Below are 72089 nucleotides of genomic sequence, written 5' to 3'. Positions count from 1 at the left end.
TTTGAAAGCCTTTTCAGACTAAAGCAAACTTCAGACCAAAGTTGGCAAACATTTGCAGTGTATATCACACAGTCCTCATATACAGCCACAATCACATGTGCCCCTAACTCATTATCAACCTTGGAGCCCAAAGTATGATCACAATAATCTCATTTTAATTTGAGTTCTATTGGAGAGGGGTGTTGAATAATCAGATTGTCATAGTTGGAGTGGGGAGAGTTGGCCGGTGTTTGAGAATACTTCCAGATGGTGTTGAGCCGGCAGACTGGCACTGAGGAAAAGCCGGGGACCCCTCCCTCAAACAGCATGCCATGCCCTCTCCCCTCCACCCTCTGCTGTCTCTTTCTCTGCTCCCTACCATATTTCCTCTTTTCTCTCCTATCTCAGCGCCCCTCGCTGCCCTCATCTCCCTCCTCATTTCACTCTCCTATCTCCATCTCACTCTGTCTCCCCCTCTCGTTTTCCCCTCTCACCCCATTTTTCCCATTTCCCCCGGCCCTTACACCTCCCTCCGTTCTCTCCCTCTCCTCGTCGTCTCCTTTTTGCTTATCCAAACAACTCTTGCTGTGTGTTGCCCCACTATAGGGCCAGAGCCAAAGCAGCACTACCCCCCCACAACTCCACCCCCCTTCCCCAAGCCTCCTCACTCTCCTACGGGGGGCGACAGAGCCCTGCCCTCCCATTACACCGGGGGCGCGGGGTTAGAATACAGCCCTGAGGGCCGGCAGCTGTCAATTAGTGATAACTGCAGAGAAAGAGACACACACACGCACATACACACCACACACACGCGCGCACACACAGACACACTCCCTCCCTTCCCCCCCCCTCACTCCTTCGTTAATCAGGGGGCCATCACCTAGCAACGGTCCTGAGGAAGTCCTCATTCGGGATGCCTGGTGAGAGGCACACAGAAATGACGATGAGAGACGGAGAGAGGGATGGAGAGAGCATGAGGAGGGAGAGAGAATGATAGAGCAAGAGGTAGAGGGGGGTAGATGGGAAGGGGATAATGAAACCCCTCCAGAGGACACAAGACAGCCATTGTCCAAGTGTAGATTCTGTGTAAGTCATTTATATACTGCGCTACATATCCACAGGTGTTTGTACGACCTCCTTTGCTGACAATTTTATTGTTTTAATAATCTTTTAATGTTTATTTTTTCCTGTTAAAGCAGTACATGATGAGGAGTGGTAATATGCATGAAAACTGAATGTGTCTCAATCAAGGGAGGGCTTTGAAGGATGTGCACACAAAACAGCTTCATTGAAGAAAGTGACGGCCTACTCCTTAATACATTCACTTCATCAGCCAACCTCATTGCCTCGTTCCTCCAGGCGAGTTCAGTTCCATTGCAAACACATTAATAAGAGGTGAATATGACTGCTGCGTGCCTGAGCCCCCCTCTGTCTGACAGAGTGGCAGCACATAGAGCCATGAACAGGTGATAAATCCTTGTCAGGTTTTATTAAAACCCAGCCAGGCCAAACAGAACACCTCATATTGAGCTGTAATACCCAAGGAGACACTGTAAGGGTGTTGAGAGAGGGAGGGAGAGAGAGAGAGAGAGAGAGAGAGAGAGAGAGAGAGAGAGAAAGAGAGCCTTCCTGTTTGGTATGCTCTCCAGCAGTGAACTACTGTCTCTTCTCTGATGTCATTAAAATGGAGGTGGAGGAGGAATAAACCCTCTAAGAGCATACACACCCACACACCCACACACCCACACACCCACACACACCCACACCTCTGCCCCCTGCTGGTTTGCAGGTCCAGGGGACAGGTTGTCATTACTTTCTCCTAAATCCTCACTGCTAGAAATTATGGGGCAGCGAATTGAAACCCTCGTCACTGCAAAGAAAAGACAAGGTGAACCTCTAAGTCTCAATTAAAACGAAAGTCATTCTTCAACAAAGCTGCGCTTGTACTTTTTCTGTGAGAGGCACACCTACTTGTTGATACAGAGGTAGGGGTGTGTGTGTGTGTGTGTGTGTGTGTGCGCGCGTAGTATACAAGTGTATACAAGTGTGTGCACATACACTTGTAAACAATGTCCTTAATTGCTCTATAAAGATACTTAACCATTCAGTGACTCACAGCACTTAGACTATATACAGAAAAAACTCATCAGATCCTATTTCCTATTAAGAGCAGAGAGGGAAATACACAGAAAACTACTCACATGCACATGCTTATACATGCCACACACACACACACTGTCTGTCTGTCTCTCTCTCACACACACACATACACATGCAGACCCAAGCACACACACACACACACATGCAGACCCAAGCACACACACATACACTCACAAGCACACAGTTCAACACTACACCATAAAAAGGAACACCAGCTGTGGAGGCCAATTTATGTGTTTCTTTAAATATTCTATTTTCTGTTCTCCCTGAGAAGTGTTTTTCTCAGTCAACCTCTTAGCAGGTCAACCTGCTGACTGGACAACAATAGAAATCATCACTCCGCTCATTATTTATTTACCTGGCAGTGGGGCACTTTTGAGACAATTAATCAAGTCAGTGAAAGATTTATAAGCAGCTTGACCGGAGCGCTCAGACAGTAAATGGGGCAGGTTGTCAAATATGGGGAGTGATCTGTGCAAACCAATTACTCTGTCATGTCATGACGACCCAAATAACCCAAGCTGGGTTGTTGAAAAATATGAAGCTGAAAGGATGGATGCCTGTGATGCCTGCAGTATTAACTCAGTGTTTGAGCATCAGACTGGGCACTGTCATCACTGGGCATGGAGCATAGCTTACACACTGAAGAAAGAATGCTGTGCCTTATCCTTCATACTTGCACATTATGAACACACACATGCACACATGTACTCTTCACATATGTAAGCCTCACATCCTCAAAGACACAAACAGACGCACTCACACACACGATGATGAGCAACGCCTCAACACTGCTGACAGTACATACGGCTTCACAACCCAGTGCACACACTGTATGTAAAATCTTGTGTCGTCTCAGCACATTTCAGCAGTACTCTCTGAAAGGAGATAGCCATGCTCCTTCTCTCCCTCCCTCCCTCTCTTTTCCTCTGTCCCTCTTTCTCCCTCCTTCTCCCTCCTCCGTGTCTTTGTCCTTGATGACCAAGCTGTTGGGTGGTCCGTCTGACCGCGCCGACCCCTGCGCTTGGGCTGACGTAAATTCGCTAATGGTTAGCGTCTTGCTCCTTCTGTGACAGGCCCTCTTCGCTCAGCTGATGTGAGCTGGTGCCCCTGCAGAGGTAGAGCGGGCTGAGAGGGGCTGCTGTGTGTGTGCGTGTGTGTGTGTGTGTGTGTGTGCGTGTCTGTGTGTCGGTGTGCTTGTACATCTGTGTGTCTGAGGGAGGCAAAGGGTGTGCGTGTGTGTTCGCATGAATGTATGCAACAAACACTATGTGACTAACCATGTGCACATTATGCAATTTGTGAGTCTGCATATAGATTTTTTTTACATGTGCATATGTGTGTGTGTGTTGTATGTGTGTGTGTGTGTGTGTGTGTGTGTACTCAGTGGAGAGAGGGAATACTTGGTTGGCCATAGCTGTGTACTAGTGCTGCCTGAAGGCTAGTAGGCTCTGGTGTAGAATAGCAGGCTCATCAACAGTGCAGTATGTATGTACAGATGCTGCTCTGGGCCTGTGAGAACACCCATCAGTCTACTGTAATGCACTCCAGTGTGTGTGTGTGTGTGTGTGTGTGTGTGTGTGTATGTGTGTGTGTGTGTGAGAGCATAGCATATTGGGGGGGAAGTGTGATTGTGTTGATACATCTACTGCAGGCCAGTAACACTCCACAACCGTTTTTTTGCCAGCAGGGTCAGAGAGCCAAGGCTGGCTTGCTGCCAGCTGGTGCTTAGAGTGCTGAGGCCCAAAACCTCAGTTTGATCAGGCCAGCATTCCTAAACTTTTCAGTCAGACTTTACACTCTGCAACCAAAACAAAATTCAGACTATAACCTCACAAATGGTCATGTTCAACTGAGTGAAGTACAGAAGTTCAACAGGATTTATTTTCTATTTTTGCAACATCATCACACCTTAATTCAATTAGGCCAATTAATATGTATGTAATCTGCAATTTAATGAAGTTAACATTGTGACCAGGCCTGACTTCTACAGCCCCATTTGGCCTGAGAAAGACTATGGAGTGCAGTGGCTATAGCTTGACTTCTGATTACTATGGAAAAGAAAAAAAAAAATCTCAAGTCAACCATGCGGAGGCCCTGGAGTGCTTATGACATAAGCACAGCCATAAGCATTTGGTTAGTGGTAAGCACATCCTGGCACTCACAGCAACTGCAGTAAATCAGCTAGTAGTGTGAACCAGTAGACTTTGAGACAGGCAGTTCCTCAAGATTGTTTCTTTTACACTTCAGTGAGGGATGTGTGGAGTTATTCCACCATATTGCATCCAACATTTAGATGAAAGATGATTACATTACATTACATCTTACAGCACGAAGATAAGGTGATACTTCAAAAACCCTGATGATATCTATACAACAACAAAAAAGAAAACCCTTTTTTTTTTTTGCAAAATATGGAATAAAAAAGTTGTTTTTGTATATGCAATTCTCAAAGAAATTGCCATTTTATCTTGTACTCCCATGGTAAATCCAAGAGATTGTTGCCCTGTCTTATTATTGTTACACTATAGCTCTCACAGCTGGAAGGTCTTAGGGAATCTTGGCATAGCTATTTTAGATGGTGTTCGCTTTCAGTTGTGAAAACTGTTTGCTCTCCACCTAAAAATAACAGAGAGAAAGGGAGAGAGAGCAGGAATTGATTCTCTGTCCCTCGCTGTAATTCAGTCATCCATTTACTGTAAATATACAGTTGGAAAAAGGCAAAGCGCTGGGCAAACGACGATGTTTGGACTGCCAAATTAAAAAGAAATCTTACAACGCGGTTCCTATAACACGCAAGAGAGTATAGCCTCTATATAGCCTCCTCTCTCAATCTCTTCTTATACTCCCCCTCCCTTTATAAACATCGCAATCAGCTCATCTCTCATTCTTGCCATGTCTGACCCCACAAACCAAAAACAGATCACGTAAAACTATGTTTTACAACCAAGGTTCAAGGAGAGAAGTATAAGGGCGAGGTGGAGCCCGCTGCTTCTTTTACGACGCTAGACGGAGAAAGTGAACTGCGGGCACGTCAGGGAGAGAGAGCTATCAGAATCCCCGGGATGAGTCGGGGTTGAAGTGCACTATGCTAGCGGCGGCTGCCTGTAAACAGAGACACACCTGCCACTCGGCAAGCGCCTGCCTGCTGAGGAGAGGTTAGCGCTGCGGCGTCTCCCAGCCCTGTTTATACAGTAACCAAACAGAGGAGAGGAACCGAAGAGTGTCTTCAAAGACAACCTGACTCTCTGTAATCACTCCTGTTTGGGCTTTGATCTCAGGGAGGGGAGAGAGAAAATAATTACATGTTTCTGGGTGCCCTTTTACAATGAATGAAAGGCGATGTTAGATTTGAATCGTATGGTAATGGGAGGTTGTCTGCGTGAATGTGATGGGGAGGTGTTGAATGCTACTTGAGGGAAATAAAACAAGACCCACTGAGACATTTTATTCTACCAGCCCTGAAAGCCTCTGGCAACCTGCCTCATCCCGGCTCCGTGGAACACAGAGGAGGGGTCCGAGAACGACGTGGGGGCTGACATTATCTAGCCCCCAGTGCACTTTGTGAGCGAGAGGAGCACACGCTGACTGACTGACCACTCTGCATTTCAAAGTGCCTCCACTTATTTGTGCCGCGGTCCGCCTGGAAAAATGCTTTCATTTTTGCAAGGCCCTTTTATGAGTGTCTCCCTATGATCTGTGTGATAACGGAGCAGTCTGAGAAAGGTATTAGGATTCTGTAGCGCAGACATTTTATTTTCCTTTCATCTGCTATCAGAATGAAAGCCACAGACAGCCAGTAGTCTGGGACATTGAAAGAGATGTCCTTATTTTGACATAATGAATCTGACCACAGACAAGAGTACAAGAGGCCATCTCTAAGAGGTCTAGACAGAGAAATGTAAAAAAGGTAAAATGTCTGGACTGTAACAATTGGACTGCATTAGGCTGAAGATGAACAAAAACATTCAGTGAAGTGGTATATTATTAATACGCTCGATATTTCATCACGGTCATTATGACGATACCTCAGACTTGATAAAGCGTCTCTTTCCATATTGAGTTCTGAGTCTACGCTTCATAACAGATGAAAAGTGATTGAATGTTCTGGTCGGAGAGACCCAGCTTGCCTCGACTCTTATGCAATTACGAGTGTGATGTGGGGACGCGTAATCAATTGAGAAATCTATGACAGTTTTTCCATTCTGAACACATGGGAGGACAGCCACCCATCCTTCACACGCCCTTCGTGACTGATGCATCTACTTCTCGTCTACAACATGTATGACCACATTGCACGCACACACAACATTGGATCCTGCATAATGTATTGAGGTTGTCCAAACACGATGATGGTGAAACCAGCAATAAGAATCAGTCATCCTGCCTTGACTACTCAGCTCCATTTTGAGCGATAGGGCTTTGAGAGGGCTTAGTCTGAGTGCCTAGTCCTGACTGTGACTACGCCCCTTCAGGCTTTGACCCTAGAGATGTGATCTCATCTCAGCTATTCTCCATAGTGCAGTGTTCAACCACAAAACACATCTTTTTTCACTTTTTCCTCGCCATTCCCTGCTTGAAACGACAAAACCCAAACGACTTCTTGGAAAGTGCATCATTCAGAATTTCAGTATTTACATTCTGGTAGCGAGGTGTATTTACAGTAAAGATGAAGAGTTTGAACAGACTGTCTTCTGGTGATACATCCCAGGCTGACAGTGTCGTCCTTGCCGTGTCCTGTGGTTCCACGCAGAGATGGCACGTTACGTAAGGTAGAGCAGCACCTGAGGGAGCGTTTGCCGCGCTTGCCGGGATGCGAGGAAACGGGGATAGAGAGATGGAGGAATGAAGGAAAACAGAAGAGAGGCAACGATGAAGGGGTGGAGGGAGCATGGAGGGGAAAGATGGATGCAGATGAAAGAAAGGCAGTGACAGATTCAGGAGAGAGGCAGTGAAGGAGGGGTGGAGAGATAGACGCAAGGAGAGAAACGGAGGCAGGGAACCCAGCAGGTGTTCCCAGCACGCCTCCCTCCTCCTCCGCTGCAGGATCTCAGCCTCAGCCAGGGGAATGACGGCACAGCTGCTGCCGTGTGGGCCGGATGACTGAAAGACCCAGTACCCAATCTGTTACCGCAGGGCTGAGCGGGACTTGCCTGAGCCACGTCCAACTCAGCATCTTCAGCTTAGAGTTGAAACCACTTTCCATACAGTTGATACTATAGACTTATCTCTTCAGCAACAATTAAGAAAATAAAATCCCAGAAGTTGAATAAAGTATTTCTGAAGATAGTGGAGTGACTATTGCCTGTCTACAGACTGAAAAAAATACACTGCAAAAACAGACAAACTTGTTAAGTTAATTATCTTATATCCAGACTTATCAAGCTTGTTTTAGGATTTTTTTAGTGAAATCATCTTACTGCACTGGCAGATAATTTTACCGGTTTCAACAAATGTAACTTTTTTTTTTCAGGATAAGGTAACTTGTTTCAGGACATTTAAAAGTGAAATTGTCTTGGAGAAAGTTTCTTGTTTCAAGATGTTCTTCATTGTTTTATGATTTGAGTAATTTTGCCATGTATCAAGTGAAATTTATTGAAACCAGCAAGATTATGACTAAAAATACCATGAAATAAGCTTGATAGGTCTGGAAACAAGATAAAATTACTTGACAGCTTACCATGTTTTGCAGTGCAGCCTCACTGCACCATAACAGTGCAATCCAAGGATGGTATGCTTGGTTATAAACAAATGCACTGATAAATGTGCTCTCCAACCACCCTCTAAACAGGGAAACAGGTTTCAAAATTCATTTCACAGCGAAATGCATTTGTGATAAGGATAAGGACATTCATATAATTTGATTGAACAGCGTCCCAGGTTAACTGACTGATGGCAGCCAGGCCTGCTGTTCTCCCCTGTAAGTCTAATCCTGTTTCTGTGTCAGTTGGTGTGTTTTTATTGTGTCTGACACCAGGTGGATTATGTCGGTTAATTCACAATGAATCAAACAAAAGCTAATACTAATCCAGCGCGAGGCTTCGGTGTGATGTCTGACGCTCGGGATTAATTCGCAACATTCCCCAACCAGCCTAATCCTTAACGAACCAGACGGGATGGTATCCTAACTGACAGTTTCTGCCTCGTTATGGCAGGGTGATATGCTTCAACTACCTCTTCCCCGGAAAATCCACTATGATGAGTGAGACAAAGGGGAAGCCATTACAGAGAGAATAAACTGGGTAAAAACTTTCCCAACAGCTTTTCTTCGGCAGCCATTAAGCCCGTCTTGAAGCCTTTTGGAGTGTGTTCTGCTCCTCTTAAGGTTTAAGTTTTGACATTTTGAAATCAATAGGAGGCAGAGAGATGTTTTTTTTTACAGTTCCATGAAGCCTGGGTGAAAACACTTCAATCAGGCCTGCAGAGGACCTGACACAGGAGACGGAGGGATCGATCCATAATGAGAGGAGCCCTACCTGGGGTTCCACTCAAGGCTCGTCTCTTCTCAGCAGACTCAAATCCACCAAATCCAACTCCACTACATTCACTGATTACATCAACTTGCTAAAGTATATTTTGTCCAACAAAAAAACTACGGAAAGAATACTCCCTGTGGAAAATTCTGAATTTGTCCTTTGTTCAAAAGAGTTTTTAGAACTATAGTACAGCAGTGTATTTACAGTGCGGTTGCAAAATGGTAGAGGATGATAACTGTGGATGGCTGCAGATAACAGACCGTTTTCACTTTCACAATTATTGTGAAAGTGAAAAGAACTGTTTAACATTATGCTTTATGTATATGTGCAATGAGTTGTAATAACTGACATGAATAAAAAAAATATATAAACAAAAGTAAAAAACACAACAAGGCTCTTCCTTCAAACTGAAACAAAACAGGCATGTGAGTATGGTTTCAAACATTTGATCTAGTGCAGATGCATGATTCATTTTGCCAAACATTGCCAGCATATAATAAATTAAATATTCCGTTTTTTTTTCTTTCTTATGTATTCAACATATGTGCAATTACTGTTTTACACAGCCTATTGAAATCTGAATGACTTAATTTGAGTTACGAAGGTTTGTCCTCCTCCCACCAGAGAGCACTAGAAAGCGAGTGTGTGTAAGAGACAGAGAGAAAGAGAGAGTACATATGAATATAGGCCAGAGCTGAGCCCCTGTCCTTTCCCCTCTTCCCTCCCTCCTCACCACTGTAGGCCCGGCCTCCGTTCTAGAAATGGATTGGCCATTTCAAAAGATGCTATTGTATCATCAAGCCAGCCTAGTTAATTAGGCGTCCAGCCTGCCTTCCTCTGTTGAATACACAGTCCCTCTGGGCCCCACAGCTGCTCCTACTATGGAGGTTAAGTGCTAAAACATGTTTCCCCCGCTACACGACTCACAGAGGTATAGCAATGGGTTTCTGTGCCCTATCCTATGTTACACTGCCGTGGGTTTGTCAGGAACAGTGGGAGACAAAAAAGGAAAGCTGAAAGAGACCCATGATCTGATAACATTTTTCATGAGTGAGTTTTTTGAAACCAGGGGAAAATGTGGAGGCTGTTACATTGAGGAATAGGACATCTAACACTGGTAGATTTAACCAATTTCATTTGCCATTGAAAACGGTTTCAAAGTAAAATCCTCTGCTAGATTAACTGATGGATAGAAGTGGTCTCTCTCTGTAGCAGGCCTTTGCAAAGTAAATCATACTGACTTCAAACAGAATGACCTGATAACAGCCTGCTCACCTCAAACTCCCTCTATCTCCAGGAATTCATGTGACGTCATCAAGACAACTGACTCATTCTCCCTAAAATATGATTTACCCACACAGACAATCATGTGTCAGCAGTTTGGAATGGCTTAGCCACCATCGCATTAAAATAAGCACTGACCCAGCAGTAAAAGTCACTGAGATACTAACACCAGCTTCCAAATACAGAATGGAGAAACAGCATGATGCATTTAAAAAAAAGAAAAAAAGTATCTCGGAAAGTTGTCAAAGAATTCCACTATGAAGCATAAAAATGCTACATAGCATTTTAGTGCCTAGTAAATCTGCAGTGTGAAATAGTGATGTGAAGCTTCCCACCAAACTGTGTGACTCTGTATGTGCGTGTGCATGTGTGTGTGTTTGCGCGTGCTCTTTGGCGGGTTTGTGAGACGGTGAGTCAGTAAAGCGGTCCAATGTGAAAACCATCTTCCCAAAGTCAGAGAAATGTGATGTGGATCGACGCTGATAATAAATAGCTGCGATAACTGGGGGAGGAACCCATCATCCGGCAGGGAGATGGGTCTGTGCGAGGACGAAGCAGCTATAAAAGACTGAATGAAGAGATGTAAAACAATAAGGCCAGAGAGGATGGGAGGAGGGGGTGGGGGTGGTGGGGTGGGGGGGCGGCAGAGAGGATAGGATGGAGGTTGGTGAAGGGGGGTGTGTGTGCGTGTGTGTGTGTGGGGGGGGGGGTCGACCCCGCCATGCAGGCAGAAGATAGAGATGGAGAGATAGACGGAGAGAATGAGGGAGAGAGAGGAGGAGGAGGAGCAGGGAAGAGAGAGGGTGAGTCAGCCATGTCTGCACTCCATCAAAAACTGTGTCAGTCATTCACCACCACCACCAACCGACCCCAACCCCAGCCCACAACCCCCCCCCCCCCCCCCCCCCCGACCCCCACCGTCACTCCCTCTCCAACTCGAACATTAATTCCACTTCTTTTAACCGCCAGCCAGGGGTGTCCTCGACTGAATGTCAATCCTCTGTTCAGGGTGACAGGAGAGCGAACGAGGGGAGCGAGGGAGAGCGAGGGGAAGGCGGGGAGGGGGCGAGAACCGCTTGGCTTGCTCAGAGGCCTTTTCATCTGAAGGTTTTACCCAACATGACCCCCTTCTTTCCATTTTAATTGCCCTCTTTTTAATGTTGCTCCTGTCTCTTCGACTGGCATTTAGAGACATTTGATAAGATACCGCATAGTCATAGTCTTTGACAGGCTTGAAGAAAGGGGACATCTGAAGCTCAGGCATACTGACGCAGACAGACAGACAGACAGACATACAGACAGAGATACAGACAGACGGAGAACGCGGGCACAGACCGGCCGGCAGAGTGTTGCCAAACAGACAACCAATGAAGGAGGAGAACGCCGATGCAAAAGATCCCCTCTCATCAAGTTGGCACACAGCAATCCAGCTGCTGCTGTTGAATTATGGGAGTTATTCCCTGGGCTGGAAATTCCAATTAATCAATGCCAGCCTCATTCAAACCAAACCCAGATCTGCACTGAAATTTATGTCCCAGCAGGTTCTCACTGAGGGTGATGATTTTCTTTATTTATCTACCCGCACCAACCCAGAGGAATCAGGTCACTGTTGATACATGAAAGTGTGTGCGTGTGTGTGTGTGTGGGTGTGCGTGCACGTCTCGCTTTCCCCTCCTGCTGGGCCTGATAAATAGAACACAAGCGGTGTATATCTGGTCAACATGGCATGCGTGAAAAATAATTACACTTAGGCTGACACCCAAGGTCGACAGGCTCCAACAGCTGCCCAATCATTGTTGGCTATTTCTCCTTCTCCTGTCTGGACTTGGCTGAAGATAAAACCCACATCACACTGATTGTTTTTCATCTTGTCCATTTGATAGCACACGTAGGCCTCACTCAGTATCAGGAGTTGGTAAACTCTAAGGCAATTACATGCTCCTTAGCAAATGACAGCCACATTCACTGTCAGGCATAGGTGCTTTTGACGTGTGTGACGAGTGTGACGTGAGGGAATTCACTTCTGGAAACCGACTTGGTAAAAAAGTATCAGAACAGAGTAAACAAGATTTGTTGCAGTGCGTTAGAGTCTCGATTTCAAGGGTAAAGCAACAAGCTGTTATTCATTTAACTATGTGTTCACCCACTCAAGCTCTTACCAACAGAGACATTTTTACCATCTACAAACTTTCACTCGCCAGGCCTACAGCTCTGACACAAATAGCTTACACCGCTGACATGTAAGAGGGAGAGAGAGAGAGAGAGAGAGAGAGAGAGAGAGACTGTCTCCATCCTGGCTGGCCGTTAAAGGCTGGGAGAGACAGGAGAGTGGTTAGGTGAAACAAGGTGGTCCCTAAACACTCAGCTCACTGTGCCATGGCCCTGCACTTACAGCAGCCCACAGCACGGTCTCCCCTAAGAGTGAGAAATGGGCATGGGGAGATGGGGAGATGGGGAGGCAGTCCTGGGTGAAATTCAAGGCCAAAGCACTCATGTCTCCTCCATCTACCACCTCCCACCTCAGGCGCAACACATTACCTCCCTCCTGGATATAATCACGCTCGGCAAGGAGAGAGGTTTGGCTGTGCTGTATGTGAATGAGGGAGTGCGTGTCTCTATTTGTGAGTGTGTGTTTCAGTGTGTCTGCAGGTGTGCGTGTGGGTATACGTATGTATGTATGTGTGTGTGGGTGTGTGTGTCTGCGTGTGCCAATACAAACGCACTGGGAATCACACCCAGGCCCACGTGTCCCCTCATAAGAGTCCTTCTCCAGCTTATTCTCTTTTATTAGCACCCCTTTTTTCATTAGCTGAAAAGGTTACTGGTGCATTTGTAATACCCCCACACGTCATCCCCTGTACCCTGCCCGCCCGGGGTGAGGTAAGGCCCCAAACCTTTTCTTCTAAACCCCCCCATCACCCCCCCACACCCGCACCCTCCACTGGTCTCCTTCAGCAGCCGCAGGAGGACATTTCAATGGCATCGTCCTCCCCTCTGCCTCCCAAACACAGGTAGGGAAATATCACCCAGGGAATAAATAACTCGGCCAGGTTAATTATTTGGCAGACGCGTCCGCAGATTAATAACGGAATAAAAATGCAGCGGTGGACGGTGCTTCTGAAAGGAGGAAGGGGAAGGGGGAGGAGGAGGTGGAGGAGGAGGAGGAATGATGGGCAATTGAGCGGAGTTATTGGAGAGCAACAGTGCATGTGCTGGCTTCAGATAGATGTAGGAGCGGGGTCTAGCCCCAAGGCTGTGAATATGCTGTCTGGGAAGAGAGAGATTAACTAAGGCAGCTCAGTGACATCATGCCTGCAGAGACAGTTATGAGGAGTATCCATCACAGGCATCGTCTGCACGAAATGGAGGGAGAGGAAAAAAAAAAACAGAATGATATTTCAGAATGATATATAAAAAAAATAAAATATGTGAGGGACTAGCAGGGAGTATGCATTGGAGTGGAAGGCAGTTGTTCATCTCAATATTATAATTGTCAGGGAGCACACTTCACTTCACGTCATGGAGAATGTTTTTCTCAGCCAGTGAACCTTATGGTAGATGCATGGAATCATGATTTCCAGTTTATTGTGATTGCGGTCTTATTTTTCTGCACTGAAAGTTGCACTCCAGTATGCAACGTTTCCAGTAAGTCGTAATAAGGCTCAAAAACAAGGTAAATCAATGCAGGGCCGAGACCTGGAGAATCTACAAGGGTGTTGATCAGTTCAGTGAAATGAGAAGCAGCCCCATGTGGAGTTATTATCATCACAAATGCACAAACAACCCAAATACCCTTAATCTAGTCAAGGGGTAAAGCCTGTATTGACCTAGTCGTGTAGTGTGTGTGTGTGTGTGTGTGTGTGTGTGTGTGTGTGTGTGTGTGTGTGTGTGTGTGTATGTGTATGTGTACGCGCGCGTGTGTGACCTAGTCTCAGATTCTGACCTAGTCTGCTTGGTGCAGTGACAGAGTCCCTAAGCCCTGTTCACCTGAGGAGGGCAGGCTGGGGTAATTTTCTGTCTCTGAAAAGGAAAGAGAGAGAGAGAGAGAGAGAGAGAGGTGGACTTCCTATGGACTCTCTCTCTTTTTCTTTTTCCCACAAGGCAAATCTCCATTTATATTACGTAGCGAGCCTTTTTATTGCCCATTTGCGCTAGTGTGATTTTTTAACATATAGAAAACATCTATATAAACAAGATAGGGCATCATATAGCATACACATAGTCCTATACGTTGTATTATTTATTTCCTTATTTCCATTTGATTCAAGTGTATATCTGTGATCTATGCATTTGCCTGTCAGACAGGCAGGGATAGTAGGGGGAGCTCAAGTGAAGAGCTTCATTTCACTGAACTAACTGCTGGGTTGCTACCGCTATTGATCGGAAAAGAAGCCAGATATCAGCTCTTATGTTGTGTGGGCCAGACAGACTACTGTTTTCTGAAATAGAGAGAGACAGAAGGAGAGAGCAAGGGGGAGAGAGAGAGAGAGAGAGAGAGAGAGAGAGAGAGAGAGAGATCATACACTCCACAGAGGCCACAGATCCTGGTCATTTTCATGCACCAGGCCCTTTTGCCTTTCCCTTCCCCCAATCCATCCATCTATCTGCCCTCCACCCACCCATCTCCCCTCTCACCCCTCTCGCCCTGCAGGGCAGGCCCTGCCTTCCATCTGTTGTCTGTCCCAGCTAGGAGCGGCCCCGTTCCCCCTCCACTCACATTTACAATTCAATTAAAGGCAACAAGCCCCTTCTTCCTCCACCCTCTCCTCTTCCTCCTCCTCCTCCTCCTCCTCTTCGTCTCTTTTTTCAGCCGTGCCTGGATGAGCACAGCAGAAAGGGCTATACCCCATGTAGGGATGCAGTCATGACACACACTTACTGGGGCACTGCTAAGAAATACCAAGCCCACTGATGATGCAAACACACATTGACACATAAATACACAGTGTGTGTAAAAGAGCAAGAGAAACAAAAAGAGAGGGAGAGAGAGAGACAGAGGGAGAGAGAGATGAACACACTCTCACACACACACAATGATTTTTTTTCTCCTCATTTTGACATACTCAATAGAAAACAGGGTTGGAGGGTCTAAGCCCAGGAACAATACAACTGAAGAAAGTGGGTCACACTTTGCATTAGAATAACGTATGTACCGATGATGTAACAACCTAACAACAACTGACAAAATAGTTTCATGTGATAAATTAGTAACATTTGCAGAATTAAATTTTCTGTTGTTGTTCTGAGAAAATATATTTAAAAACAGAGAACAGAACTTCTTGTAGTATAAAAAGTATAGTATGTGTACTGTTACTACTCACTTGCCCACCTATTGTGGTTTCTAGAGTTAATGATTCTGCTCCAGCAAGTTCCTACAGAAGAGTAATGACGCTTCCCCTGTCAACACAGTTTATCACCTCTTTACAATTAGCACGGCTTCCCCATAAACAGTTTTTTTCATCCTCTCTTATGATATAATCTATGGGTAAAAAAGCATTATGAAAGCTTGGGAGTCTAAATTAAGTCCCTCATAAATTTCTCTCTCTCTCTGCTGTAATGCGAAAGCAATATCCACAGGCATCCCTTCTCTTGGAAAAAAAAAGAGGGGGGGAAAAAATGAGTGTCTTTAATATTTAATTACAGTGGTGCCAACATGCAACTTTTATCACTTTCTTGTGTCATTTGCATCTCGGGCGAGCCCAGAAGATATACACAAAAAGAGAGAGAGGGGAGAGAGGGGAGGGGGAGGGAGAGGGGTTGGGGTGGGGGGGTGGTCTATGGCAAGCCTATGGAGACTGATGCAGAGAGAGAAGGGGTTGAGAAATAGGAGGAGGGGAGGGATAGAGGGGGGAGGAATACATTGTCATTGGGAAACCCATAAGAGAGAGTGGGCTCGGGAGAGAGAGAAAGGTGGGAGAGGGATAGGGGAGGCTAAAAAACCCCAAAAAACGGTAGGGTTGAATAGAGAGAGAGAAAAGCAAGAAAGAGAGAGAGGGAAAGAGAGCAAGAGACCCTGAAAGATATAAAAACAGGGCTGCTCCTCAGAGGGGCGGCAGCAGTGCGGAGCGTCTGCCTCTCTGACACGTGTATACAGACAGCGAGGTCCTTGCAGCCTCGCTCACTCCTGTTATTGAGTGCTGTCTGTCTATGCGCTTTTTATGTTTGCCGTCCCGCATCCCAGCAGCCCCTTCACTGCACGCGCAGCCCCCCCCCCACCAGCACACCACCCCCTGTACCCAGGCCCAACTCCCTGCCTGTCTTAGGCGGGGTGGCAGACTGCGTTAATGACTGATAATGTGTGTAATTACCAGCCCAACAGCCACGCAGAGCTGATGAAGGACCAGACCGGCGCTCCACTCCTCATCTAGGGCCCCTTGTTCCCCCTCATTCACTCTGAATGGCGGTGGGCTCTAAATGAAGCCTTATTGGACGCTGCTGCTGCACTTACCGGGCTGACAGTCATTAAGAAGGCCATCTAAATGAAAAGAAGGGGGGAAAAACTGTCATTATCATAAGAATGCATGTCAAAGCAATTTTGATGTGGCTTTAATTTCAATGCACTAGGGCACTAGGAAAATGAGGGATCCTGGAATCTTGAGTATTCAGTCTGTGTTATGGTGCAGATAGGCAGTCAGCATTCTCCACTAATTTAACAGATCATATACCCCCTCAGAGCCCTCATTCAGCTCTCCACCTCCAAACTGGAAGCAAATAACTGACTAATGACAGTTATTACTATGTTCCTCTTCCTTCTCCAAATGTCTTTCTGAAACGTATTTTCCAAAGGCAGGGTATCTAAACTGCTGTAAATATTTAATACCCTGCGCACACAAACAGGACTGGAGTCCCGGACCTCCACCTGTGTAAACTCATAAAGCTTGTGCTAAAACCTTGGGGCTTTGGAACGGTGTTCCTTCTCTTTCCTGGTTGTGGGGAGCCATACGAGAGTGTCAGGCTATGTGAGGACGTAGGCCGACGTCCAGGCCTCTGCACTGGTGGCGAGAGCAGATGTGAGATTTACAACACGCAGAACCTCCATGTTTCCCCATCATGCATGTGCTAGCTTTGCCTCGGGCCGACCGATTTGAGCTGAATGAATAGCGTGCAACTGAGGATAGAGGGAGAGAAAGAGAGAGCGGTACAGGGGAGGACAGGAAGGAGAGAGAAACTCTCGGTGAGCTCGTAAACCACTCTGCACAGGGGGTTTGTCTTTAACCGTGGTGCACTGCCCAATGTTCCGTACACTCCTCTCCCTGCTCTCCCCTGGCTCTCAGGAATAACCACTTCACTGTGTTTCCAGTAATTTCTACAGTCTAACATCCCACAGCCAGTCTGTCAGTCTGCCGGTGTGAATAATCTTCTGATGTTCTTTCATTTCAAAAGATTTCATGGGACTCTTTAGAGAATAAATTCAAGCCATTTATCACAGGGTAGATATAATACTGTAATCCAGAAGAAAGCACCGCCATCCTGACAATTTCAACGGGGGCCTGCAGCTAGCCTGTCAATAAGGTTCTCAAGTGTAGGACACAGCAACAGAGGCTCACTATTAGGTGTCTCAGACACTTAAATGACTCCATATTGTGCTTAGTATGGATCTGCAGGCTATATATCTTGGACTGCAGGCTCTGTATTCTGAGAGTCAAGAATAAGAGTGCTGATCTGGTGATTAGTGATCCTAAATAAGGACTCCTACTCTGTGAACCTTGATTAGGGCCTTGACTGTTTTCTTACCCCATAAATTATTAGGCCCCGCTTACTGCTTAGATCACTTTTAAGCCACACAGCCCCAGTCATTCTGTGAAGCGAGTGCAGCTTGCTTTTAGGGATCTGGTGTGATGGAAAGGCGAGTCTATCCATGCTGGCACGACATGGCACTGTGCAGTCCAGGAGTCTGAAAGGGCCTTATGTTGAGACTTCATCAGTGATGAATGTGAGGACCCAGTAACCCACTGAGGGGTTGTTAGTTTGGAGAGCGACCGCCATCACAGCGCTCTGACCTCCCGTCCACGGATGTCAGCATGGCTCGCATGCAACAAGAAGCGGCAATCAGGCCCAAGTGCTTTCAAAGTCAGACGATCAAAATTCTGCAAATGTGCTGATGAATCGCGAGGGAAAACACTCAGAAACACATGAAGATTTAAACATCTTAACACCACTTTAAGCTGTTTAAACCTTCAGTGGTGCGACATCAGTGAGCTGCTCTCAATTTACATCTCTACCTTGATTAAACTTTGATTCTTCATTTCTGCTGCAGTTAAACAGTACAGAAACTATTCATAGCTTTATGTACACTCCAGAATGTACATATATTTGCACTTAACATTCAAATGAATGTATACAGCACTTAACATCTGAGAAGGAAGTGTATTTTCCTCCCTCCTCCATGTCAATGCTTGTTTGGAGAAAAGAAACAGGCATGGCTGGCAAATCCCAAGCTCCAGGCGATGTCTGAAACGGTGTCTGTTTTCCACTCTCCCTGTACTGAGCCTTAATGCATCTGGCACTCTGAACAGCATGTTGCTGCAGCTTTAGTATAACAACCAATGGCTCTCCACAAAGGAATGGGCTCAGGGAGTTGGGAGAGAGGCATGGTGAGAGAGACAGGGGGGAGAGAAAAAGAGAGAGAGAGAGAGAGAGGGAGAGAGAAAAGCATCACTCAAACTACTGATAGACACACTAAAATCCCACTTCTAATATGGCGTAGATGAAGAATTCCAAGCAGAAAAGTCAATGGCGGATGTGTGATGACAGCTTTTTGTTTCCACGAATCATGCACAGCGAATGTTGTCTGTTCCTATCCAGACCCCTTGACTTCCAGCTTTAACTGGATGGGAGGTCCAGGTCGCTAGGCTACAGCAAGTGCATTCTGGGGTTAGGATATATAGTACAGTACAGATACCAAAAGAATCTGCTTAGGGAAGGAAAAGTCAAACCTCATTAATTCTTGTCAGTCTGCTTGACTTTCATTCTCTACTTTTCAATGTGTTGTTATCATTTGTATACCTTCCAATCAATGGGTCAATAGATCAATACATAACAAATGACACTGTGGGTGTTAATGACAACCTGGGATTAGGACGGATAATGCTGCCTCCGAAGATCAATCGATTAGCAGCAGTCCTCATCGTAACACACAGCAGAAGCACACACACACACACACACACACACACACACAAACACAGAGGATCAGCCAAAGACAGGTGCAAGGAACACTCCCAGTGGGTAGTGCACCATCAAGGCCTGCACATCCACCCTATCCCCTTCCTAACAACTGTACCATAACACCCTTTCATCCTTCCCAACACAGCCTCTCAGGAGCCTGGAAAAGATTTGCCAGAGTGCCAAGATGAGAGACCGGGCCTAATGCTGAAATGTCAAAGCACCTTAATTAACACAGGGGGCTATAACCGTGATCAAGGCTCCCTGGAGGAGCAGGAGCAGAGTACAACCCAATCCTCTCTGCCTCGGCCGCGTTCTTCTGGATCGATTGAAATAGATTTTCTGCTTTTGCACACACCTGAAAGCTGTCAACAGGGGGACGTAAATTTGGTTCTCTGTCTCTTCACTTTTTTTTTTCCCTCCCTGACCCTTATACTGTATTTCCTATTCAATCCATATTTCCCCTACACAGAATACATGGAAACCTCGGGAGCGGTTTTTGGCAGGCTGGGCTTGTTATAAAACAGAAGAGTCTGTTTATGGTGGTCTTGGTTTAAGTCTGCTCTTCCTGCCCTCAGATTGAAAGGCTCCTTTGAAAATGAGGCCTCGGATAAGGCTTTGGTAGGCTTCTCTCCTGCGCGTACTCTCTCTCACACACACAAACACACACACACACACACGCACATGCACACACACACAGACATGGGTCCCTCTCTCATTACTCAGCATAAGGCTTTCACGCTTGACCTGCTTTTTAACTTTCTGATCTGGATTAGCGGCAGATAATTTAGGGAGGAGAGGAGCGGGGGATGTGTGTCTGCTTGAGCTGAGGGGCTTACAGGTAGTGCACTGTTATCATTCACAGTCTAACTGGAGACGGAGTTGACACCGCTGCCTCTGAGAATTACTGCTGCTGTTTCTGTGGCGGAGAGACTGAGAGAGATGGAGAAAGAAAGAGAGAGAGGGAATAAGAGAGAGAGAAATCATTTGTGGCGAAGGGTGAATGGAATATATATATATATAAAAAAAAGTCCCCACTTCGCCGATTCGGAGCTCTCCGAGCACCTGAGTTCCCGAGGTCTGCAATTGACTCGTTAGAGAGAGTGCCGAGTTAGCAGAGTGCCACCTCGCTTGGGAGGAGAGAGAGAGAGAGAGAGAGAGAGAGAGAGAGGGGAGGGTGGGGGGGGGGTGTGGTGGCTCAGTGATAAATCCATTTACATCCTCCCCTGTTTTATTTGCTCCCATGGACTCCGCTCGCGTCTCCCCATTCAGGCTTGTTTTACCTGGCAAGCCGAGTGTGACTAAAGAAAATTCCCACAGCCCGAGGTGGGATTGGAGCTGAGGTGTGTGTGTGTGTGGGGGGGTTAAGGGAGACAGAAGGGGGGGGTTGAGGGGTGGGTGGGGGTGGGGGAGTGGGGGGGGGCAGAATTACTCAAAGCTGTAAGCTGTAACCCACCTTCCCTCTCTCCCAGCCCCCCATGGCTTAATTATCATGTGCAGCCTAGTGGAGATGAAATAACGGAGACTCTCACACGAACACCCACACAGGGAGGATAGGAGAACTGCTTATACATAGACACACACACACACATACACACAGGCAGACACACAAACGCACAAAATAGGAGGAGAGAGACAACATGGTCTGCTTTTAATCGAAGCTAATCGGCAAGGAAAATAAACATGCTGGCATGGCAGACATCTATCTTTGGCTGAGGCTGAGGCTGCTAGATAAGGAGGAACAGGCCTCACAGACATGTGTTCTCCTCTTTAAAACACCGCCTGCTCCTCATTGGCGGAATTAAGCTTTAATATGGGTCTTAGGAGGAAGCGTCTCCAAGGTGAAAAGGTGAAATTATGGGATGGATTTTCCGAGACACATCAATCATCTTTGACTCAGTTCCATTTGCCGGGGTTGTAGCCGTCCTTCTTTAAAGGCCTAGCTTGCAAGAGGATCCACAGCAAGTGGAGCTTTGAACGGCATTACAGCATTACTCAGACCGTCTGCAACTGATCTGTCAAAGTTGCCACATTGCTTTGCATGAATCTTTAATTAGCCGAGAAAAGCCCTGTGAAGAGGGGAATGGCGCTGTGCTTTTCATAGCTATGTCTTCCACTTCAGTTCAGCGCAGTCCTTGATCAACAACAACAAAATAAAAACAGTTCTCTCCCCACTCTCTGCATAGATCATCTAGTCTGCTTGAAGACAGGGGACAGAAAAAAGTGAAGAAGGAAAATAGAAAAAGGGGTTGAGAAAGAAGCCGGAGTAGAGAAATCTGTAAAGCAAACATTACTTTCCTTCAAATCTATAAAAAGTGTATGACTTCGGTATTGTGATGGTTTCTGGTACAAAATCACATTTAAGGAAGTGCAGAAACATGGAGAGAGAGAGACGGAGAGCAACAAAGAGAAAACATTGAGCAACAAAGAGAGAGAGAGAATGAAGGAGTGGAGAAGAGTATCAGTCATGGGGTAATCGTGCTATCAGTGGCTGGGGTAATGAATCCAATTTCCCAAGCAGCGCCAGTGTCATTTAGAAGCTGTGGAATGCAGATTCATGGGCCCCGCAGTTAGAGGCTTTTGAACCTATAGACACATTAAAAGCATTCTGGGACAGACATTTATATTGTCACTGCCTATATTGGATTTCCCTGGTCTGATATAGATAAATGCTGTGGAAGAAATAAGTACATTATTGAACTGATTTTGAACCCCTAAATCCTGTCTGCACATGTAGTTTGGGCGGCTTTGTTGTTCTCTGCAAGGCGAAGGGACAAACTCAGACATTAAACCATCTCCTATATGCAAAGGAATAGTGATATGAAGCATTCACATGGTGAACCATAAGTCTGTTTTTCAGATTAGGGATGATTTCAAACCTCATTATCCTGTTGAGTTTGGTGTACATTCACAGTTCAAGGCAGTAGAGGTTTGTACTTCCAGGTGGTGTATTGCATTCCTATTCCAAGTAAATTAAATTGTCTTTCCAACTGCAAGCACATGCTGCTTCATTCTTCATCTAAAGGCTTTGATGTTTAACTACAAAATCCTGACCATTTTGTCAACTGTCAGAGGCTGTGGAGCAGCAGGGAAGCAGACACACACACTCAGACAGGTCCGGGGCTAATTTGCGGGGATCACTGCACTGACCCTGACCAGATAAGGTGCCAGTCGACAAAACTTCCTTCATTTCCTCTTGTTGTTGCAGTATGGGAGCAGAGGCAGCCACCAACCAGCTTAAGGACAGCGGGGCTAAAAGGTGAAAGCAACGCTCGGCTGAACTTCGGGCCTGATCAAAAGGAATGCGACCTGGGCTCGGGGAGGCAGCAGAGCTTATCGGCCTGGCAGCGAGGCTTTGGAGGAGAAGATCCCAGGCAGCAGATAGCTCCAGGTAAAACCACAAATGAAGTAAATTCACCGCTCTCTCTCTCACTCCCTCCCTCCCTCGTTCACTGTCGTTGCCTCTGTCTCTCTCTTAACCTCTGCTAAAACGGTTTTCTCTGAAAGTGAGGTGATTCGAATGACTTAACCGGAACTGAGAGTTGGAGCTGTTTGATGTTGCTATGTTGGGGACGTGAAATGTGATTATTTGTATGTGTGTGTGAGCGCATTTCTGTGAGAGTGGGTTGGTGGTGTGGGTGTGGGTGTTATTGGAATGCGTGCATGTTTACATAAGTGCGTGTTTGTGTGTGTATGTGTGTGTGTGTGCAGTCCCACCACAACGTCTACTGCATCTGTGCTAATGTATCATTCATGATTTTAATTGCTAGTAATTAACTTGGGCCCAATTAGCAAGAGAGATAATCAATACTTGTTGATCAACACACAGGTGCATTATCTTTGGTGAGAGGGGTGGCACATTTGTGTGCTTGTGTGCATGTGGAGGAAAGCCTATTTACCACACAGAGCTACATACTAGGTAATGTAATCAGGTTGTCTGTTGCCATGCTTCTATACGGGACCCATTCCTCCTAACTGATTATATATTGAACTCTTCTCTCTATCTCTATCTCTCTCCCCTCCAGCCCATGTTTACTTCATACTCCTGTGCAATTATCTGCCGACTACAGATTGCATTGGCACCAGGCTGACAACGCATGGCACATCCACACTCATGTTGAAGCATCTCAGCCAGTAAAGCCGGCAAAACTAGCGTGCGGCACGACAGGAGGAAAGGGATTGGAGAGAAATTGAAAGAGATGTAAGGGAGATGGAGGTACAGGAAGGAAGGAGCAGAATACTGCTGAGTCTGAACTTTTCTGTTGAATGCGAAATGGAATGAATGAGGGATGAGGTAAGTTTAAAAAAAAAAGGAAAATCATTGGATGTCCTCCCCCTGCTTGGCCCACTAACCACACGGTCTTCCAGTGCTTCCCTGAGCTGTGATCAATATTGACGTTGTCATTAAGCAGCTCTCTGGTAATGAGGGTGGGGAAGGGGCTCCTCGGAGAGACATTAGACCTGCACCCCATGCGTCTTGCATGCATGTACAGCCCACTAAGCACCCACGATAAAACTGACACTCTTCCTGTTTGGCACCTTGCGAAGTTTCTCACTTTTTAATTATAATCAACAGAGTACCGGGTATCTCTGTGTGAGTGTAATTATAGTTTTGACTTACTGATGCATTCCATGGTATTTTCTGTCTCGCACAAACACAAAATGCATGTTAAAGCTGTCAATAATGCAACGGTTTGCCAGGAATGTGTTCTGAGAGAGAGAGAGTGATACTGAGAGAGAGAGAGACAGAGAGAATGCTCTGTCACCGACTGTGTAGGGGTCAGGAGAGTGTGCAACTCATCCCTCAGTGGGCCTCACTAATAGCCATGCAAACACACATTTAGCCGTGACACTAAAATCCAAGGGCGCACAACCGTCCATCACTACTTGTAAGAAGAAAAAGCCTCAAACTGAAAAGAAAAAGAAAGAGAGAAACAATGGAAGAAGGGGAACAAGAGCTGAGGCATCAGGAGGAGAAAAGACGGATCTATTTGGAGTCCATAGCTGGTGTAACAGATAAACTGCGTGTGCGTCACTGACTGGGATAAGGCACCGAACGAGATGGCAACTCGGGGCTGTGCGTTTGCGTGTTTGTGTGTGTGTGAGTGTGTGCGTGTGCCTGGGTCTGTGTGTGTGGTTGAGCTCCAGTTCCATTCGTTTTGGCCCACCCTGTCTCTGTCTGTGTCTGGGTAAACACCACTGTTGCTCGGCTCGAGCAGCAGCAGCAGCTGTGGCAACCCGTGGCCACCGCCGCCGCCGGAGGCTAAGTTTACCGTGACACGTGACGGGCTGATGACAGGCAGCCAGGGCACACGGACAAACTCAGAGCCTCCTTATGAAATGCTCTGTCGCCATCTGCAAGAATGTATAGGAGCCAACCGTGTCCTCCGCTGAAGGCTGCAGACAAAATGTTAAGCTGTGACCGCAAGGGATATTTTTTCTGTTCTAGCCAAGTATTTTATATGATATACCATAACCAAGTGGGAAATGGAGACTGTACAACTGGGCCCAGTGTGAGTCTATAAACAGCTCATTAATCATTGGCTTTATGAAGAGTTACTTCAGATAAGACGCTGGTGCCAATGTTTGGGCAATCCAAAAGGAATAAATATCCTAATAGAACGATATTTTAATGCACCATAACTCAAGCACTTTACAAACTGTGCCGTCCAAGTTTGCATCTGGAGATATGTCAGATATTTGCTAAATGGGGGAGCAATGCGCGCTCTAGTTTTAGTGATATAATGAGGAGATGAAATATCTTTAAGTGTCTGGAACTTTTCCAAAGACATCCACTGTTTCTCCTGCAAAGAGAGAGCTTTTTTTTCTTTTTATCTTTCCCATGCACCACAGATCTCGTAACAGACCCAGATTTACGCACACTTGTATGGACAGTGGTGAGAAACGTGTGGCTGATTTTTGCAAAGTGACAACTACATAACAAGTCTCAATCAATCAATCAATCAATCAGACTTTATTTGTATAGCACTTTTCATACAAACAAATGTAACACAAAGTGCTTCACAGACTAAAACTTGATAAGACAATAAAACTAAGGAAACTTCACAGATGAGAACTTGGTATAGGACACAGTAAAACTAAGGAAACACCAGAGACAAGATTAAAACAAATAAAACAAGGTAATAACAAGATACGGGTAAAAACATAAAATAAATAACTAAATAAATAAATAAAAAATAAAAATAAATAAAAACCCAAAATGTTCTGATTAAGATATAAAAGCTAGACTAAAAAGGTAGGTCTTGAGTTTGCTTTTAAAAATGTCAACACCCTCAGCAGCCCTCAGGTCTTCTGGGAGGCTGTTCCAGAGGTGAGGACCATAGAAACTAAAAGATGCCTTGATGTTGCTATGTTGGGTTTTTGTTTTGACTTTCGGAGTGATTAAAAGGCCACTGCTGGAATACCTGAGAGTTCTGGTTGGTTCGTAGGCTAAGAGAAGGTCTGATAAATAGTTGGTGCAAGGCCATTAAGAGCTTTAAAAAAAAACAGTAAAAGGATCTTAAAATCAATTCTGAAACTAACAGGCAGCCAATGCAGAGACTTTAAAAGTGGTGTAATGTGTGCTCTTCTGGTCCTGGTCAATACACGAGCAACTGAGTTTTGTATTAATTGTAACTGACCAATTTTCTTTTTGGGCAGACCAGAGAGGAGAGCATTGCAGTAGTCGATCCTGGAGGTGATAAAAGCGTGCATTAATGTCTCTGTGTTAGCTTGAGACAGAAACGGCCGAACTTTGGCAATGTTCTTAAGATAATAAAATGCAGTCTTGGAAACATTTCTAATATGCGGCTCAAAATTTAGGTCTGAATCAAAAATAACTCCTAAGTTTTTTACCTGAGACTCTCCCCTCCAGTTCAGCAATCTTCTGGGTTAGGTGAACGCAGCTCTCACAGGCAGACGGAGAGGTAAGTGGTGGCATGCTAGGAGAGAGATAGAGACGGGCCAGCAAGGAGCCAACACACAGAAACAGTAGAATAAAAGCTCACAATCGAGCAGTATTGAGGCTCAGGGTGACACTTACATGCGAGGGCTCCACAAATGGGAGCCCACAGCGGTGATCAGACTCGATGATTAGCCTCTTTGAAAGTCTTTTTAGCTACACCGGTAGCCGACAGGTTAGAACAGTGATGAAGCGTCAGCCTGTACACAGGAAGGTCTCAAAAGGCAACAATACAGTCGGTACCGGTAGGGTTCAGCCACCCCGGCTAGCATAGCAAGTATCCATAGAGGGATCAATCCAATTGCGATCATTGACAAGTACGGTGGTAAGATCGATTTAAAAATAGTAGTGTAATTAATAAATTAACCTAAAAATCCCGGACAGTGACAGCAACTGCTAGCAACCGGGATCAAATGCTGTGTTTACCGCTTGCCTGTGTTGCCTCTGGGTAAGAAGAGAAAGCAACCTCCTCGCTCATTAACACAGGCCACTTGGTAGTGTGTCTCGCTACCAGACAGTTGGCTCAGCCGGTTCTGACAGATCCGACACTTCTTTGCATTTGATGTTTGTTATAATGGAGGACACGGTGAGTTTTTTATGTACGTGGCGTATGGTACAGTAGGTGTAGTGGTAGGCTATGTGTCTTCTCCTAGATTGTTCTCGCTGCTCCGCATGAAATACTGCCAGTAGATTACAGGCTAGCAGGAATGACAGCGGCTGCATTTCATACAAACGCTGTGAATACATAATGCATAGCGTTGTCTGCATGAACCCTTTCTCATGCTAATGCCAACCTTTCTGCAGATGTCTCAAAGGTATGTGTCGGGGAGCCGATGACAGAGGAGGGGGGAAGGGGGGAAAAAAAGGAATCAAATGCACAGAAAAATCATCACCATCCTGGCTGCCATTACTCATGTATAATCAGGCGTTAGAGAAAAACATCTTTAAATATAATTCAGCTTCATTTGGTGAGGAAAGCGGGGGGAGAGGGGCCTTGGGGTTCCAAGTTGGCGTCGCAGCCAGCCAGCCCCATGATTGCTGGAACTTTCCAGAAAATCACCAGAAAGCCTCAGAAGTTATTTACAGCCATGCAGGGCAGTATCCAGACAGAAGTCCTATACCAAATGTATGGCAGAGTCATCAGGATCTGTGATTAACATGTCTGAAAGTATAACCACTGCTAAAGGAAGTGCTCTCGGCAGCATTCAGCCCAGGCACTAAATCCTGATCCAGTTAATTGTATGGTGCTGGGGCATGGGCCTATAGGCACTAAACACTGCTGGTAAGATGAATGAAATGCTCATTTAGCGTTTTAGAGCATGTTCCCTCACTTATTTACGTTTCACTGTTTTCTGCATCCAGAGCAGTGTCAATACGTTTATATACATGGACCAGTGTAGGATTCAGCTGCAAATAACTATATAAAAATGCATCTTGAAGGCACTGACCAACTGAGACACAAACATAAAAACTATGTATACCCTCATCTGTAAACATGCTTAAATAAGTGCAATATTCTGTATTAATCTTTGTCTTGCAGACCTGAGCTCAAATGCCACGCCACTTATGAATGTGGAATCAATACATCTTCCAAATTACCACAACACTGAGCAGGTCGTGTTTATGGGTGTAGAATATCATCATAGGAGACTGTTTTCTGAGGGAACGGCTTATGTGTTCACCCCTTCAACCTTGTTTTCTTTCCGTCTTTTTTTTTTTTTTTTACTCTCACAATGCTTGAGGTGAATTGTAGCTTCCACTGTTGACAGGGCCCCGGTGACCTCCTCCCCAGCGAGTGTTGGAAACACTGGGCAGGCTTCTATGGTCAGGGTCTGTGTTTATCAAGCCCTTTCAGAGTATAGGGCTGCTGATCTGGGACCACTGACCAGTCCCACCTCTCTGCTGTTTCACTGCTGGTGATGTGAAACACAAAACCGATCTTAGACCAGAAATCCCATTCGGGGATGCCTGACACCGGCCCCGCGTCTCTGGTTTTAAGTCTCTCTGGTGTTGGATTGCAATCACTGTCCTTCCCACTGTTGACTTTCCAGCCTGCTGCTATGTCTAAATAAACACTGGCTAGGTTTAGGCTAGCCTTCCCATCTATCCTGTCACTACCCCTCAGCCTTATCTGATGCAAACCGCAGAGGCTGAACTATGAGGAAAACCCCCCACGCCACACTGCAAAAAATCGCCATCTGAACAAGTCATTTACTCTATTATTGAGTCCTAAAATTGTAATTCTCTAAAAATAAGTGAACAGATATGCCAATGGGATTTGATAATTTCACTTGTTTCTAATGCAAATCAACTTTTTTCAAGAATTTTGTAGAATAGAAAGTGTCCTAGAGTAGAAGAGTCATTTTCTTGATAGTAATGCAGTGATCAGCAGACATTTCTATTCAATTCCTTAAACAAGTGAAAGTGCATTGGAAACAAGTGGAGTTATCTCTCCTCATTGGTAGAATGTTTCTCTTGGTTTAAGAAAAATAAGATTTGGAGGCTGAATATGAGACTAAATGGATGTTTTTTTGCAGTGCAGTGCTGATCCCCCCCACCCAACTTTATGGTGAATGTGTGTGGTTTATTTGTATTCTCTTTATGTCATTCTCAGATGGATATCCAAGCGACATTACATTTTGGGAAAAAAAAAAAAGTAGAGGAAGTGTTGCTGAGTAACCCCTGCACTTTGCCTTTTAAACCCCCAGACAGTCAGAACTAATGGAAAACAGATATCCCCTGCAGAGAACTATTCAGGGTAATTCTGTTATTCAATAAAGAGCTTCTACAAATTACTTATCTGTAGGGATAACTGGACGCAGGCATTGCATTTTTGTTTCATATCATACGCCAGTCCATTATCTGGCCTTGAACAAAACACTGAAAATGGATTGGCCCCGCTATTGATTTATAATGAATCGTAAAACAAATTATTGATTGTTTGCAAACATGCCGATAAAGTTACTAAAGACAAATATTACCCACTAAAATTTTCAATAATGGGGAGTGGGCTGCCTCAAATTATTTATTTTTAAACTGAGAGGCCACAGGAGGGCATAGAGGAAGGGGGAGATGCATGAGAGAGAGAGAGTAAGGAAAGTGAGACAGGGAGGGCAAAATGGCTGATCTCAGAGGAATCCTCCATTGGCTGCAGCGAGAGGCTCTAACACACATTTTAGTGACCTATTAAGAGCATTATGGGCCCCTCGTCCACATCGGCCCTCAGCCCTGGTAATCTGGCCTATCCTCTTAAAAGTGGAATTGATTGAAAGAATTGATCTTCTCAGGGTTGGCAGACACAGCCCCAATAATTACCTCACGTAAATCTTTGCAATCACGTATGAAATGTCAGAACGGGATCTTCTGCCCCCAGTCCCTCTCTTGTGCCGCTCCTCCTCAGTGGCTGTTTTGGGGCTCAGACGACACTTGTCCTGTGCTTGATAACGGGAGGATTGGGCTGAGAGGAGGTGACTTATCATAAATACTCCAGACCTGCTATCCAAAGGATGGAGGAGATTGTCTGGATTTGAGCAAAAAAAAAAGACACAAATGGCATTTTCAGCATTTTCAGTTACGATAAGAAAAAAGTCCAAACATAGACCTATAACATATGAACAATGTATAGAATAAGCTACCTTAAAGAGAGCTTGACATTAAGAGTTTAGTTTATAGTGAAGACAATTTTTGCTATGAAGCCACGTGTCATAAATGTGCACCTGTACATGCAGATTATTCAAATGGTGATCCTGTTAGGTAATATCATCAGATGAATCTCCTTATATACATTTAGATACATCACTGATCTATCTGCGGGCAAACCCGTTAAGCCAGTGCAGAGTATGGATGATGACGGGCTTAGCATACATAAACATGCTGTAAACCACCAGCCAGCAAGCCAACCAACCATCTCTGATTAAATTTTATTCATAAGGCCCCTATCTCTTGACTAAACAGGCAGTGAGGATGCACAGACAGCCAGGGACATGCCATGGAGCCCAAAAAAGCAGCTGCAAAGATGGGAGGGTGCAGGATTAGGGCCTGAGCCTTACTCAGATGAGGCATTTCCATGACAGTGAGCTGCACCACGGCTTAACAGCCCGCCCCTGTTTATGCTTTTTGGAGGAGAAGCCGGATTCCCTCCCCCTGACAGATGGCCTTTCAGCCACAAAGTGCAGTGTTTAGACTTAGCTTGCTCTGGGGCAAGACAGCAAAGCTCTGATGACACAGCACTCGGCAAACAACTCCCAGATGCAGAGGTGGTGGCCACAGAGAGCACAGAGAACTGGCTGACCCACCGAGCAACTAACCAAATGACCAGAGAAGCTGCTCAGCTTCAGCTAAATCTGCCAACAAGGGGGGAAGCGAAACAAGGGACACCAGAGATAATGACGGGGCTTAGAAACCAAAGAACTGGCTTGGCCTTGAAGATACATGACACAACTCAATTTAGATTCAACCCGGTCCAATCTAGAGTTTTCGCTTACTTCAGACCAAATACCCCCGACTGAATCAATACAGCCTGAAAAAAGAAAAGCATCAGTTCTGCTTTTAATTAAAGCCCTCTGGATTGTTAAATTTGGTCAGTTGAAGTGTAAAGAGATGTCTTTATGGGCAGGCAGGGCAAAGCAGCAGATTTAGCATTGGAGGGTAAACAGTGAGTGAAAAGGACCAGCTGCTGGAGAGAATTAGCCCAGTCTCATCTGATCCAACACAAACCTAGTGCTGCTTACTCTCAGAAAAAAAATCTGGCCTGACCCAGACTGACCTCACATACAAAGCCAGAGAGGCCCTGGAGGCAGTGAATTAATTGCAGCCCACTAAGCCTGATACACCATATCTTAAAAAGGAATGAGTTAGACAAGTGTTGCAGCCTGGACTAGGGAAGGCCTAAAAGGGAATTTCATGCAAAATGTACACAGTAAACAAAAACAAACACTCTGGGAATGTTTTTAGCTTTTTGGACCCTTAAAAAAATAAATAAAAATAAAGCAGTGGCTGGGCAGTTTATGACACTAGACAGGGTAAAACAGTCATGCGTGCCATGTAGACACATAATAAAACACACAAGGTTGTACATGAAGTAGGGATGCACATTTTCAGAAATTTCCTTAATCGATCATCGGTCACGTTAATGACCAATAAATTGTTATGTAAAAAACAGCTTTTGACATAGAAAATAGAAAATAGAACATTTTTACACCTGTCTTTTGGCATACTCAACAAGTTACTCAACCAAGCATAATTCAAAAGAGACAGGACCCCCGACAACGGACGTCAGTGTTTCCCACAGGCTGAAAATTTACTTTGTTTAGGGTTCATTAGGCTACTTTAAATTGTCTTTACATTGTGTCCAACGGAACCCAACTGGCAGAATATGCAATGAAGTCTCTGCACTGCACTCATGTTAACTTTCTGAGTGTTGAGCAGCGTTAGAATTGTCCAATTGAAAAGTATCAAGTTACTCTTAAACGTTACAACACATGCGAGTTTGGAGAAATTGTGGAATTTCATATTTTTTTACAAACGTTTTCAGAACGGAGGGGGGGGTGGACTGTCAGGTTGAGTACAGAGCTACTGCATCGCCAAATGACAGACATGACGTGATGCGCACATTAGACGCATTACAGAGTGATTTAGATAAATTTCTATACATTGATATTAACTCTTTCCGAAAAAAATGAGAAATAGCACATAACGTACATTATCGATTAATGTATGCTTGATCGATCAAATTGTTAACGGTGATTAATCGCTCGACAATTAATCATTAACATCCCTAACATGAAGGCATGCACATGCACAGACAAACACACACACAGGTATACACATGCACAGATAACGGCATGGCTTTAGTAAACAACACCGGCCTCAAGCAGCAAGCAAACGCTGGAAAACTTCCTTGAACTCCTCTCTCCCCCACATGTCACACGTCCCGGGAATATAGCCGGTGAAAAATACCATCCCCTCACATCTCCTCACGCTGAAATCATTTAGAGAGTGGAGGCGTTATTCACCGTGTTTACCCTGGCTGCTCGCGCTTCAAACCCACACTGTTGGAGCCAGCTAAATTGGCCTCTCGCACCGTATAGATTTCCCATCACAGGCCAGCATCTAAAGAAGACACAGGGAGGAGAGCGAGAGAAGACGAGAGGCAGGGCATTCACCAGTCTGATCACTGACCCTATTGTTTCCCTCAGATAAAATACATACTCAGATTAATAGGCCAGATAACACAGAGAGACGGCTCATTGCAGTAGGGAAAGGATGCCTTATCACTTCCATCTCTGACTTGGCTGCTTTTGTTTTCTGCAAAGGTGAATTGCATAGTGTAACATTAGATCTAAACACACAGGATTTAAGCTGACACCCAAATATTTCCAATACCCCAACCCTGAAGATTAAGCCGGTAAATTAGCCACGTTGTGGAGTATTTAGCCAGATGCCACAGAATGAGGCTGAGAGAGTCTTTCTGAGCAACGATAGTGAACATAGATAGTCATGTAATGGTCCAGGCAGCTTGGGAAACATGAAATGTCATGTCTGGGGGTTTCTGACGTCAGTGGATCAATAACGCCTGACGAGGAATTTTAAAAGATACTATCTGTCTGACTGCTGATGGCAATAAACTGAAGATTAACCTTTACGACCCTCCCAGTCCCGGGAAGTACCCTGAAGGGCATGCTCCACTGTTTACTAATCAAAATAAAGTTGCTTTTTCGATACTGCAGGACCAGGGAATGGCTTAGTGGCTCTGCACCAGACCCTGAAAGTTATTGACTTCTTCCCCTACCTATATGAGTATCATAAATGTGAAAGATGAACACTCCAGCCAAGTATTATATATTGCGAGCAACGGCTCTGGAGATGTGTACAGACGCAGCTTGGTTTATTAAAAATAAACACCATATATTATCGCTATGTTGCAGCACAAACCTAATAATGCCAGTTGCCGTGCATAGAAACACACAGAATGTAATCACATGACAGGGGAACGATGGGGTTGTTGTTCGGGAGAGCCTGCCTGGCTGGCTGCACGGCTGTGTCCTTTGTGAACCGTGGGGAAACAAGAGCTCTTTTTCTCCTCCAGAAGCGTGATCCTCTTTCACCCCGTACCTTTGAGCTGGGAGCCAAGGTTTTGAATGGCTGTGACCTCTGTGGCCTCCGTTGGCCCCCACTGGCCTCCAACCCCGCAGCCCTTCAGCGCTCCAGTCCAGCACGCTGCCCAGTATCCCCGCACCGAAGAGGCCAGAGGAGCAGCACCCCTCTGGGCCTGAGCACTGACCCCCGGGCCAAGGCCACAACACCGCAGGCATAATACCGGAGTTCCCACATAAGCATCGGAGCATGACGAGACGGACAGAGAGAGAGAAAAAAGTCGGGGGAAAATTAACTGGGGAATGTGAAGGCGCGGGGGAAGAGAGGAAGAAGAAAAAACGAAATTAAGTGGAGGAGTGGGAGATGGATGTTCTTCACATAGAGCAGAAAATCGGAGAAGAGAGCAGATATCAGAGGAATAAATGAGAAGAGAGAGGAGAGAGTTAACGGGGGAAAAAAATAGGGTAGGAGATTGAGGGGGCTAGGAGTGTGGAGAAGCCCGGTCAGACGATGCGAGCGGCGACAAGGCAATAAGACGGTGCTGCACAGATGCAGACAGACGCCAAGGTGCAATAGAAGAGCTTGCTTCCCCTTCTGCATGGCTGGCTCCGATGACAGGACAGTATTCCCTCTGCACCAGCCGCTAACTGGATGATAGCACCAATCTCTCTCTTCTCGCTACCCTTCTCTCTTTTCTGTCTGCCTCTGTCTCGCTGTCATTAACTCCTTCTTTCTTTCTTTCTTTCTTTCTTTCTTTCTTTCTTTCCTTTTATTGCTTGCTTGTTTTCTTTCTTGCTTGCTTGCCTCCTTGCTTTATTTCTTTCTTGCACTCTTTCTTTCTCTCTCTCTCTCCCCCCCTCTCCCCACCCATCCAACCAGGGACCATATAGTACACAGCATAGCGGCCATCCACAGCAAACATTAGCCTATAGCTTTGTTTGTTTACCTGTGAAAAATCATCGCCTCAGGCCTTCCTCTCATTAGAGCAGCCAGACAAAGACAACAGCAACATGAGAATGCTTTAGAAATACCTATAATTTGATGATGGGGGGGGTTTGTGTGGAAGTGGGGGGTGTAACAGTGAAGGGAGGGCAAATGGAAATCGCCTCCGTACAGGATGAAAGCCTCCGAGGACTATCCATTGACTATGAAATGTGATGATCCCCCTTCACCTTCAGACACAGAGAGAGTTCAGCTTAACATTGCCCAGGGCACTAAACCTTGGAGCCTGCAGTGTGAAAGGACTCCAGAGTGTGTGTGTTATAAACTGCCGTGGTTTTTTTCTACAAAGAACACCTGCCTCATTCTTCATCCGTTTACATCGTACATAGAATATTTCTAAATTGCATTCTGTCTGTCACAAACTCCATAAGGGGATGGATGACTCATAGAAGTTCTGAGCGCATATTTCCATACATTACTCTGAGGCTCATAACTGAATGATTCACTGGTTTTCTCATTGAATAGGAGTGTATTTGAATATGAATGTGTGTGTGTGAAATTGTGTTGTGTATGCCTGTGCATATGGTTCTTATGTCTGTGAGTGGAGTGTGTGTGTGTGTGTGTGTGTGTTGTGTGTATCAGCACACATGCGCCTGGTTGGTTGGAGGGGTGTTGGCAGGGTTGTGGTACCCTGCTGGGACCAACCCTGCCCAAGCAGCCTGGTGGAGGGGACAAGCTGTGGCACGTACACACACACACACACACACACATAGACACACACACACACACACACACAGCAGCTGCTCCTTCTGCAGCTGCCGCTGTCGCCCAACCCAGAACTCTCTGTTCCAAAGGAGGGAGAGAGGGAGGGGGAGGTGGAAGAAGAGGGAGGGAGGGTGGGAGGGAGAAGCGCGAGAGTGGGGGAAAAGTGGGAAGAGTGGTAGAAATGGGGAAGGAGAGAGAGAGCTGACAAAATAAATTGGAAAGATATGAGGAAGAGGTGAGAAATGGGAAGGAGGAAAGGAAAAGGTAATGGAAGTGAGAGGGGAGGGAAAGAGAAAAAAAAACGTGAAAGAGAGAAAGAGCAGGCTAAAGGGAGAAAAGATAGCTGAGACACACTCACACACTCGATTGTGCGCACACATACATCCACACCAGGATCCTCACACCTATTAACAGGTGAAAAAATATCCACTATCACCTCCATCACCAGCCCACAGTACACATGTAACTAAAGATTTACCATCAGAAACAATTTGTACAATAATCCAAACAATAATCCAGTAAATAATTTACCCAACCGAACACAAAATGCCATAGATAAAGCAGAATTTTGAAGTTATACAACAACACAACATGAACAACTAAAAAGCACACTGTCCATAGCATTTTCTGCAGGTTAAACACAGATTACACTAAATCCTGGCCTATATTCCCAGTGATGGAGAACCTCTATTGAAGATAGCATATTACTCTTCAACTAAGCTTAATCTGTGTCTGGGAAATCAAGCGCCCCCCACAATCACACACTCAGTGAGACGGCGACGATCCAATCCTATCACTTGAGGATGACACAGTGTTTGTGTCAATCCACTTTCAGCTCAAGTCAGATAGGTCGATACTGCAATTCAATAATTGAAATTTGAACATTCACTCATGATTGCTTATCAATATGTTGGATAGGAGAGGCTTTTTTTGTTGTCACAAACTTACTTGTTTGAATTCTAAAAGCATTCCATATTTTGAGTCACACACACACACACACACACAGCCTATAGTGTAAAGAGGCTGGCATGGATAGAGGGTCGCTGTGTTGATGAGTTAGAGGCTGCTACCAGGCTTCAGAACAGATAGTGGGGTGGGGGTGGGATGGGAGGCACATTGAACGCGTCCAATTAGCAGAGTAATTAGTTAATTAACATAGAGGACCCTGAAGGCCTTCCTAAGCAGCCTTATATAGACCTCCTCCAAACCAACCATCAGACCTTGAAGGCTTTACTAAGCAGTGCAGCACAGATAGAGCGACTAACCAGCCCACAGCATCATCTGCCACACACACACACACACACACACAAAAGACATCTCTGGAATACCCCCCACGTTTTAGCTTTGCATGCAGTATCAATTGCAGATGAAATACTCTGCATTCACATAAGGCCAGTAAAACTGAACTGTGAGATGTGCTTTCAGCCCTTGCGGCTCATAGTAGGCCTACACCAGTTTTCTTGTTTTGCCTAATGCCATGAGATGCAGGCTGGCTGGACTGTCTTCCTGTAACACCCCAGTTTCAGGTGGCAATGATGTCATATCCTCTCCCACAATAAATGACATTTCAGTGATTACATGCATTTAAGTGTAGCCACGGCGTAAATGGCCCCCTAAGTGAGCGGCGTTTTATGGTTGCATCAGCTTTAACAGCGACAACACCTGATGTAGCTTTTATATCTCTTTAACCTTATAAAGATCGAAGCAATCAGCGGTTCTGTATTTTTCAGCAGAGGGAAATGGAAGAGAGAGAGAAAGAGAGGGAGTTAAGAGACAGTCTGCCCTGCATCGCTTCATAGCCACAGGCAGTTGCACAGCACAGGAGAAATGTGCTTACATCATCACATGTGGTCCAGGCATCCTGCAGAGGGCACTGCTAATAGCAGAAACACAGAGCGGAGGAGGCAACCAACCAACCCAGGAGGAACTCGGCAAGGCGCTCCCACGCAACTTGGATTTCTGACATTCTTGGCAGCCTTTCAGAGAGGTCAGTCCTAAAGTATTCGGGCAGAGCTAACCTTCGAGAGAGGCCGTGTTCCAGCGAGCTGAGACCAGAGGCTTAATTCATCATTAATTAAAGTCTGCATGGGGTACAGGGATGACTCTTTCTCAGAGAATCTCTAACCCCGCTATCCAAAGTAATAGCCCCTCTGATTCGGACAAGATGTTTTGCCCTAGCAGCCGCTGGGTGATATCATGGTAAATGGATTGCTTGTTTGAATATTTTTTTCCCTTTAAGTACAGACTGCTGAGGGACACAGACAGAGACAGAGAGAGAGAGAGAGAGAGAGAGAGAGGGAGAGATTCTGCACCAGTCTCCACACTGTGACCCAGATAAGGTCCTTGCCATACACGTGGAACAGATCGTACATGTAACATGTGAGTTATGGATGTTCGGCACATGCAGCGGGGATAGAAAGCCTCAGTCTGCCCAGATTTAGGCTCACTGACACTGTTAGACCAAGGAAATGTCACAAGAGAGTTGTGGCTGTAGTATATATATAAAAACAAAAACTGAGTATTATTATGTGGATTATATTAATCCATTCCAAAGATTATAAAATCACTTTCACCTCCCCAAACATATCCAAACGTTTCAAAGTGGGAAAGACAAGTTACCAGCACACAAGAACAAACTTCACAGATCCCTATCTTTCCAGGCAGTCCCAACCTAGTCTACAGGCATGGCTGCAATGGCACACAGCTGCCTTGTTCAATGTATCAGACCCATCTCACCCTCAGCAACATTTTTCTAGGTGTAATAACAGATAGGATCACATAGCAAATGCCTGGGCAAAAGATGAGAGCTATGGACACACTGAAATGAGCAGCATTCTTCTCATGACTCCTGTTAACCAACGTTGCAACTGAGTCTCTGTGAGTGTGTGTGTGTCTGTGCGTGTGTGTGTGTGTGTGTGTGTGTGTGTGTGTGTGTCTTTGCAGGTTCCAGAGGCGTGGGTAGCCAGCTGCGGAGCCGTTCTGGATGCTGATTGGAAGTGAGTGTTGAGCGCTCAGGACAATTATGGAATCATTACTGCCGCCATGCCAGAGGCAAAATATGAACACCATGCCATTTGTCAACCAACCACGGCTTTCTAATCAAGCTCACATGTGTTTGTATGTTAGTCTTTACACATGTGTATGTGTGTGTGTGTGTGTGTGTGGACACATATGTATATGTATGTGTGTGTGTGTGTGTGCAATGCCTGAGAGCCTTGGCATGTTGGCAGAGGAAATGGAATGTCACTCTCCCCCTCCCAGTGTGTGTGTGTGTGTGTGTGTGTGCATGTATATAGGTTGTTAAAGAGGAGTGGAGAGCCCTACCCAATATTTTGTGCCTGTATATTTGTTTGAATGTGTGCTGGTATCCAAATGGTGTATGTACAGCACACATGCCCAAGTGTTTGTGTGTGTGTGTGTGTGTGTGTGTGTGTGTGTGGAGGGGGAGGAATGCCCTGCACAGGCGCGACTGTCTAAACACGTCCCCGTCAGCTGTCTCTCCGCTCCCCTCATGGAGAAATAACTTAGCATGAGTTATTTCTTTTTTTTTTTTTTTTTCACTGCGCCCACACTATCATCTCACATTAGCTGCGGAGAGCGTGTACATGGGAATGCCCCTGTGTGGCCTCTTTTAGACTGGAAAAAGTGTCTGTCAAGTGTATGAACAAACTAGTGTGGGAGCCTCCTGAAGAAGGATAAGAACAGAGGGATGTGGGGCAGAGGAGAGGAAGAAAACTCCTCACCACTCTTCTCTTTAATCAGTCGTTTTTTTTTCAACCCCCCCTCCTGCCTACAGGAAGCACCTGTAATCCATCTCCCTGTTCTGGGATCGGTGTGGTAACGAGTGGCATAAATGTTTTAGGAAGATTTAATTAATTGATTCAATGAGTGATAATAGCAGGCGGTATTTATCACAGGTGCATTCGCTTTCATGGCCTGGAAGTGCCGAAGGCAAAGTCAATGTGGTGTGCAGCTCCAACACTCCAAAAGTCGTGCCGACTGCAAAATGTCTGATCAACTTTCAAAAAAGTGAAATTATACTTATACATATAGAATCTACATAATATAAACTGCATATAATGAATCTACTCAGACATTTCACTCAGTTGAGATTAAGTTTTCCTTCAAAATAGGGTGCAGGGTTAACTGCTCTCTCTCTCTCTCTCTCTGCAGTGAACTGAAGTTGCAGTGTTCTTAGGCTTTTGTGCATGCAAGTCAGCCACTGAGATATGAGTGTTGTAAGTGCACAAGGGATTACCAACTCAAACATTGATCACTGATAAGCTACGCAAAGTGGTCGTGCATCTTGTCACTGACTCCACAACGCTCTTCCTCTCAGCACTCAACTAAAGCCAGTTTCTGTATGTAAAACAATACAGAAAAAAGACACATTGCCTGCCTTGGAGAAATCCCTGTTTGACATAGCTAGGCGAGATCCCCCAGACGAAAACAAGACATTGCTATTAGTCAAGAGATCAAAGGCATACCCCAGCTGAACACAGTGTTTGGGATTGCAACCTCTGACAGCCATCTGCACTGGTAAGACAGGAACAAGCAGTAGACACTGATGGCAAAGGAGGTCTAAGTTTTTCTTAAACTCAGCCCTGATAAATTTTGTACAAGCTACACTTTACTTGGAGGGTAGAGGCGTGGGCAGATGAGGTGAGAGAGGGAGGGTGCAAGGGGGAGAGAAAAGTGAGGAAGCGTAGAGAGAAAGTGGGTGAGAAGGTGAGGGGAAATATTGAAAAAGGGAAAGAGAAGGAAAGGAGCTGAAAGGGGGGAGGCAGAGGGTTGGATAGAGGGTTAGCGAGGAAGACAAGAGGGAAAACGGTAAGACTGCTTGTCCCCCAGTGAGACAACCTGGCAAGGAGTTCAGAGTGAGCCAGCATCTTCATCTCTAAGCCTGTGGAGCAACGGATGCCCAGGACACATCAACGCATTTCACAGTTTGCCTGCATAGAACACAAATACTATCAGCTTCAAAAACGATGAACTTCCCTGGAGCATATGGGCAGGGGTTTGCTCCTCTGGGCTCGCTGAATTGGTCTGTGAATCGATCACAGAAAAAGTATTTCAAAGGGTTTAAGAAACTATGAGGTCTTTCTCTTTCCCAGACTTTAACAAAACAGACTCCGACACAGACAGCCCTGCAGACACTTGTGGCTGCGTGGTCCCTAAAGGCTTAGAGGTGTCTCTACTCTTTTCACTACCACTCATATCTGCTTGGCGAAAACAGCAGCGTATCCATCTAGTCCTGCGCCCCCGACACAAGGAAAAGACAGGAAATGAGGAAGGAAGAAATGGAGAGAGAAAAAGACACCAGGGAAGAAAGGAAACGAGGGAGGCTAAATAAAAAAGGTTTGGAATCCAGCCCAACTCCAGAGAGAGGGATTCAGGAGACGTGGAAGAAGAGTGCCATATGTGCGTTGGTCACATTGACCAAGCCTGAACCTGCATGCAGCAGCTTGGTTGGGACATGTGTTTTGGCTATCAGAGCCATTAAAATCCCATTACATAGTGCAACAACAGAGATCGTAAGTCTTTTCTGTGACTCTGGGAATCATTTATCTTGTAAATTTACCATGAATGATGTATTTAGATGCACAAAGATGCGCGTTGGTTGACTTTTAATGGTTTCGTTACAATTGATCGGTTTCACAATTTGAGATATGAAATGCACAACACAACTCTAAGATTAGAAAGAGAGGAGTTAACTGGCAGGGAATGAAGAAAATGACATTCACAGAGAGACATCTTTCCAGACCACTGAAGCCGTTCCTCTTAGAAAAACAGAGAGGTCATCGGTTACTTGTTTCTCATGTAGATTCTTATTGTCAGTTGTTCGGTCATTACAAATGGTGTTGCATTCTTTACAGTGAAGGCTAATGGTGTCCTGACCTGAAGGGGAGGAATGCCAACTCTCACCACAGCTGCACACTAAGGCCAAGGGCCAGAGTGGACCCTAGGTTCAAAGGTCACCCATGATGTGACTTGATCCCACACAATCAATGGACAGAGGGTCCTGGCCTTTGGCAACCATGCTCTTAATGGCTTATCGGAACTGGACAAGTGGTAAAGAGAAAACAATCAGAAAGAAGTAAACAGTCCATCGAAACAGCAAAAGAATGACAAATATCCAGACTGATCTCACAGAAAAACGTGAAATGAACACGTTAACAGCAAATTACGTGTCGGTGGAACGTAAAGTGTTACATTTACGTTTTCCCAGCACAAAACGGTTACGTGAAGGAGACACGACTATAAACAGGACGTAGTGTCACATTGAAGTAGCACGGTGGCCAGTAAGGGTGTTGTGTACGGGTGGTGGATGGGCGTATACGTTTACCTTCGATGTTGGTGGGCTAGTGTTAACCCTAACCCAGCGTTCGATTCCCAGCGTTTTCAAAGGACATTTCAACCGCAAGTCACATTTTAATTTTTAACAAATGTTTTTCTTATTTAACCATGACCAAACCATTTCCCTAACCTTAACCAACTCGTTTTACTTGACTAAACTTTACCATAACCTTAACCAAACTTGTTTTAGTTGCCTAAATTTAACCAAAGTCATTTTACTTGCCTAAATTAACCAACCTTTGGGACGAAATTAAATTTGTGGTGGAGAAATTTATTTAAATTTGTGGTGGAGAAATGTATTTAAATTTGTGGTGGGGGAACGTAATTCAGTTCGTGGTGGAGAAATGTTATTTTCTCATAATACGTGTCCATAGCAATACAGTATATACACACAATTGAATGGGTAGTTGACAGGCACACGCACATTCATATTCTTCATACAGGAATCACAAATGCAGAATTTACAGTGCTCATTAATTAGTATTCGAGCATATAAAATAGAGCATTTTCAATTCCTCCTTAATTAGCATTATAACTGTTTTCCATGGCAGGCATTATTCAAGCGGAGCAAGCCACTCCACTGATGACAAACACACACCCAGCCAACTAAACAGATAATGAGCAATTTTTGGTAAGTGTCTGGGATTGTTAGGTCATTAGGACTCGGGGTTGTGTGAGTGAATAACTTTAATTGCAACCCCTGGACACAGGCATAAGCTCTGTAAATAACCCAGCACTTTGTTAATGTGCTCATCATTATCCCATTCCACCATCTTGGATGGAAATAGCATGTTGAGTTTACTTCAACCCCAAGGAGATGCCCATCCTGGCTGAATAAGGGTTTATCAGAATGAGCTAACGACTGAAATATTTTTTTACTGGTAAAAACTGAAGTTCCAGTGGACCCATAAATTGGGGTTTCCAAAATGTCGAGATGCAGGGGTGTAAATGCCCATAAATGTGGAGTCACCTCAGCAATGAGCAACAGAAACGGCAACACAGGGAGAACCTCTGCACTGGTCCATTTCACACTTCATAAAGCGACGACATATTTATTCCATGCATTCATACTCATATGCCCCCTCAACCAGGTAACGTCTATACGACTCAAAATGATTCATTTGCTAAGTCATTTTCCCCACTTAGTTCTGGGTTTTAAGTGCTAATTTTACCCTCTGGTAGAATGCTGCATTGTGCGGCGACGGTTTTACCTGATGTTTTTATCTCACTGCAGGGACTGAGCAGGGAATTACCTTTTGCCCGTAACTGCATTCCTTGAAAACCCACATACACACTGCTGAAAAAGAGGCTGTAAAAAATGGTGAATATCGCACCTCTGGTAGTGTGAGTCACTAAACTCTGTAAAAAAGAAGAATGTAAACAGCTTTCTTTTTTTCAAATCATTTTACAGCATTTTTTTATGTGATAAATATATGCAAAGTCATTCAGGAATCTAATTTGTTCCTTTGAGAGACATGCAGAGTTAAGGTCAAAGGGGTAAGCCTCAGGTAAATGCTAGGCAGTGGGAGTATACAGTCCTGCCTCTTATTCCTGTCTGATTTAAGAGGATCCATAGGGGGCCCATGGTAAACACAGCAGGGACATGGACCTTCAGGAGTGGGAGAATGAGGGGCTGGTGTTCCACTTAGGCCACATATAATGACCAACAAACCCCCCTTCGTCTTCAATCCCCACCTCCCACCCCACCGTTCCCGCTCCAATTCTATAGGTCTGACCACTAAGACCCTCATTCAACCTGTGTATACGAGAAACCTTTCTTCTCCTTCCCTCCCTCCTCTCTCTCTCTCTCTCTCTCTCTTTCCCTTCTCCAGTTCAGTACTCCCTCACTCCAGTGAGAGGCAGGTCCTTTTCAGACGGCTGGCCAGGCTCCCGCTGTTTTATGGGAAGTATTGTGATCCCGCAAGCTCTCTCAGGGGGGATCAGCACTTACGAGGGCCGATGGAGCCGCTGATTTGATCTTCTCTCCTTTCACAGCCTTTCTCGAGTTTTCATCAAAACTTCTTGGCCGGCTCTCCATGGGAAGCCCTAGCGCAAATGTGATTCTCCGTCTCCGTTGAAACAGACATCATCCATGACAGCGGAGACACTGATGAGGACAGGGGTACAAGTGAGAATAGGGCTTGAACTTCACATCAACCCAGCCACATGAAAGGGATGGAACTCTAAATATTCAGCAATGCTTCAAACAGTTCCTCCAATATTTAAGAGCCATTCCCTCCCAACAGACAGTCATCCTCATTTCAGTGAGAGTCATGAATCATAAGTGTGCCCTTGCAAGAGTTCAAATCATATTTTTTAAAAGGGGTATTAAGTAATCTATGACTTTTATTCATCTCTATCGGCGGTCAGTGAGTTGCAGCGACATCAACAGGTCTCTGGCATCGTTTATGGTGGCCTGTAATTGTAACACAAATAATAAAGTGACATGTTCACAATAGAGATGAGTAAGATTAAGCCAATTACAGCAGAGATCAAAATACCTGAAAAATAATTTAAAAAAATGGTTTGACAACAAATAGCACATGTTGAGCAGTAGAAAATGCAAGTAGAAGTGCGTGTGTGTGTGTGTGTGTGTGTGTGTTTCTTTCAAAACATCGAGTATGGGCCAGAAAGTGAGTTTTGAAAGCCACTAAGAAGTCATTGTTGGTATTAGACATTGGTAATGTTGTGCTATGGGACAGTAATGCACCTTTAAACTGTATTCTTCCCTGCCATTTTCAGGAATACTACCTGGTTTTGCCACTGGGGTGTAACAGCACAGACTTGTATTGTGCTTTTATATCCCTGTGGATAATGGCAGAATGCAACAGTTATTGTAAACTGATAGTGAAGGCTTAGGAGGGGAAATCCCTTTGGCATGGCCGGCATTTACTGGTAAACCAAAATACAAAGCCAATAATCTCTGTCTCATTATGAGTGATTTTTCCCCACTCAACCTAATGTGATGACAGTAAGAGATAAAGCCATGTCAGTCTAATTGTGCATTGGAGAGTGAGAGGCTCTATAGCCAGACAAATAGCAATGATGACAGCCCTAACATGGATTGACTCAACAATCTGTGATCTAATGGGAGTAGAGTTTGACTGTTGTCCCTTTAACCTGAGTGAGGTAGTAATGAGGATAATTATAAAGAGTTCACAAACTCCACTATCAGAGGTTTAGCTGAGAAGTTTTAATGCTGTTAGCAAAACTGCATTACACCTCGTCATTCGTTAAGTACACAATCAAATATGAACAATACTTGACAACTCAAAGGTTTTGCTCTTGCTATATTTTCTTTTTGTGGAAATTTTATGGGCTCATCTAAATAGCTGTGTAAGTCCATAACGATGTGTTGCAAAGCGACGTACCACCAGAGTAAAAGAGCCCTTAGACAGCACTTTTCACAAAGATAGCTTTTAACACAGCAATCAGTGGTTTGCTACATGGAGGGGGGCTGAGCAGGTCATACATTCATTTCAGAAATGAGCGGAAGAGTTGTCTCACTTACCAAGGAGAGAAGCCCTGTACCTCAAGCCTAATTACCACATTGGCAGATAACCCCTGCAATCTCCCCAGATACTGAGGCTTCCGCTGCACCTCACACAGACTTGCACAATTGTCTCCAGTCCTTTGAGGGCCTTGTTTAATGTGTTTGTTTTGGTTTTGACAGGTTTCTGTCACAGGCAGAGAGACGGGGTATTCCAAAGGCCAGATATCTTCCCAGTTGTTCCACCGTTTGTTTAGTTAGTCACCTTTTATCAGGAGCTTAATAGCTTCCTCTACTTTCTAATGGCTACGGTCGAAGCTCAGAGCCTACTTGTCTGTGCAAACACAGCTAACTGTGTCCAAGGACATCACACATCTGTGTTTAAGAAAAATTGGATTTTTTCCCACAGTGTCTTTGTTGTTTGTTAGAATGTATCTTAATCATGCTGGAATGAGGCACAGCTCACCCAGGGTGCAACAGTCTCTTAATGTTTCATAAACGTCATTTGGAAGTAATTCAGTAAGCACCCTCATGAAAAAGAGATGAAATACAGATTGCCGTTGGGTATATTAACACCTGTCAAATCAGACCCATATCATATTGCATTGCCTTTGTTATGTGGCTTTCTATTATTTTCTCAACTCCCAAACATCACCTTGCCCTCTCAATCTACCAATGTAATTACCTCATCAAATAAACTATCAACAAAGCCCCTAAAATAGGATTTGTGGAAGGGGGGAAAAACAAAACAAAATAAAAAAAAAGAAACATATCATCATACCCAACATATGTGAGAGGCGTGACGTTTAGAAGTCAGGGGAGCAAAGCCTTGAGGGCATACAATCAATATTACATTTTCCATTGCCACCTTCATAGCTATTGTAAATGGCTTGTGTCAAAAATAATAACAGGTTGTATCAGGAACCTTGGGTTTGCAATTTCGCTCCTAGTGCTCGGAGGCCCCGTCTGCTCTCCCTCTCTCACTCCAACACCATTGGGTGTTAATGACGCCGTGGTGGCAGACACTTCTCACACTACGACCGACTTTTTCTTCTGCCCGGTCTTTATCTCTTTACTCCTGACAGTTCTGAGAACTGCTGGGAAAATGTGTGTAAGTGTGTGTGTGCGAGTGCAAGGGGGGAAAAAAAGATCAGAAAAGGCTTACACCTAGTACTCGACATGATTAGGCCTTTGTGCGTGTTTTGGCCCTCAGCCGGTAGCATAGTATTATTAGCAGAGTTGGAGAGATTAAATCTATTCTCACTTCTGTTGTCATAGCACTCCAGGCAGCAATAAGCAAGATGAGATGCAGTAATGTGCACACTGGAGGGACAGACTGCTCTTCACTGGAATCAGTGCTACTTTAAGTTCTTTTGAGAGAGAGAGGTACTCAGTTAACTTCTTCTGAGTTGATTGCTTTATCTCATCCATGTATTATCTTTGGTGTGTATTGCACCCCAGCCGTGCAAGACCGGCTGTTGTTGTGTGAGTGTTGAGCATGTCCTGACACCTCAATAGCCTCACTATCTTCATTTTTAGTGCACAGGCTCTGCAACAAATACGCAATGTCTGATCTCCTCCAAAACAGTAGGCTGTCACACTGTCAGAAGTGTCCCATGTGATCAACACGTATGCCTGTGTCCATATCCCCTGCTATGTGACAAATGAGTTCCAGCAAAGAGTGCTAGTGAGGTCTGCAAAAAGCAAAAGTAATATAGTATGACAGGATGATGCTGTGGCCAATCATCACGTCGACGACGGCCGAGCAGGTCTGGCTTTTATACACAAGGTTCTTTTCCTGAGGCTTCCAGAGAGCTTCTTTTATACTCATCTCTCTGTCTGTGCAGGGCCTTTAAATTGTTCTCCCTTATCTGAAGAGGAATCTGCAGGAAGTCGCAGAAGCCCAGCTTATCTTGGCCAAGTGTGGATGTGTTTGTGTGTGTGTGTGTGTGTGTAGGGAAGGAGGAGGGGACTTGAGAGGGTGCCAAATGCCGCAGGATCCAGCAGAGCACGTCAGGGCAAGAGAGGCAGAGGCACCGGGGAGACTGACAGACACAACACTAACATCTGACGGAAACAAACAACGTAAGCGCATATACACACACACATACTGAAGCTGATGGAAACACCCAGGGCATAGGTGACATTTAATCCATCCATCACATTTGAGCCAAAAGGCAGATGTCAAGGATGTTCAAAACCTTGTGTGTGTCCTTGTGTTGGGGGTAAATGTAAACATTGAGTTAATCAGTGACATTTAAATAAACTGTCAAATGTAACTTCCAACATACAAGGCCTTTGATAGATTTTAATAAACATGCATTTGATGTGGCCATGTTAGGTTACTAGGCTAGCAATACTGTGCCAGTGTATAATTGAAATTCCTGTATGTCAACATGAACATCACATAACAAATGGTTCCTCCCTACTTTCTCATCTAGCAAGAGCTACTTCTCAGAGTGATTTGAGGCAACAAACACTGCTGTCCAATAGCCGTCCGATGATGGGATGTGGAACATCAAGTTGTGCAACATGAGAGATGGCTCCGAAGGGTGTCTTAAGGAGGTGATAAAAAGGTCTGTGACCTTCCCCAAATGAAAGCTCCCCCCTGATTTGTGAGGCAGAGCCATGAAGAGTGTTGTTTGAGGGAGAGAGTGGGTGGTCTGTCACTGGGTTCATGCTCCTCTCTCTCTACAAACAGCCCAAATTTACATCTTTTTAATGGCTGCTGTGTCCACTGGCTGTTGTAAATCAAGGGAGGGGATTTAACCTCTAGGAGCCAGCAGGGGTTAATGCTGAGGGCAACGGCCACTGCTGTTTCAGCCTAGGACCAAGCAAAATGGACGCCCTTGAAAACAACATGCTTCAGAAGTGTGCTGAGTGTGTTAGAGGGCATGTAGGGCTTCTGAACCACTTTTGGCTTACAGTAGCTATATTCAATAGGAAAGGAAATGAATAGCAAATAAAGAATAAGTGAAACAGCTCTTAGATAAAGACCGAATCATGTATATGGCACACAAATATGACTTCAGATATCCTACCCTATTCCTATCCTATATATCCTATGTCAAATATCAGAGATTATTTCAAATATGGCCTCTTTCAGTCAAATACGGACTCAGACATTGACAGCTGCAAGGATGTCAGCTTGTGAAAGCAATAAAAATGTTTACTGGGTGTCTGCCAATGACAAAAACCTTGAGTGAAATCCAGGAGGAAACAGTTGTGGTTGTTTTACCCTTTCTGCTCCATATTCATGAACAATACTGCTGAGAATTTACTTTTCCTACTGGCTTTTCCTCTGCCATATTCACCCATAAAGGGCAAGCACACATAGTGAGATCTCCCGGGCACAAATGAGCAATCAGTGTAAGAGCAACACACCTGGCAAGGCTCTGAAAGGCCACCGGCGCACCAGGAGAATTGGCTTCCTCGTAATTGAGATCCGGGCAGATTATTCTCATTTGATTGTCTAATGACCATCTGAATGAGATCCCTACCATAATAAGAGGCCTATTTGACCAGGCGATGCAGTAGACCCAAGTGTCAGTCAGTTGCTATCCCTCTGTCTTTGCATTATTAGAATTTTAAATGTGGCATGAATACAGGCATGGAACCCAATCATCTGGATATAAATATGTGGATTTGCAGATTGTTGATTTGTTGTTGAAAACGGTCACTGTTAAAAATGCATAAAATTATAATCCCCAAGTCATCTTTTAGTATTAGTATTCAGTATTTGGAGCATCTTTGCATAAAAACTAGGCTTCAGTTCACAACATGAGTGTATTACATGAAAAGGTAAAGCATTCTTATAGTAAGACTGCTGAAAAACCTAAGCCATGCAAAAGACCAACAATGCGTTTGACTTTTCACTGTAAAATGAGACCAATTGTGATTGATTAGAATTTGCCAAGTGGCAATTTTTGACCTGTCAAAGCATAATTCCCATTCCTCATTGCTTCATCAATTTTGATGGGGCTATTTCCAAACCAATTCTCTTAACAGGAGAAACATGGGCTTGACCTTATGCAACAGTATAAAACATTGCGTGCCCCACTACCGTGAATCTCCATCCCCATGTAGTGGAACTCAGATGAAGTTATTGATTATGCCCCAGCAAATATGGCGAGGTAAGGGAATGACACCGCACTTAGAGATCATTGCGCAAATGTACACTAAATCACAAAAATGGAGGGGGGTTGTTACTGGCATGGACGTCGGGCTTTGCGAGGGCGAGCACTCGTGCATTCACTCAGTGTTTAATCAATGGATTAAACTGTCTATCCATTCAAGTATTGATGTTTCCTATGACAACTGCTTATCCACGTAGAGCAGGGAGACACCAGAGGCCTTTCAATCATCTGATGGGTGAATAGACCGCAGGGAGGAAGAGGTGGGGTTAGACAGATGAATCTCTAAAACTGGATTCATGCTGCATGCTCAATTATACCACAGCCACAATGCAAGTCAAAGCAGAGGAGGAGTCAATCACCGCCGACAGTGTATACAGAGCACAGGTTCTGCCACTGTGCGAGAGCTCGACTGGGCCATTCCCTTCTAATGGCAGTTAATCAATATGGATCCACTCCTTTTGATCCGCTGCCTCTGACCAACAACAATCACTAACAACAGTATAATTGCAATCACTATAATGGTCTCCATTCTTATCAGCCCACACCAGAGAAAAGAAGAGGACAGATGAAAGATATAGCATTTAGGCAGTAGACTCTGTGTCTCTCTCTCTCTCTCTGGCTGTCTCTCTCTGTCTCTCTCACACACAGATACACACACTTCTGCATCATCATGCTCTGTGGTATTGTGGTATAGACAGTCAGTCCAGTCGCCTTATTAACGTCATGTTTAGACACATATCGACCGGACTGCAGAGTCGATCAATCTGTGGTCAGGAAAGACAATAATGCAGAGTTCATCCTCACATTGTCTAATGTCTCCGAGGCACTTAACATGTGTCTTATACTGGTACAAAACAATGTTTCCCACTGCTATATTGGCAACACTAGATGATTGAATGAGTATCAATTAGATATATTTGTTATTGTCTATAAAGTAAAAATTTGTGGAAATTTTGCCCAGGGCGGCATGTCATGAATGCAAAATTAATCCAGACTCAAATTTATAGAGTGCTAAAAGGAATCCTATATGATGACAGCCTGGGCTCCTTCTAATAGGACTCAGGATCACTTAGCATTTGATGACTAATATGGCTTCTTAATCCCTTTGACGCCATGAACCTATGACAGATCTAAGAGATGATGGAACGGACTGGTAACATAATAAAGGCGCCCTTCTTCTCACTCAGCATCTCTCATATTAATATTTTCATCCTGTAATAACTAAAAGCCATTTCATTAGTCATTAATCAGCATCTCGAGCCGCCGCTTCCCAGTATACATAGAAATATGATCCTACGATTTCACAGGAAGAGCGATGTATAATGACCTGCAGCTGGCAGAGTAATAAAACACAGTGTGCATGTTGTCTGTCAAGAAGCCTTACCTAGGCATACCAAAACAACAGACAGGCAGAAGTGATATACTAGACTCATTCCAAACAGTAAGACACAGACACAGCGGAATGCTTCTTAGAGGCCTCTGTGACAATCAATACATAAAACAACAGCTAGAAAATGTGTGGAATCAGCATCTGCGGCGCAAAAGAGCAACAGAATTGATTTGCAGAAGGTTCGTTCGAGCATTCAAGAGATTTTAAGCAGTGCACAATGTTACCAGTCAGATCACTCATCAAATCCATATCAAGCTGTTGTCTGGATGTTTATTAATGCAAATGACAAGTAGATAGGATAGGTCAGCATAAAACAACGCCACCTGAAAATGTAGACACATGGTATCTGATTTATGCATGTGGTCATCTGTATCAGAACTTGTGCGTGTGTGCGCGTGCATGTGTGTGTGTGAGCGTGTGTGTGTGTGTTTTCTGTGTGTTTAAATCAATGGTCATCCCCTGATACAAGATGGCCTCATAAATCATTGTTTGTTGATCACTTGTCAGGAGGCAGGGGCCTTATGGCGTCCTCCTAATTATTCCAGCTCACAGCCCCACTGGATGAATAAGGACAGGAATGCCAAAGCAAATCAAGGCAGCGTACTTTACAGAAATATGGCCATAAAGGTGGTCTGGTTTGGATGGATGGGGTGGGGGATGGGGAGGGGAATCGCAGAAAAGGGGGCTGAGTATATGCGGGGATGGCGGGGCTGGGCAGGCTGGGGTCTTGGGTGCACTGGAGTGAGAAATCTAGTGTATGAGATATCAGTCACACAATTCCAATGCACTGGAGGACTCTCTGGTGACAGGAGCAAGTCGGCTGCCTGATTGAAATTGGACAAAAACAACTGAATCTGTTATTGTGAGCGTTCAATCATTTTGATGTCTTGTATCTTTCTTAAACACAATTTGAACACGTCTTTGTTGCCATTCACTGTCAAGTCCTCAGTGCTGATACCTTCATAGACAGCAAGTCTAAGCAGTACAAGTTCGGGCCTTGCAGACTAACAAACAGAATCTTGTAATCCCCAGAATATCAGACCTGAGTTAGGCCTCATGACTCACCGCTTCCTTTTTGCATTCCAACAAGATATTGCTTTACATTAGTGTAAACAATAAAGAGCAAACATGGGGAATGTAAAAAAAGAAATCCATCCGTTTTTGAGTGGTGAACTGTGCAATGAGGAATTCTGTCAAACGGTAGGGCTAAGTGCTCGGGGTATAGTATTGGCTTTCAGTGTCATTAACTTTTCAGCAGTAAGCAGGTTTCTGTCACCACTGACCAAATTGCTTTAAATGCACAGCAATTACACGGTTGAGGCTGGCGCTTAAAGGATGAGTAAAGTATAGTTTCTGAAGTAAGACTCTAATGGGATTATTAGTGAGTTTCTATGAAAAGGGAACTCGCAGCTCACAGTAATACTGGAAGTGGGATTATACTTTTCAGTGATATACTGTACCTAACCAGCAGGTCTTCATGTTAATTACTGGATTACCCTTTCTAATTAAGAAACCTGTAAAGGAGACTTTAATAATTCATCGAATCACAGTGGCACAATTTCTTTTATTACTCTCTCTCCTTCCCTCTCTACCCCCTTTTGATTTTTTTTTACCTCAGCAGCTCCCATATACAAGCATGGAGGCAGCAGCACCTCGTTATTCAGACTTAAAATGTGTTAGCTTGAGGCTTAAACATGGCTTTAGCATGTTTAAATCATGCTGAGCATATCAGGGAGGCCATGCAGGCTGTTCCCTTTGATATATATTTGCAGCATAATGTGTGGGTTTGAAAATCAATGAGCGGTTCTCTTTTGATCACAGTTGTGTCCCTCATCTCGACACTCACTAAAAATAGCATATGACCATCCTGTAACAGAGGTGAGCCACATACAGACAGTCTAGATGTCTCATAACAAGTTATGGGCTCTGTCACTTAGACTTCCTCTTGTTTTGTTTTTTTTAACCTTATCCAGGAAAGGGATTTTGCTGAGCGTGCATGCTCTTTTTCAGGACTGCCCTGCTTCACATTCATTCAGTTACACACATTCACACCTGGGAGCTGCCCAGTACAACCACAGTCTTCAACTGTTGTCCACTGAACAACTCGAGTGGAGAAACTGAGGTTTAATTACCTTGCACAGGGCCAATTCGACAGTAGTTGAGGGGGAGGACAGTGTTACTTTTTTTTTTTTTTTCGGTGGTCAGATACAGATCCAAAAATACATATGTGAAAACCCATTTGAGAGTTTAAAACACTTTAGATCCTTATTTATCCAAACCTGACTGGTAAACCAAATGGACATAAAGAGCAAAATATAACAATGCAAAAATATAATCTATTGCTTGGTTGCAATTGTTGGAATTTCTTTGTTGTAAGAAGCAAAGTACATTTTAAGCTCAAATCAGACTCTATATGGTGTCTTAATAATAAATAATAAATTAGTATGCATGTTTCAATATGTTGAATTGACTTGGCCTTGGCGTATCTGTGTATTTCATCTAATTTACTAGACAAAATAACTCCATTGTGGAGGGGCTTGGATTAGCGATCCTTGATTTCATGAGGTCTGATATGAAGTATTTGAGGCAGGGAAATGTAGGTCATTCAGAACACCATCAAACAGCAGCGCTCCGGCAGCAGCATGCAGGGCCACATTTGTCTCCTGTATCTGTGAGGACATTCTCAACCGCCTGTGGGTATTTGTAATGACCCAGTGACAGCATTTCTCTGCTGGCGGCTGAGGTGCTCAACCAAATGAATAACTCTGACCAGCCAGGAGAGAGGCAGAGAGAGATAGAGAGAGAGAGTGTGTGTGTCAGCAGTGTTTGTGTGTATCTAGCGGGGAGTGGAGGTACACGTCCCAACTCTTCAGTCCCCACCGGCTCCAAACAATCTACAACCATCCAGAACCTCCTGCAGAGGCCGTGTCTCTCTCTTGTCGGCTTGACCAAGTCCACATGTTACTCTGGTCTAGTCCACAAAGCCCGTGTCGTGATGGGAACTCGGGGGAGCCAATAAAATCAACCTGTGAATCCTGTTAGGAGGAGATGGGAGCTGCCGACTGTGCGCTGGGGACACAAACAGATTTGCTTGTTTGTTTTCAGGAGATCTTTAAGGTGTAGCTTTTGGCGTGTTGTATATTTCATGAATATAACAATTCTCCATAATGGATATAGATTCACCATGATGCATATGAATTGTTCAGCCACACACATATGAATTATTCAGTGAGATGATTCCTTTTTCCTCAAACTTTTTTCTTCCAAAATGCAATGCTTGTGAGGTGTTTAGATCTTGGAGGGGAGGTGCCATAGGGGGAGGGAGGTTTTCTAAGTCCCACTCAGGTCCTGGCACATTTTCATTATGCCTCCCCATCTCTCAGAATAACATCTGAAGTTATCTCTGCATCAATAGTTGCACAGGGCCATTAAAATCTACATGCAGTTAATGGACTTTTTGGCAGGAGCTGTCATTTTGTAGATGCAATCCTGAGAGGGCATTACTATATCTGAGTGTCTCCTTTGCTAATCAGCGAGGTTAAGCATCCATCTGGCAATTGTTTGATGTCTCTGGTTTGGTAAAATATGCATTGCTTTACCAGAATGACTTCCCTTACCTCCGAATTTATTCTAAGGAATGGAGCCCAGAATGGACCTACTATATAAATCTATTATGCAACACCTGAATGTACTATAGATTACACAATGTGTTGGCATAATTTGTTACAAAAGTTTGCATTGTCTGAGGTCCTCAAATGCAGAATATATCAAAATATATTAATTTGATTGATACCAGAACATAATCTAATTCAGCAAAGCACATCTGAAATTCGAAAATGTTTCAGGGAAATTCTTCTGATCAGTTGCCTTACAAGCGTAGCTTTCAAGGCCTTCAAAGCCTTTAAGTCACACAGAGCACTTTAAGCCAGACTAAATCTTAAAAAGTCGAAGACTATAAATCAAGTCTGTTTCTAGCTCCATCCGCATTCACATTCAGCATTAATTCTACTTGGGTACATGTTATTTTTTCACATGGGCTGTGTTGGTGGTGGTGGTGGTGGTGGGGGGGGGGGGGGTATCAAAAACCTTGTAGCATAGCAATCATTAGAATCTTAACCCCCTCTGGTAAGCAAGCCATGCATCCTGTAAAGGGCCCCAGGGGATTCAGTGTGCTAATTATTTACTGAAGCAGCAGAGACTATCAAATGAGACCCCGTGCCGACTCTAACTGTGAGGGGGTGCCCTAATGGTGTAACCTGGGTAACATGCAAATAGATGGGGAGGGGGAGGGCCAGAGGGAGAGAGGAAACACGGGGTATACAATGGTCACTATGCAGAGTGTGTTGGAGGAGTCGAGGTTCACTGGTGAGTAAGGAAAGGTGGGGCCACTGAGGGGCACAGCAGCACAGTATTAGATTACAGATGCATATGAATGACCAACTGCTGGCTGTCCTCTGGCTTTAGGGGGAAATTGCATGGGCTACCCTTGAGCTGCGGCTCTGAATCTAGATGACTGCCTGACTTAATCCTGGAGTGGGTAGGTGGGGGGTGATGAGTGTTTGTTACTCTTATCGCTAGATTGAAGAGTTAGGGAAGAGAAGTGTACCTTTCCACTAACTGAGTTTCACATTCCAACTGCAATACCATGATCAAAAGCTACACACTCACCCATTTCACTGAAATTACTGATTATAACTATACCGGTTATGACTATACTCAGGATCAGCTAAGTTTTCAAATCTCACTAGCAAAGCAAACAGAGAATTATATCCTCACCCACGAACCCACAGACAAACAGCCACACACACACACACACACACAATCTCGTACTCCAAAAACGGGGGAGGGGGTAGTGCCGTGGTCTTAAATCCATGCATCTGGGCAGAAAGCCAAACAGACTTTCCTCAGCAGATAAACACATGCAAGAAGAGAGTACTGAGCTCTAATAATACACTAATATCCACTCCATTTGATTAGAGGGCAGCAACATTATCTGTTCAACAACCAAGTATAAACACATATGGACTAGTGAATTATCTAAAGCAATAAAACACTACACAAAATGTATATAACTTAATAAAAAAACCCTAATCTGGATTAAAATATGATTTCAACTCACCAGTTACACCCTGCATACATTATGACCCAGACGTTGGACTAATATTGTGGATTTATGACCTTTTAATGAAGATTAAGTGCACACAGCTTATTGGGAAATGCGAGGGGCTCCCTGGGCCGCTGTAATGCTCTAAGATAAATATCTAGCACAGAGTTGCAATTAATTCCACACAAGGTTATGTAAACCCTAAACTGACCACAATCAGCCCAACCATCTTGTATGATTGCTCTTTAAGCAGAGTTAGATTACACTGCAAGTTAGCTCTAATGACGATGAGCCCTTTTTTGTGGCGAGCATGAAAAGTTTCTCGGAAAAGTCGGTATTTTCTCTCACACACGAAGCGGCGCAACAGCGTTCCACGTAGCACACATTGAGCTTCACATCTGCAAAAAAGAATGGCATTCAGGAGACTGCATACAATTAAAATAATACCCAGAGAGTTGGGGTGAAAAGAGAAGCAGGTGTGCAAGTGAGTTCCTGTCCTTTAAACGGATAATTCACATGACTGATGCACGACCTCCAGCACCTCCCTGCCAAAAAAAAAAGTGACCTTCTCCCAATGAGATCTTACCACCTGTCAGAACAGATTCTGGGAGGAGTGATTGAACTGTTTGTTTCCGTGTCCACGAGACAATAGCACTGCCAGCTTAAACCACTCACGACAACCTGCTGTGTCGGCTCTCTCCACAGCAGCTCCTCACAACTTCTTTTGAAAGCCTTGTCGCCTCTGTTAAGGAAAAAAAAATAAAAAAATAAAAAATGCTGCGATGATGAAGTTGTGAATGGATGATTAGGCAGCAGCAGACCAGGTGGGTTACTTGCTTCCAGCTACACACATATTATAAGTGACTCCGCCTGTTTTGTATCCAGGCCACATCAAGTTAAATTTGAGTTTAACTCCGGTCTTTTTTTTTCCTTCTCTCCCCCTGCCTCTTATCTCTCTCTCTCCTCTCTCTCTCATTCACTCTCTTCCTGTGTGTGTGTGTGTGTGTGTGTGTGTGTATCTGCCAGAGTGCTAAAACACCATGAGGGAATTGGGCCTATGCCACTGCCCCCCCCCCCCCCCCCCCCCATCTCACAAATGTGAAGGGATAGTAAATATCACTGCAGCAGATGGGACCGATGCTCCCTCTCTGCCTCCCTCCCGTACACGGGGAGGGCAGAGCAAATGGATAGCCATCAACAGCAGCAGGAGTAGCCCCGGGCCAAGACCGGAGCAGAGGACACGGGGACTGGACTGTTGCTCAGGCAGGCAATTTTACAGACAAATTCTCCCTGACTATCAGCAAGGAAACTGCAGAACATTGCGAATGAGTACTTACGAGGTCATTATATCCAAGATTTCATGCTAGACAGACATCCCAGAAATAAACATGTCGTTTTCTCATCTGGATTCATAAGATAATATATGATATTTACGGTTCTTCATATACTATGTGCTTAATTTTTTTTTTTTCCTTTTTCACCTGTTTGGATCATATCGCAGAACTCGCTGCTGCACACAGAGTAAGCGGACCAACTGCTGGTGTGTCATTTCAATAAACTGTCACACTGCTTGCAGGATCTGTAAAGCACTGGCAGTGTCTAACAGCATGACATGCTTGTATAACAGAGGAGGAGAGGAGAGCATCTAGGACTGAAGGGGTGTCACCGCCCGTCCCCATCACAGACAGCAGATATAAATCCTGCCCACTCGTCAATTAACACACAGTAAACAGGTTTATATTTAGGGAAACAGTGTTGTTTTTGTTGTTATGAGACCTCGAGCATGGAGAGCATACACCAGTATTCCCACAGCAATATTAGACGCCCTCCCACTGGGAGAAGAGGAGCACATGTGAATCAACGATGACACAACATGGAATCTTACTGCGCAGCGGCATAGGCTAAGCAGTGATGTAATGCAACTGAGCTCACTGGAGTCTGGATGGAGAGAGAGAGGGAGAGAGAGAGGGGGGGGGGGGAGATGTGAGCAAATCATAACAGGCCTTATCATTGCTGGATTCAACATCAGTAGACTATGACAGAGACCAGTCACCGAGGGATTTTACCTTTGGAGACCGAGACGGCATTGACATTTTTTAGATGTCCACTTTAAGCAACTTGCAAATTGGGAGATCAACCTCCAGCCCTCAGTTCTGTGGCAGGGGTCTTTGTATAGGTGTCACGTACAGCATTTGGCCGTGACATCCAGGGTTATATGAATGATTTAAACGCACAAGGGATTGGAAATTACTTTCTTTTGTCGCCACAATATCCCCCCGCTGGATTCCTGGGAGGACGGTATCTCATTCAGTGTCTCCTGAGCATTCTAGATTTCCATTTATTTATTTAAGGAGGAAATAGAAGGAAATTTCAACGGGTCACTAATTTCATTTCAACATGTACCAATGGCATTAGCCCTGAGCAGATATTTCAGAGGAACACAAAATCAATGTTGAGATTCTATTGGGAATAGCCCTGGAACCCATTAGCAACTTTGACCAATAGGTCAGGTAAAGTAATAGCTAGATAAATGTTTTATTACAGATTCGCAAACTGACTTAATGGGGGGGCTAGTACCTGCGCAGCCATGCATGGCAAATATTCATCATTAGATTCTATTGCAGTAATGAACACAAATCTCTCAGTGGCCAAGGCTTCTGGTTCTTTATATATAATCTGTTAAAGGTGGGTCTCCTCTAAGCAGGCCTCAGAGGAGACAAAAGGCAGCATCTGTGTTCTCCAGAGGCGTAGAGGAGGCAGTCCAACACCGTAAAAATGCGATTAATGTAAATTAATGTTTTTACAGATTATATATGGTTTGTTGCACTAATTATATTTCATGTGACATCATATATGGCTGAGATATCATGTACTATTCTGTGTTCATTTGTTCTAATACTCCAGTGCCATGCAGGGCTAACGTAGCTACAGTTCTACTAAGGATGACAACATCCTCGTAGCACAGTCTGATCCATAACATCATCCAGCTCCCTTGATACACATTCAAGGAATATCTCTAATTATGTTAGTGTATGGAAGACATACATCTATGGTTATTTCAACCACTAATCTCATTCTTTTTGTAGTCTACAATGTATTTACCCACTTCCAACCATGTTTGTCTGTTGATTAATTATTGTTCAAACCCGTCTTTACTCTCCAGATTGACCCACCACCCCTGCTCCCCACAGACACATTTAGTATAAGATTGATGGACATTGGCCATTAAGACAAAGCTTCCAATTTTGCTACCAGAAATTAACTATGGCTCTGAAAGAGGCTTCACACATTTTTTCAGAGTTCAAAAAGTATCTGCCTGGAATACTGTTTATCCGTCAGTGAGCGTATGTCACATGAAGACATTTTTTCAGCCCTCTGTTCTCACAGCTCTCAGGCCCTGTGCTGGAGTGAGTGCTACTTTTCTGAATGGAAGCCAGACAGACTGAGAGCTCCCACACGCTGAGAGGAGCGGCTCCCGTTTCCAGCTCGTCTCCAAGGGGACAAACAATCCCACCAATCACATCGCTCAGCGTAGGCAAGCGGGCAATTCAATTTCTTAAAGCCACAGTGTCCATTTTTGGGGGAGGCATTATGAAAGAAAGTTCAGAAAAACACATTTGAAAAATACTCTTGAACAGTAAAACATTTCAACACCGCAATTTACAAGTTTTCCTTTTTTCCTTTTTATTAAATGTGAATTCACATGTTAGTTTGAGCCCATCCATTTCAAAGTATCCGCCTATATACAAAATAGGCATCATTCTGTCATCAGATCCTTTTCAAACGCAACAAATAACACATTTGTGTACATATATTCACAAACTGAAAGGACAGTTGATGGTGGTAGGTACTTATTTATTAAAAGATGAGTCAAAGACAGATTCACACTTGGAATGTGAAGTAACTACTGCCTAGAACTTCCAACAAAATGTCTTGGCATATAATTAGGTCATATTCCAAAACCTTTTATTCAAACAGACTTCATATGTAAGACCCACATAAAAATAAACAATATCTGCTTTTTTAAGTGCAAGAAATAAAAAATACAGGTTTATGGTTAATGTTTTAAGAAAAGAAGGCAGTCTTCAGTTTTAAAATAAAGTTTCATTTCATGAAACAGGACTATGGAATGTTCTTTTTTGCTTGCTTGTTAGACTAATGCCAGACCATTTTATCAGACCTATTGCAGAACTTTTTTCCTAATTTTCAGTCAGATTTCCGGTCAGATTCAAACTGTTTGGTGACAAATATCCCAATAATATCCCAATATCCAATCTTGCGAGTCAAATAACATTCAAATTGGGATATTCATCGGTTTCCATATTATGCATCACACCATGAGGCCATATTAAAATGTTTTGTATCAGTTCCAGCTGATTTGTTTATTTTCTGCCTTGACAGGCTTCAGCATCATAACAGGTAATGATGTTGACAGTGCACAAGTCTGTTTTTCCATCACTTGCTACAATTGTTGATGGTCTGTATCTTAAGAGTATATATTGCACAAAAAAATGAGAGGGGGGAAAAACAGTATGTGCCATAAAAAATACCAAAATCCAGTTTCACACCTGCGATTGGGACCCATCCACATATCACGAGTATGATATACATAAACTCCTAACTTTACTATATTACAGTACATATACAATCTTGAAACTAGTTCCAGCTCTGAGGTATGTGTTCCCCATGATGCCATTGTATCGTCTACAAATACTCAACAAATCTGCTCTACAACTGTACAAAACCTAGTTTAAAATCACAAGGCATTTTTGATGCAAGTTTTAATTTAACTTAATCCTTAAAACCAGGACTCCCTTGCATGCTAAAAACAAATGATAAAGGGAAGAAGTGCCTGAAACTCACTGAAAGCACAGTAAGAACATTCCCTTTTAACTGTACAAAAATATGCCTGAAAATATCTTACTTTTCTTTTAAAAAGATGAGGTCTGTTATGTATCAAAATGTTTCCTCCACACCTGTACTCTGCAGAGGTTTAGGCTGCTTAATTTTCCAAACCAGGAGGTAAACGGAATCAGTTACAAAAAACAAACAAACATTTGCGGCATTTAGAAATTACATAAACCGTTGTAAAGTAACATCCTGAACAATTGTCAGTTCACAGATTTGCTTTGAGTCAGTCCACAGTCCGTTTTCAGCTCCCTGCAGTTTTTGTTTTAAGAGGATAAGATGCATAGAAGTTCACAGATTTTTCCCTTTGTGGTCCGTTTAAGCTGAACAGTAATTGCAGACCTACGGGGGAAAAAAATCCATAAAACCCTGTCATGCTGCCAGAAAAACGTCTGCAGACTTTGCTTTTTTTTTGCTACCAGCTTCATAAGCATCTCATTCCTCAAACCTCACCTCGCCTCCTGGTCCTCCACCTCCCTCCAGGACCCTTCAGAAAACCCACAGGAGGCAGGGCTAGGGACAACTTGACCAGGACACATATATAATTTCATTTCTCCCTTCTCTGTTATTACTAGAGGACCTTTTTTTCTCAATTCAGTAAGTGAACACCAGGTCGGAAAAGTTCGCCTCCAGCCAGTCCCCGGCAATCATCTCACTGAGTTCTGGCGTGCAATAGTCTGGGAATTCAAAGTGGGAGCCGAGGCTGCCCTCGCTGAACGAGTCCAGGTCCTTATCCACAAGAGACAGGGAGAGGTTTCCTGAATTGGGGTTGCCCAGCTCCGAGCCTGGGGCGCTGGGGGCGAAATTTAAACTAAAGTCAAAGAGCAAATCGTCCGCGTCCTCGCCAGAAGAGGAGCTGCTGCTGGAGGAGGAGGAGGAGCTGGATGTGGAGACCGACCTGGAGGATGCTGGTGAGACGGAAGCAGGGTGCAATGTGCTCTGCTTGGTAATGTTTTTGATATTGTAAAACAGTCTGTTGTTGTTGTTCCGCACTTCTTCGTACATGCTCGTGCCCTCGGACTCGGCCGAGGAGCTCAAAGTTGGGCTCGCGGGAACTTTGGCTACATTGTACGGCCTCAGGCGCTCCTCGGCCCCCGGCTTAATCCCCATCCGGTAGTCGTCCTCGTACTCGTCGTCGTCGTCCTCGTCGGTGAGCTCACTTTTGACAGTCTTTGTAACTTTTAAACTGGGAAACACGCAGTCCTCCCCGTAGCCGTGGGAGGACTTGGAGCCGCTCTTAGTCTTTATCTTTGAGCACTTCTTGCTGGGAGTCTTTGCAATTTTACCGCACTTCTCCGGAGACGGTGCTGATGACTTTGAACTGTCGAGCTTTGGTTTTTTCTTGGGTCTGTACTTGTAGTCGGGGTAGTCGGCCATGTGTTTTAGCCGCAGCCTCTCGGCTTCTCGGATAAACGGGATCTTTTCGCTGTCCTTGAGCATCTTCCACCTCTTCCCCAGCCGCTTGGAAATCTCTGCGTTGTGCATGTCCGGCGACTGCTCCATGATTTTTCTCCGCTCGATTTTGGACCATACCATAAATGCATTCATGGGTCTCTTGATGTGACCGGTGGCTGTCTTGCACCAGTCCGGGTTTATCGGCACGGGGCTGCACGCCATAAATTCGCTCTCCTCCGAGTCGGTAGCCTCCCTGGACATGCTCCCGTCCGTCTCGCTGTTGTCTGTGTGCTGCACCATGGTCCCCCCTTTTTATTTCAAGTCACTTTGTCTCCGGACGCTGCAGTGTCTAACAGCCCCACACTGCCAAGACAGCTCAGGTCTTTTTCTTTACGCCGGTTCGTCCACGTCCTCTGCGTTAATGTGTGTCTCAGGCTCTGCACTCTTTTTCCAGAGTTACAAACTGCCTTCTTAACTAGTTATCAGCTTTTTCATGTCCCCTGCGTCACGGAAAGCCATCCAATCACGTCCCTTCCACTCCGCCCAGCAGACTCCATCCAAGACTCCCCTTAACCCTTTTATTCCTCCCTCCCAAGCTCTCATTGGATTGGAGGTGGGGATTTGTGGTACACAGTGTCTGGGGCAACACGCCGGGCGAGACAGGCATATTAAACACACAGTTAGCACTATGCGCTCCTGAGATGAACATCATGCACCCAAGCGCGTATAAGGCTAAAGCAAAACCTTGCAGCTTATATCCCCCTATTTTAGAAGTGAAGGGGGAAAAAACAGCTTAGAGTAGCGGCTGCTCTCCAGACAGACAGATACCCTTTGCAGATGCGCCTGGTGGAAAAGATGTAGGCTGTGTGATTGTTTGCTTTTTTTTTTTCTTTCCTAGGTTGGATACTGAAGGTGGCGCTTGGACACTGTTGCAGGCGTCTGGATGCGTTGAGTGCGCCTGCCTGCCTGCTGTAGATGGATACATTTTAGCAGCTAGTAGTGGCTTTAGAGAGAGAGTCAGTGCTATCATTAACTGTAGTATAGCCTCATGCATTTCACAGTTATCTAGAAGCCGCCAACTGTTATCACACCTTTTTCTTTTTGGTGTGGTTTCCTGTCTTTGTGGCTGGATTGGAATGAATGAAATAGGTCATTGGTTTCATACTGTTTAATGGATATTGGTGATATTCGTGTGTGGACACACCAAACACACCCCAAAGAGATTTGATTAGATTTTCCCCTAAGGAACGCATCTGAGAAGGGTTTAGATATTACTTTGTGCAGTACATCTGGTTTGGTAACACATTTATAAGGTGTTTCACAATGCCAACTTTTTTTTGATAGCACCCTACATCCATGCCCATTCATATTTTGTATTTTTTTTTTTTTTAATAAGTGAATCAGGAAATCCATACAGGCAAATATTTACAGTGAGCACAAAAACATGCAATGAATTTCCTAGAATGGAATGATGCTCATGTGGTACAGTATAAAGCAATCTTTCTCATGAGCATGCAAGCAAAGCAATAACACTCAGTCAGACAGCAACATTTGGCTGTGCAGCCCGTACAACCAGGCAGGGATGGAAGGCTCCCTGCTGAGTTTGCTGTGTCAAGAGGCAGTATAGCATCTAGCTGGCGTCTCCTGCACCCCCCACCCCCCCACCCCTGGGCTCTGGGTGGCAGCCAGCAGTGCTATTGGAGGCTGAGGCGATAAGGCGTCCTGCTTTTTTTTTTCTCTCTCTCTCTCTTCTTCGTCCCCTAGAGGGCAATCACTTACCCTTTTGAAACCCTCCCCCCACCCAGCCACCGTATTTTCCCCAGCTGGGGCTTATGAAGTGTCTCTACTGATACAGAGAGAGGGAGATAGAAAGGCACGGGGAGGATGGGAGGCAGAAAGAAAGAGAGAGAGAAAGAGGCACAGAAGGGGGACGAAGAAGAAGGGGAAAGGGAGACAGAGGCAGTTTGAGAGAAAGAGAAACACTGAGAGATAGAGGGGCTCTTTCCTTTCCATCCTTGGAGCAGAGAGGCAGGAGGTAGTCTCCCCCCCTCCCACCTCTCTGTCTCTGTCTCTCTCTCAGACAGAGATAGGGCTGAAATGCTTTATCATGACCACCCTGTGCTGATTAAGCCTTATCAGATATATGTGCCGGAGCAGGAGTCTCAGGAGGTTGGCGCATGCACTTGCATGTTTCACTGTCAGCGTGTTTTTTCTGATGGTTTCATTTGAGCGGTATTTGATCTTCTGATCGGCACAGACATGGGTAGAGCAGGTTATTTCGAAAGAATTGATAGCATGGTATCATATTTAGGTAGAATTTGCAAGCACATATTTGCTGTGTATATGCTTGGAATTCTAAGAAACTGTCTTTGTATGCAGTACTAGAAAAACTGATGTTCCACTTGGGTAGAAGGATGCTAATTTACTGTTTTATTCTATTCTGGTTTGCCAAGTGGCACTTGTTCCTTAACAAAAATAACAAACAATCTTTTTAGTAATTTGTTCAACCATGTCTTACAAAATGATGTTACATATATCACTGAGCATACTGCCTGAGCCTAGTTGTCTTCTATCCCCTGTCTGAGGGAGAAAAAATGCCTCAAATCTAATTCTACTTCTATAGCATAAAGATTTTGTTTTCTGTTCATACATACATATCTCACCCCAGCCTGCTCCAGCTAGCCCTCCCTCTTTATATGATGGTTTCATGCAGGACATGAATCACAGGACTGCTTAATAATGAGCATGCAGGGTGGCTGTCCTGCTCATTAGCATGGCTCATTATTGGCTGTGAATGAGGTGCTGGTGTCAGCCCATCCAAGAGCCTATGAGTCATCTTAGGGAGGGTCTCAGCGCCATGCCTGCCTCACACAGATACACCAGGAATACAGCTCCCCCCTATTGCCTCATTCAATGACTGGGACTGTGATCAGTGTGAATGAAGAGGAAGGAGAGTTGTGGGATATTGATGAATGCTGTGTTTTCATTTAATTTTCACTCTGGAGAGTAAAAATGATTAAATGGGGAAAATCCAGAGAGCTTGCGTTATCACTATGTGATTTCTAATACCCTGCGATTTCCAATACCCCGAAGGCAGATGTTTTAATGCTTATTTGCCGCTTTTCGTGTCAAGGGAGAGTACATTTTATTCCAGAGCGATGGAGTGTTGAATTAAGCGATGGTTTTCATGTAAGAGCATTGAAAGAGGGTTTCAGGAGAAACAATTCCCCTTGCATTGCTTATCTAAAAGCCCCCCAAAGCAGCTGCTGCTCTCACAAAGGGCCAGTGAAGCGTTAGATCAATACTAACCCTGGCTTGTGGCTATCTGATGCTCAAAATGCATGGATCCATCTCCTCTGCATAGCCCTGAGACAGGTGTGGACTTCTGGAAGCCGCTATCTGATGGCTTCACAATGGCTAGGGGGGGCAGGGGGGCTGAAGGGGGTGGGGGGTTGTTTTGGTAGCACATAAAAACGCAAATTAACTTTTCACTTGACAGACACATTCTTGAATATCCTATGTACTCAGGTTACAATGTTTATTGCCAAGCAGTGAATCGGTGTTTTTCTAGCCCATATAGTCGAGTCACTTAATGGTAATCTGGTGGTATGCATAGAATTTGTGTAACCAGTTCCAGCAGTTTGCAAGTAGTATTAGGTAAGCCGCCCACCCATCTCTCTTTCCATACAGACTGGCTGTCCTTTCTATCCATGGCTGAGTCTGGAAGTGAAACCAGATATCGAGATTTATAGTTTGTACGTTAGTTGTCAGTTACTACGACCCATTTAGTTGTCTAAAGTGGTGAGATGATACTAAAACAAGCCATGTCAGCTGCCTGGCATTCGTTTCGCTGCCTGCCGGTCGCTATGGTCTCATTACTCAAGGAACACACAATCTTCCTCTCTCTCTCGAGATAAGAGAAGCTTTGACAATAAGGAGGATTTCACAGCAGTTTGGAGGTTGTTGTTTTACCACTTAAGTGTTTGGTGCCCCCAAGGCCATTTTTTGCCCCGTTGTTGCTTTACATTCTCGACTCAATGCAAATGTATCTCCAGGGTGTCAGGTTCTTTGTTGACCTCCTTGATGTGGCCTCTGTCTCTCCAAGTCTGATGCTTAGCGGATACTTGAGACTGGAGTGTCTTGTCGTGAATGTAAACAGCTGACGCTGGAGTACTGTGCTGGAATGTTTGTCACAGGGACACATAAACACAATCCGAGGCCAAAGCTGCTGGCATCCTGTGTGCACTTGTCCTTGCAATAACACTCTACTCATTTACAGGGGCAACACTATTCTGAATTCAGTCCATACATGCATTGCATTGAGTTATGTACTGTCAAATACACAACATTCCAAATGAGTACCCCTTTAAATTAGAGTGCCCTAATTCCAGTCATTATGTTGTAATTAGGTTTTAGCTAAATATACCATATGGTAGATTGAGTTGTTATGCAGAAATTGCTGCAAGAAAGAGAGTGACTGGGCACTGCTTTTCCCTCCCATTTTTCTTAAGGTATAACCAAATCCAACAATCTCACCAGTAAATATTCAGTCAACCCCTCCAGCAGGCAGTGAGCATCGAAGAAGACTATCTTTACAGACTTTGCACATATCAGCTAGTTGAGCATGCTAGCTCCACTAAGTGAGGCGTGTGGATTGGTGTGGCTGCAGGGCGCAAGTAAATTTGTAACTGAATACCCAGTTGCCTGAGGTCACTTTAAGCACTTGCAAACATGGGATATGAGAATTTAGTTTTACAGTAGTGGGCTGCACATAACCAGACTCTAATACAGGTGACGATTGTTGGAATTCTGTAAGAAAACATGAGGAGTTTCCTGTTTGAGTTCCTAGCGTTTCCCCTCTCTCTCCACAGCGCTCCGCAGCACAGACACTGCCCTACTAACCAAGGGGAATCCACAGAGGCCCGGAGGAGATGACATCATCCTAGAGCAACTCTGGCTTACACAGCACAGTATGTTCAGCACTAATCATATTGCCATGTCATTCCCCATAAGCTCTGCCCATTTAAATCCTTTAATTATATACCAGCAGCATTGAAACGGTGTTTACTGTATGAGTCCAGCATACCTAGTTTTGTATTGTACACTGTGTCTTGTGCTAATAAACTTGTGTGGAGGAAGAGCCCTCTGGGCGCTCACAGCCACTGTAATGAGAGTGTGTTTAGTCTGGAGACTGTGTAGGACTAATGCTGATGGATTGTATGGCTGCAGGTCAGGTCTTGCTCTCACACACACTGGAGGAGACTATAGAAAGAGCAAGGGAAAGTTTCATTTGCAGGACTGTTACATATAGAGCATTACGATCCATGCATAATTTATTGTTAATCCTTCTTGTTACTATGTTAATACCAAATAGATGAACACTACACATCATTAGCAGGCATAAAAACACAAATTGTGGAAATTGTTTTTCAGGGAATACAGTAGCTATTTAGTGGTGGAATTGCAGAATGGTTCATCAATAAAAGCGAGTGGCTTTGGTCAAATAGCCAAAACAAGTATCAGCCTTAGAGAAATAGATCTGTTTATCACACTCAAGCAGTTGATTTCTAAGAAGTATGGGACTGTTCCCACTGAGGCCATGCAGCTCTGCTTCCCTGCTGGCCAGCCCAGACTTGCCCCCTCACAAGATAAGATAGTGTTGACTACAGGCCAGTCTGTGTAGAGACTAGTGAGGGGCCTCCAGTGTGCTTAGTCACCCTCAGTCGCATCCTGTGCTCTGAAGTTTTACTGGTTTATGATCTTTGCACCACCAGCCGAATAGTGACAGTTCAAAGCGGCATGACAAATCGAGAATCCATTCCCTTTGGGCAAATCTCAGGCAGCACTGTTATGTCCTTAAGTTTTTATAATTAGTGGGTAAGTCTACTGGATAACCCAGAATTAAAGTTAGGGATTGCCAGTTTTGTTTCCCATTGGGATGAATTTATGATGACATTGTGTCAAAAAAAACATGTTTGGTCTGTTCTTGATGGCTTGCTGTCACATTCCTTGTATTAATATTAAGGTTAATTTATTACTGTAAAAAGTAGTCATAAAGTAATGATTGCACAAAGGCAGTTGTAACCCAGAATGCAGATGTACAGCAGATAATAAATAAAAAACGCTATTTCCCAATATTGCTTGCTGTTCTAAGAGTTGTTGTAGAAGCCAAACAATAACACTGAGAGTATATAGTATACAAACTAATGCATTAATCAGTCTCAAGAATACAGTACAGAATACTACAGCTAGCTGGTCAATCAACATTTGCAGTTTACTTTTTCAACAGATGTAATGGTTGGATGACCTTATGTCGAGAGCAGAGATACAGTCAAGCTGAAACATGGCTGGACAAAAACACCATTGCGACAATCAACTGCATTCATCAGGCTTTAACCTTGAAAACAAAAACAAGAAAAAATGGAACCATAGAGAGACAAACACCTGGGAGCAAATCTGAGCATTCACTCTTGTTTGAACAGTGACCAGATAAGATAGCTCAAAGTTATCAGCACAAGATGGATTCCCTGGGGGGCGCCCAGGAGGAGTTTCATCAATGTAGTGGGAGGGAAAAAGAATCAATCCCTCAAACCACATACAATGACATATAACCACCAAAAACTGAAGTGAAATTAGTTAATACACCTACAACAGCTTATTCCGTCAGAAGCGCTTGCTGGTTTTCAGACCAGTGGGTCAAAAAAGAAAAAGATGAAAAGGAGCATTGTCCCTGCACAGCAATAAAACATCCAAAGTAAACATTGTGTGACACTGTAAACATAATCATAATCATGTGGGCTAGAATAAAAACATACAACATACGAGCCATGGGGCCAACTTTGGGGATCTTGCACACTGTTCAAAATCAGATAGAATAGCCTCTGGCCTGTTTCCCATATACATCTATCACATCACATTCACTCATTCATTTTGACATCAAAACAAGAGCAAGCACGCATTATAGATTGAAAATCATCTTGTAGGTATGTTTGAACTCCTTTAAATGTCAACAAAATCCTGTACAGAAGGTCATTTCAATATCAACCTTCACATGCTGGCTGTGTCACACGTAAACTTTTCCTCAAAGATATTTACGTCCTGAGTACATCTCTGAAGAGACCAATGGCACTACAGAAAAAGAGAAAACTTCAATAGAGCCCAGTCACTTCCTTTTTACTTTGCATTACATATGCACATATAGACTGGTATTTTCCCCAGCACTCCATCCATATCAGAGCCTCAATATGTCCTCTCCATATAGTAACTCACTGCCCTTTCCTTCATGTCTCTTACGGATTTCTTAGACAGGCTTCAAGAAAGATTTTCATAAATGTCCTTTTTTTGCAAATCCTCCACATCCCTCTGTGTGCTCCGAGAGCTATCTCTATCTTAACAGTAAAGGTCATTGGAGGAGACTTACGGATATGGAAAGGCTAAGCTGTGTGCATGGGAGAGTGTTTAACAACTATCTAGAAATCAATAATAGACAGTTTGGTAATGAGTGCGGCAGATCACAGGCCTAACTCAAGTGTGGCAAAGCTTGGCGCTTTTTTCAGACTTTGTTTGGCCTCTGTAATAAGATGTTTTTACAGGGTGAATAGGTCAAGGTTCTGGAGTTTGGAAGTTTTGGAACAACGCAGAAATATACAGTAGTGTGATTAGACACTGGTTATGTTCATATTTGAAAATAAAGGATTTATTTTGCCTGGTACTATATTGAGGCAGGCTTTCTGCTTGCACATACCATATTACTAAGATGCGATATAGTCAACATAAAATCTCACATGTATTATTCCACATCTCATGAGGTCTTTTTAGATCAGGTTCTAGTGTCAGTTGAAGAGCTCAGGATTACAAGAAGAGAGTTTGCAAGACAATTCAGGTAATGAACAGGAAAGCAAAGTTTCAAGAAGACAGGGAAGGAATGAATTTAGTCATAAAAGTGTGAGCGGATTAGCTCTTCTCTTATTTCCGACATTTCCTCTTTGATACCTTCCTACACTAATCTCATTATAAGTGTCTGTCAAGCATACATGACAATTCATTTTAACAAGGTAGAGTTTCCTTCCTCCCTTTAAATTCTCAGCCCTCTTCACAAATGAAAACACATGAGAGGCTCCTCTGGAACAGACATTGGCTAACAAGGGGAAAAAAGAATCAGGCTCGGCACTTTTGATCATTTCAAACCCTGACTAACGGAAATAGTCTCAATGTGAATGTGTTTTCCTTGCAAATGTGTTCAGTGTGACCACTGCAGTGTTTAATGGTGTAATGACCCAAGAGGCTCATAGTTGGTGCTCAGGGCTTTCCTGGTGAAAAGTAGCAATAAACATCTGTATTCAATAAATATTCATGTTCCATGTTTATTCCTTTGCAGGACTCACTATATGACTCTTTTTGTGAAGTATTGTTTCCCCTAAAAGGTTAGTAGAACCATTGTCATGAAGCACAGAGATTGTGGTTTCATATTAAATATTCTATTTACCATGAAAATGTTTGAAGAGGAAAAGGACAGTGCACCAAACATATTATATTCCAGATGAACCTGTAGAGGAAGCAACAATAATTAGCATCTTGTTAATTGGGAAGATCCATTATGGCTTACTTAGTATGATACTAGAATAATTTGTTTGCCAACAGAACATAATGATTTTGTACTCCCTAATTGTGTTTTGTGTAAGAACTGCGCCTCCCTTTTTCTTTTAACACGTTTGCACAAAAATGTGAAAAACATCCTGAGGCATTATTTTTGAACTACTTTTATATAACAAGCTGATTGCATAAATATTACATTGGCTCTCTGTCTGTCGGCATAGCACGCTGCCTCATGTAACGGCTGGTGATATATGTAACTTCCAAAGCCACACCAGAGAAGGTGCCCATAATAGGCTTCAAACTAACTGTCTAGATATATCGTGACCCTCGCGATCTCTATCTGTCCATCATTGGGGTAATCTCACCATTGAGGATAAATACTGCGAGAGGTCTTAAAGCACTAGGAAGACCAGTACCTTAATCATGTCTAATCCCTGGTAGCTAGACATGTCTTGGGGGGACATGGGACGGACACATCACCCCAATTAGCAGTAGCCGGAGTTTTTAAACCCTGTCATTAGGAGCACATAACCCTTCTGTCACTCACCATAGCTGCTGCAGCCCCTACTTAGTGCACTATTACAATTTGTCACATTTATGCACAACAAGCACATGGATTTGAACACACACACACACATGCATGCGCCCACAAGACACACACATGCATGCAAACCACATTCAGACAGCAAATGGTGGCACATTAATGCAGCTCCTATATACAATTTTCAGTGAAGCAAATTGGGCATACGCCATGTTGCTTGCGGGCGTATACTCTTAATAGGCTGACATATGTATGACATTCCTCTAAGCATTAATATGAAAAGACAGGGAATGTTGCCCAAGCCACAGAATGCCCGTAATGTTATGCCATGTTAGACTAGTACTCTGAGTTCTGCGTATTACAATTACACTCCTGAAAGAAACATGCATTTTAGATACCTTTCTTTCCGTTAATGAAAGATAGGGGACCATGAACATGCATTTTGAATGTCCATATAACTATCACCTCAGTATGCAGATAGGGTCCCTGGTGTTTTAGTGTGAGATGGTCTTTGCAGGCCTTTGCTGGTAGACAGAGGAGCATTAACCGTTATCTTGGCGGAGGCACTACCATTAAGCCTGCAACAATAAGAGCAGGGTCAAGGATGAAGTTGAATGACAGCTCAGGATGAATATAATTTCCGAGGAAGCGATAAAGAGGGGTCTTGTACTCACGCTAAAAAGCAGAATAATAATTTTTTCACCGGGTTGTCTGCTCCTACATATTTTCATTCTTTTCTCCATTCTGGAGTGAAGGGGTCAGATATAAAGGAGGACAATGACCAAGCTAGTGAGATTGATGGCGAGGATGAACAGGCCAGCAGAATCTCAGCTAAATCAAAGCCATTCACCGTTAATGAAAATAAGAGTGAGACCGCACTGTAAATCATCTTACGGTCTAATATATTAGTGATAATGAATTCACGCTGCCACGTTTAACCTTAGTTTTGCAATTCATTATATTTGAGATTAACAAGGGAGGGAACTTAAGTGAACTGTCTGCAGGGAATTACAGCTGGGGCCTCATTGTCAATCAAGGATTGTGTTCCGATGTCTTTCATTAGGGTTGGAGGAATTAAATAAGACTTTCTTTTAATGGCGGACGGCTCTCCCATTTAACGCTCCTCTTGCTCTCCCAAGATGGTTAACTCTTCATTACCCAAATTAAAGGCATCCATCTCTGTTGGCTCCTGCCACATTGCCATGACCTCTACCTGTCAAAACTTTCATGTAAGCTCTTGAGTGATGGATGATACCCCCGAACCCCATTGTCAAAATTATCCAGTGACTGTCCAACCCTCTCTGATCCATTCAATCCATCTCCCCAGGCTATGTGCCACCAGCCATGAT

At 44.3% G+C, this 72089-nt stretch overlaps 1 protein-coding gene across 1 annotated transcript; it reads right to left on the bottom strand.

Moving 5' to 3' along the window:
- Positions 1-58976: 58976 nt before the first annotated feature.
- Positions 58977-62023, bottom strand: sox11a (SRY-box transcription factor 11a). Its single transcript, XM_071523716.1, has one exon. It carries the CDS (start codon positions 61902-61904, stop codon positions 60804-60806), a length of 1101 nt encoding a protein of 366 aa, XP_071379817.1. The 5' UTR covers positions 61905-62023; the 3' UTR covers positions 58977-60803.
- Positions 62024-72089: the final 10066 nt, after the last annotated feature.

Source organism: Centroberyx affinis, unplaced genomic scaffold (genome assembly GCF_046629955.1).
Source record: "Centroberyx affinis isolate AG114_WGS23_722 - 3 ecotype Tasmania unplaced genomic scaffold, CSIRO-AGI_Caff_v1 ptg001111l_1, whole genome shotgun sequence".
NCBI classification, from domain to species: domain Eukaryota; kingdom Metazoa; phylum Chordata; class Actinopteri; order Beryciformes; family Berycidae; genus Centroberyx; species Centroberyx affinis.
The sequence above is the reverse complement of the archived record's forward strand: the minus strand, read 5'-3'. Positions and strand labels throughout refer to the sequence as shown.

What these genes read in the sequence shown, in the direction of transcription:
- sox11a (XM_071523716.1), bottom strand. Translation starts at nt 61,904, where the DNA reads ATGGTGCAGCACACAGACAACAGCGAGACGGACGGGAGCATGTCCAGG.